The 71827-nt window shown below is 42.9% G+C and overlaps 4 protein-coding genes and 2 pseudogenes across 5 annotated transcripts in view; 1 reads left to right on the top strand and 5 right to left on the bottom strand.

Moving 5' to 3' along the window:
- The window catches only part of LOC147432099 (putative pentatricopeptide repeat-containing protein At5g52630), a 15983-nt gene extending 9252 nt beyond the window's left edge, over positions 1 to 6731 (top strand). The window contains exons 2-3 of one of the 2 annotated variants that reach the window (XM_086492109.1): positions 5585 to 5654; positions 5770 to 6731. In XM_086492109.1, the coding sequence (XP_086348235.1) occupies positions 5585 to 5654; positions 5770 to 6486 (787 nt within the window). In that variant the 3' untranslated portion in view covers positions 6487 to 6731. The remainder of the gene's footprint in view (positions 1 to 5584; positions 5655 to 5769) is intronic. The other variant, XM_086492110.1, reaches the window with a different exon arrangement.
- Positions 6732 to 31984: 25253 nt separating this feature from the next.
- Positions 31985 to 34225, bottom strand: LOC147432098 (uncharacterized). Its single transcript, XM_086491880.1, has one exon. The coding sequence runs from the start codon at positions 34223 to 34225 to the stop codon at positions 31985 to 31987; it is 2241 nt and encodes a 746-aa protein (XP_086348006.1).
- Positions 34226 to 43176: 8951 nt separating this feature from the next.
- On the bottom strand, positions 43177 to 44687 carry LOC147432097 (uncharacterized; annotated as a pseudogene).
- A 145-nt stretch (positions 44688 to 44832) lies between these two features.
- LOC147432096 (uncharacterized) lies at positions 44833 to 46257 on the bottom strand (annotated as a pseudogene).
- Positions 46258 to 49923: 3666 nt separating this feature from the next.
- LOC147432095 (uncharacterized) lies at positions 49924 to 50850 on the bottom strand. Its single transcript, XM_086492108.1, has one exon. It carries the CDS (start codon positions 50725 to 50727, stop codon positions 50065 to 50067), a length of 663 nt encoding a protein of 220 aa, XP_086348234.1. The 5' UTR covers positions 50728 to 50850; the 3' UTR covers positions 49924 to 50064.
- Positions 50851 to 52167: 1317 nt separating this feature from the next.
- LOC147432094 (divinyl ether synthase CYP74M3-like) lies at positions 52168 to 54359 on the bottom strand. Its single transcript, XM_086492107.1, has 2 exons — positions 53918 to 54359; positions 52168 to 53494 (listed from the first exon to the last, which is right to left on the bottom strand). Exons 1-2 carry the CDS (start codon positions 54218 to 54220, stop codon positions 52313 to 52315), a joined length of 1485 nt encoding a protein of 494 aa, XP_086348233.1. The 5' UTR covers positions 54221 to 54359; the 3' UTR covers positions 52168 to 52312.
- Positions 54360 to 71827: the final 17468 nt, after the last annotated feature.

Genomic DNA, 71827 nt, shown 5'->3' with positions numbered 1-71827 from the left:
GCAAAAGATTGTTGCATTGTCTACGACAGAGGCTGAATATATTTCAGCCACTGAGGCTTCCAAAGAAGCTATTTGGTTAGCACGCCTATGCAGTGAGTTTGGTTTGCCTGCCAAGGCACCTATGCTTGGTTGTGATAGCCAGAGTGCTATATGTCTAGCAAAGAACGCCATGTTTCATGCACGCACAAAGCATATTGATGTGCGGTATCACTTCATACGAGAAGTGCTTGAGGATGGCCTTATTACATTGGTTAAGGTCCATACATCACAAAATCCAGCCGATGCTCTCACTAAGTGCTTACCCAAAGCACATCATCATCTATGCATAGAGATGGTGGGAGTCATGTAGCTTAAAGGCGCCATTTATGCCTTTAAGTGGGAGATTGTTGGGTTAAAGGCCCAAATGGCCCCCTTTTAATGTATATTTTAAAGGTACTAACCTTTGGTTAAGTTCACATTGAACTTGGCCACTAACTTATTAAATTGGTCCTTATACAATAATAAAGGGATAGTGAGTTTTTACAACTCACTCACTTATTCTCTTGCAGCAATAGCGTGCCCTCTCTCTCTCTCCCTATCGTTCTGCTAGCGCTTCCTCTCCTGTTGGCCTTCGCCACCCCGCTCTGCACACACACTGCACTTCCTCGTGTGCTCTATCACTTGAACACACCACCGCGCGCTCATCAGGCCGATGCCTGGGGAGCGTTCCGTTGTATGCTAGAAAACTTCCAAACGACGCAGGCCGATTCCTGGGGAGCGTTTGGTTGTATGCTTGTAAAATAATTGTTGTTGTGACTCCTGGCCCGGACCTGGATGGTTATGCGGGAGGAGTATTAAGAAGTCTGAGCAGTGGTCACTCTCAACACCTCCAAACAACGCAGGCTGCGGTCTGGGGGGCGTTTGGTTGTAAAAGGCCTCTATATCTCGCGGCCCGGACCTTTTTAGGTTATGCGGGAGGAGTGATGAGGGAGTCGTTGAATATCTCCCGGCCCGGACCTTGTTAGGTTATGCGGGAGGAGTGTTCATCGGCGGCTTTATGTTTCTAGGTCTTGTAACATGCATATGTGAGCATTTGTGTTGCATTGTGAAGTGCCAACTACTGAATATTCCTAATTGGATGAGATTGCCTGGGTATGTAATTTTAGTGCATCAAGGCACTCGTGGAAGATCATTACGGTCTGGGTGTGATGGCTAATTTTACTACGCCCGATTATCAAGAGTTCCGATCTGGACGAAAGGAGAAGCTAACTCCTTGATCAAAACAGTCGAAAGGAGAAGCTAACTCCTTGATCAAAAGAGCAGAAAGGAGAAGCTAACTCCTTAATAAAAAGAGAGCAAACTGATTGTCCCTCGGAAATTTTTGAGCTAACTTACAGATATGATGTAATCGCGGATGATTACTCTCTTTCAAGAAGGGGAGATGTAACAAACTGCTGACGTGTCAAAGCCTAAAGAATGGAGTCAACTTACAGACGACGTGGTTGTCTGAGAGCAGAAACCTTAACCCTAATTTCGGCCAGAAACCCTAACTGCTAAACATCCTAATTTTGGAAACCTCAACCCTAAAATTTGCAAACCCTAACCCTAAAATTGCAGAAACCCTAACCCTAACCCTAAGGGATGTAGGAAAGTTTTTGAAAATTGCGTTGGCATGATGACGTGGCAGGTTGTACGTATTTCCGCGTTTGGCGTTGACTGATGACGTGGTAGGCTGTACGGATTTTCGTAGATTACGTTGGTAGTTTTTGGCTTTGCTTTTGGACTAGAAGCTTTTGAGTTTTAAAGGCTTTTTACTGTAACTGCTTTTCAGGCCAAGGGCTTTTAAATATGAGGCTAGGGCTCATTCTCTGGCATGCTTCCTGGCGAAGGTGCAGAGTGTGGAGTACCGGCTTGTACTGTGTTGATGCAATATAATGAAACACCGAAAGGGGCGCCAAGGTTTGGGGCCAATACTCTTTGGGGTGGAATTCCGCCACTCCGTGTCGCGTGTTGTCTCTCTCTTTTAGTTCAGTTGTTATTGAAGTGGTAAAAGTCTGTTCTTTTCTATTGGCACGTGGTGCCCGTCTTGTGATAGTCACAGGTTAAGAGCTATTGATTGCAAGCTTTCCCTCTCATGTACAATGTGGTGTAAGAAGTCATGTCCTGCAGGCTGCACACCTCACACTGCTCTCTCTCTTCCCTACGTGCAGTAATGTGATGCTCCACAAGAGGGCTCTTCATTTGACTCATGTACAACTGTGTGGTTATATGTGTTTTTGCTGAGGCAAGAGCCTCTCTGAGCAGGAACGGGAGTAGCTAACTGTTGCTTCAAAAGCATGCACCGGTGAGGGTGATAACCTCACGGTACAGGTGCGTTTTCAGCGTTGGTTATGCTCTGTATTTTGATTGTTTTTCAACCATAAGGACGTCAGAACCATTGGGAACAGCGTCCCTCTGTTAGAGGATAGTTTGGGGATTGTTTAGGGTTGAAAACAGGGCAAAAACCAGTAAATACAGCGTGCTGAATAGTGTTTTTGGGCAGAAATCAGAGGGTTTATGTCGGTGGAAGTGAGTTCCAGCAGGGGAATTGGTTTCGGGCAAGTTTTGGGGTTGTTATGCTATTGAAATTTTGCCAGAACAGATGGTATTTAGTTGGATACAGGTAAAGAATTCCCATGACTCTTCTTGTAACTTACCCTCTTAAAGTTAAAAAGAAATATCGAAAGGGGCGCCAATTTTGGGGCCTACAGGTTGTTGGCGTCCGCTCGGAATATTCTAGCTTCCGAGCCGTGTGTGTGCTTAAGTGTTAATTCCCCTCACCTCTCAAAAGTGCTCTGTGTGTGTGTCTAAAGTAAAGAATTTTGGGTGAAACCCAAGGCCTACTGCCCTATGGGCCTGTTTCATTTTGTCTTTCAATCTTGCACTCAAAGTTCAAACACAATCACACGAGTGAGTACTCAAGATCAGATTTTTGGGAATTTCAGTTCATCAATCACACACTTAGTTCATATTGAACTTAGTGTTTCAATCATTCAGTGTAGTCATCTTATCCCTGTGTAGCCATCTTATTCCTCGGGAACTCTTGATACGCTCACCACAGTATCCAGTCATCTCATTCATCATTGATCATCATTCAAAATTCATGTTTCTTATCTTCAATCTTGAGTGGGTTCATTCTTGAGCTGTCACTGCTCCTAATTGCATTCATATGGAAATTCCTTACCATCTCATTCTCGATTTCACATGTTATTAGTACACAGACCTTCTAGACACATTAATTCTATACATAAATTAGAGTCATCTTCGAGAATTCCTATTTCAATTTTTTTCATAAAGTCATAAAACAAATTCCATTGTCTGTTCTAGAGCGAGTATCTTCTCGCCGAGTTCTATTTCAGTCTGTCATTCGTTCTCATTCTTGTGCCTTTTTGAGGCACCGTGCATATATATGTCCTTGTTCCCCACAATCAAAGCACTTCCCCGTCTTGAGGTATTCGTCTTTCTGTTCCTCAATCAATCGTGGACGTGTATCTTTTTTTCCTCTTCTTCCGTCATCAAAAAGTTGATCTGTTGAATAAGTTAAGTTATCTGAATGCATAGCAAACCCTTGCTTAGCATGTCCCATCAGTTGCTGTATGGATTTAGATTTTTGTAACAAGTAATAATCTTGTATCTCTTTGGGAAGTCCACAACAAAATTACCCGATTTGTTGCTTAAAACTCATCTTTTTAAAAGATGAGGCAAGAAGAAAAACATCCCAAAATCTCTTGCAATAAGTATCCAGAGTATCTGCCTTGGCCATCTGAAGATGATTCCCGGCGGTAATCACGTCATGTTCGTACTCTTGAGTGAGCCACGAGGAAATAAAAAGTCTCTTGAATTTTTATCACTTTGTCGGTGCTTCTTTTTGTAACAAAAGAGTGGACCACCATGTCCGTGTATTTCCTTTCAAATAGGAAGCTGCCCTTCTAATCATGGAGTGCTCTAAATAGCGCCCTCCAATAAAAGCTCTGTCAAATTGTTGAATAAAAGCGAGGGTCTTGTGCGCATCGCAAAAACCTGAAAAGGTATTAAGTTTTAATGCTTGTCCACCCTCCTTGAATTCTTTGGTCTTCTTGCTCTCATCTTCGAGAAAGTCGTATTGATTGGCTCTATAAAAATGTTTCCTCTTTGAATAAAACATACGGTCATGAGAGTCCGAACTCTCAAAAGAGGATGAATCCTTCTCAAAACTGCTAGAAAATCTTTGATGGAATTAACTTTTCTTGGTCTTCTTGTTCTTTCCATATCTTTGGGTCTTTCGCTGTTTCTTGCCCTTTCGGTCCGCATCATTGGAATCAGAAGAGGAAGAGCTGTTGGAACTATCAGAAGAAGATGAGGACGAATTGGAAACACCATCGAAGCGTACACGCTTCTTGGATTTTCGTGCATTTGCAAAAGAAGACCGTCGACCTAAATAACCGGGGTAATCTGTTCCCTTGCTGCGTCTTTTTGAATGCTTCATGGTCTTCAATATTTGGCTGACTTGTCGTTTAATCACATCATCAAGTTCATCTCCAGTGTACATCCGCGGGACAGGTGGTTTCTTCAATGCGGACTTTAATGGTAAATCGATGGCCATACGCCATTGGGAATGCATTCCATCAATCGGGTGCTGGGTCAAAAATTTCGTGTATTGGGGATCCTCTAAATATTGTAGCATCTGCTTAGCACACACATCAACTTGCTGTTGACGTAGCATCTCCACTTGTTCATACTCCGTAGGCCGCGGAGGCCTGTACTCTTGTTTTGATTGCCCATTAGAATTTCCCGTACTTTGACCTGATCCGGAATTGTCGGGTGGTTCGTCTAATTCTTGCGGGATTCATCATTTGAAACCATGTGTATCGTGGTAAAAGGATCGGATTTTCCGGTGGAAGGAAAATCGCATGAGCTCTGAGATTGTTGTAACAAACTTGGACACCCCACGTCGGAAATATGGCACGCCACACGAGAAAAAGACTTCACAAATTTTACTACTACTTAAAATAGAGTCAACATGGCCCACCGTAGTTCCGTGCCCAGGGTATTGGCCCCAAATCTGGCGCCCCTTTTGGTATTTATTTTTATATCAATGCTTGAGCAAAGTACAAAGACCAAGGGTCCTCTAGATTGGAGAGTAAGTGCCCCTGGGTTCATATTTTTAGGCCCTTGGCCTTCAAACTCAAAAGCTATTACATGGAAAGCTGTAAACTCAAAAGTCAGCATCTGCCAATGCTTTCAATGGAAATCTGTACAGCAGTCCTCGTCAGCATGTCAGCACAGTGTACGGATCTGTCCGTACTGCCACGTCATCAGCTGTCTGTACTGCTACGTCATCAGTTTGTGACACGTTCTATCTCCGACATTTTTGTTCTGAGCTGCTCCTTCTTCTGAAGCATTTCACGGGCTCTCTCTAAATTTGAGTTAAGGAGCAAATACCAAGGAAACAAAAGTTTTGAGCCTATAAGAAGTAGATACAAGAGACATGGAATGGAGTTTACAACTGCTCAGTTTCTTTTTTAAATAAACCTAAGTGCTCCTTGTGACATCCATCTAATGTTTAAAGTTTCTTTGTATGATGCAGTACCAAGCCTTGGGGAGATGATTTTTTCAAAATGGCAGATTCAATGTTCACACCATGTCTCGACGAAGAGGTATTCGGTATATTGTGCAGCTTTGATGGAAGGTTGACTTGTGGTGTGGATGTTTGCGTTTGTTTAGGTGCTGTGACATTGCAGAGCGAGTCTTTTAATACCTGCTCTTTTTCAGCAGCATTCGCACATGTATTCAAGGGATATGGATGATGTGGCTCCAGCTTCTGCATTACCTGTCCATGAGGGGTGTGGTTCTATGACGGGCAGTACACCATTGCAGCCTAGTACAAAATTGTGGGCGCCCCTATCTTGTGGATGCTCAACTCATAACCACACACGGTCAACTGTCAGCCCTGCTCCGCGGATGGGGCCTCTGAGCTCTACTGGTTCTATAATGCTATCAAACAGCTATGCCTCAAGCAGCAGGTTTGAGGATAAAGCAAAGATTCGAGCGCTAATGGAAGCTAGGGGCTTGAAAAAAGAGCCTGGATGGAGTCGAATTGAGATTCAAGGTCAGCTGAACACTTTTCTTGTGGATGACAAGTCACATCCACGGAATAAAGAAATTCGTGTAGAGCTACAGAGAATGCTCGGATTGATGAAGGATGCAGGTTATGTGGCAGATTTGCGCTGTGTTTTGCGTGATATACCAGAGTCAGAGAAGGAACACGCTCTTCAGCATCACAGTGAAAGGCTTGCCATGGCTTTAGGTCACATAAGCCTTCCGCCTAGGGCTCCCATGAGGGTCATCAAAAATCTTCGTGTATGTAATGACTGCCATGTTGCCACTAAATATTTCGCCTATATCTATAAGCGCGAGATCATTGTGCGAGATGCAACCCGGTTCCACCATTTCAAAGAAGGGTTCTGTTCATGTGGAGACTATTGGTGATTTGGAGGCTGCTGGCATTGACAGTCAACTAAACATTGTAGGCTGCAGGTGGCAGGTTTTGGAATCATGCATTGAAAACATGTGGACCTCAGACAACCTATCCTATCTTACGTTACATTGGTTAGCTTTGATTGCAGTACGAGCATGTAAGGAATCTCCCGACTTGGTTTTGCTTGGTTTGCCATGTTCTAGCTAGCTATGTAGATTCTAGTCTTAATCCATATGACAGTGTTTAGTTTGTGGTTTGGATGCCTCTTTTTACTTTTGATGAAAGACTGTTTAAGATCTTGAAAGCTTTTTGATGTCCTTTTTGTCGGTTGGCAAGAGAAACAGGAGGGTACGAGGTTGGTTTGATTCCTTGGCGTATCACTATATGTGCTTATGTCAAATGGTGTGGCAACCATTGATTTGTGGAGTCTTACTTACTTCACGGTTGGTTTGCACACTGTTAAATTTTGTAGAAAGTATCACGTGTGAATGTGCAACATGCAGGAGAGCTATCTAGAGGGTCATTAGTGGGCTGATTCAATGGGATAGGTGTTTGATGGGTACTGCTGTGCTTGCTTCACGCAAGCTGGTTAAATGGTGTGCTTTTGAAAGTGGTGAAGCAAGCTGGATCAATAACAGGAGAGGTTTGTGTGCCGGGTGATGTTTTGACCTGCTACAATGTTGATGGCATGAGCAACACTTTGTCTCTGATAATAGTGCTCCTCGAGAAGAGGGTGGAAGAATGGTAGTGTTGCATGTTGGAAGAGTACGCAGATGCAAGACAGAGTTAACACGTCTTGAGTTCAAGACTAGTCGAATAGATCTTTGACCTAATGGATTGTTCGCGCGCGCGCGTGTGTGTGTGACTGGGTCATTTCAGTTCCCTCGACAAAGAGTTCGAGTCTCTCTCTCTCCTCAAAACAAGAACCATTAGATATTTCTTTGATGCTCTTGGGATTGTTCCTAAGGTGTGAAAGATCTGTTCTCCCCTAGACCAAGCGTCAGTAAAAATGGAATATCTTTACTTGTTAAAATATATTAAGGGATAAACACAAAAAAGGACCTGGCATCTCTGACTTGAACAAGAAACTTTTGTCTATTCATATGGCATCAATTTCTCAATATTGTTTTAAGAAAGATATTAGTAAACAAGCAATAAGTATGAGAGACTTTTACACATCTAAAACCATAGTAGCGCTACTTGCTTTACCTAATGATTTGTGTTGCTAGCTTTTCCTATTCCTCAATGCCTGGTCTTCTCTTCACTAGATCACTCTTTTCTTGATGGATGTGGCTTGAGTTCTAAAGTGATTCATATTTGTACCTAGGTCTTCATATTTTGGAAAGAGGGTGGACCTATGTCCAGGAAATCTCAAATTTTAGGCCATATTTTAGATGTAATTTAAAGTTTTGAACCTTTAAGAGTGAATCAAATAGTTATGACATTACGATTCATTGATTACTACAAGGTGACATTAGCATTCATTGATTACTACACCTACCTTCCAACAACATAAAGTATGTTCTAATGAATTTTGTCGTGTTGCCACTGGCAAGTAAACTTTATCCTTCTTGCTTCATGGTGCTAAATGTGCTACTCTCTGGTCCCTTTGGTTTCGAGCTCCTCACCAATTATATTGTTTCTATTTGTATTTTGAGTTCTATAATGGCGGTTGAGTGTCTTATGGCTTTAGAATTCTTGATATTAGCAAACCTTTTTTTGGTTCCTATGGTCCAATAATGGGTTTTAAACTTTAACACACATGAATTGTTGAAATATGTAGGACATCATCACTTCGATACCATAAGAGAGCATCTCTGTGAACTATCCAAGGAAAAAGAGATAAGTTGAACTTTGAATCTTCAACACCTTCCCTCAAGTTTTGATTCATCTCCAAATAAGCATGGATTATGACGGGAGATGGTGGCTGCTTGCATCTCCAACACCTTCCCTCAACTCTTGCAGTATCTTTGAAGCATTTTCCACTTTAATATATCCTTCCTTTGAGGATCCATGTGGACTTGATGGATCTCTTCAAGATTTTTTGAGGCATCTATTTTCCATCCCCCAAGAGCTTGAATCTTGCTTCACTCCTGCAAACTCTTCCTTGATTTTCATCTTGTACCTACAACAACATATCCTTCTGGTTGTTTCACCTCCTTCAACCCCCCTTCAACGTTCATTCTAAGTTCTTTGTACATGCAACAACACCTTGTGATTGCTTATCTTCTTCTTCAAGTTGCCTATTGAGGAAGAAACAAATAACACGCTTTGGCCATACTTATTTGGGAAAGAGAGGATGATCTTTCCTCAAATGTACCTACCAAAAATCAACAATGAAAATAATAGAATCCACTTGCCCCCCAATGAAGGAGTCTGGGATGATTCACACACACTTGCATAAACCAAAAATAATTGCCCCATTGGGCCTAGTTTCCTTGCTTGAGAAATTGCTACCTCATTGCTTCCCAAGCTTCTTCCAAAACTAGGCTTCAATTTCAATCTTGAAGTCTTTTTCTAACATTGATTTAGCTTGTAGAATTCCCATGAATGGAGAGTGGTAAATTGTCAACCTCGAACCTTTGTGAGCCTCCAACTCCAAAACTAGATGTTTCCTAGCAAATCACCTTGCCTCTTCTTGCAATGCTTGTTCACATGTCCATTACTTGAATATTAACAAGAATAGATATTAGCGAGCTTCTACCTCTTCTTCTTTCTCTATCTTACGAAAGAAATAGCCTTCTCTTACATAGAAGATGTTACTTCATGAGTGTGTTGATGTTCGTTATGGTTACGCCGATGTATTCCTTGTCTTCCTTGAGTGTTGATGATGATTGTAGAGAGATCCTTGTCTTCCATGCTATCTCCAAAAGCATGGGTTCTCCAATTGAGCTTTTCACCTCCTTCCAAGTGTAGGTTTTGTAGATTTAATCAATGGGGATTTATTCTCTCGCTCAAGTTCTCTCTAGCTAGGTTCTCAAATCGTTATGATACTATGTGCAAAATATGTAGGATAGGATCACTTTGATACAATGTGGAAAAACTGAGGATCAATGTGAGACACTAAGAGAATAAAAATTAGATTATGTGATACCTATACAAGATATAAGAAAGACACAAAAAAATATGCAAAAAAAGGTTTGATTCTTTAGAAACGGGTTTACAAATTGCTGTAAAGTGGTTTTGCATACTACTTTATAGTGCTTTAGTAGACTGCCTAAATTATTTTCAAGTGCCTCTAGAAACCACTTGAAATTGCTTTAGAATACATGGATAAGGTGAGCCAACTAAAAGTGTTTGAACTACCTATGAAAGTGTGGTAACTATTAAAAGTCACTTTTAATTACTTCTCCCAAACCACTTGAAAAATGATACACTTCTTCATACTTCATTGAGAGATAATTGAGGAATCTCCTAATCAACCTTGAATGTAGGTGGTTGATTACAGACTAGAATTTTTAGCATTGCGAGCAGTCAACTTGGCACCTTCACCAGACTTAGTAGGAGAGGAATTTTTGTGATTCTTCTTACCAATGTGTAGTCCACAAAATACCCCTACTTAACTTTGTATCATTCCATCAGGTATTGGATATTGTGCAAGCTGTTGGTTTTCACTTGAAATTATTCCTTGACTTTGGGAGCACTTTCCACCAACCAAGTATAATGTTGTAGAAGAATTTTACCATGCTTTGTTGTTGCATATAGTATCATGCATGTGACACACATTCTTTAAATTGTCAATCATCCCAAGAGCGAAGAGCATGTGACCCGACTAGAGCATGGGAATATCTCACAAATGTGAGAGATCCTTGATTGGAAGAGAAACATTGACCAATTGGAGAGGAGAAGCTATTGGAGAGGTGCCATTGCAAGGCAATCTCCTACTTCCTCTCAACCACTACCCTCAACCTCTCTCACACACAATTTACTTGCAATATTGCTATGTACCTACAAGAACTCTCTTTACATACACACATATGGAATGGAATAGGGTGCGATGCATAGCCTATAGGGCTAGGAAGTATTAGAGAGTGTAGCATTCATGGTGTGTGTGTGTGTGTGTGTGTGTGTGAGTGTTGTCAAAGGGTGTAGAGCTAAACCCTAGAAGTACTCTTGATTAGAAATGAGCGATTACAAGCCTCTTATATAGGCATCATAGAGGAGTAATTGCATGGATATTGTATGATCGCATGTGTAGCTTTCCACTTAGGATGATGATGTATATGGTGAGGTTTCATTGTCATCCTGTATGATGCCTGCATAAGAGGCTTGTAATCTCTCATTTCTAATGCATAATGAAGAGTTCTTCTAGAGTTTACATTGAGTTCTCTACTCTCTTTAATTGCACACACGCGTGCGTGCGTGCGTGCGTGCACACACACACACACACACACACACACACACACACACACACACACACACACACACACACACACACACACACACACACACACACACACACACACACGTGTGTGTACTTATCTAACAGTTGAATTATAATTTTTTTTCCCTTCTCAAGGGTTACTATTTACTTTGGTTTATTTTCCTAAGTTGTACCCTAAAAATATTGTATGGGTTTTTTTGGGGGGGCAACCCTCTCCCTTCTATCTTCACATGGGTACCCACCCCTAAAGTTATTATGTAAGGACCGTGTCTTTCATTGCTACCCTAACACTTCACGCCCTCACTCTCTCTGTCCCCCTTAACTGTACTGCTACACACCGCAGCCTACTGCTAACTCCTACACACACACACACACACACACACACACACACACTCTCTCTCTCTCTCTCTCTCTCTCTCTCTCTCTCTCTCTCTCTCTCTCTCTCCCTCTCAACCCCCAATACGCGAGCAGGGGTGGCCATGAGGCGGCTTGGGAACCTGTAGCCACTAATTACTCTGATTGTGGGGCATCTTCTCACCTCGAGCATATCGGATGAGCTATAAAAGGTGAAGGAGCTTTGACCCCTCACTTAGTATGTGGGTATTTTTCTCTCTGCGTGTGTATTTCAAAGTGAGGTGTGAGGGCTTTGACACTGTGCAACTATGGAGGTTGTTGAACTACCGTCTGAGGATGGTATTCTCCTTGTTAATAATACCTTGATGACATACAATAATGTTTTTTTACTGTCTTGTTACTATGACGAGTTTAGTTTGTTTTATGCTATTCGTGAAGTTACTGCCTTGCTTGACCTGGTTTTTTTGGATATTATGCCGCGATTGCATACTGTGCATGAATTGATTGTTGTAAGGATGGATGGTGAAAAAACTATTTCTTGCAATACCCGTTTTTTCTGATAAAATTGATGATGATCATTGAGGGGATCAATGGTCTTTTAATCCATATTGATCACGCTAATTACTTATGTTTTTCTGCCTTTTTTATGGTAGGAAGTTGGTTTTTCATAACAGTGGGTTATGACCCAAAAGCAATTGGTAAACTTGTATATTGCCTTAATGCATTGTGGTTAAAGCTTCTAGAAACCCTTGCATAATCATAGTCCTGGTGCTAGATAATGCCGTGTTCGGATAACTAAATAAAGGGATGTTGTGGTACTTGATACTGCTGTAACTCTGGTCTGTCTTGCTACTACGCAACTTAAAATTTTGGTTGACATGGTAATGACAATGTTGGCCCCAAAGGATGAATATAATGTGAAACAAGCTGTGGGGAATATGCTTTACATAAATTGGGATAAAACGTTGACACCAGGTTCATATCAAGCTATTCTGCCGCTTAAAAAATGCCATTTTGTAAGGTTGTTTACTAGTGTGTAATTAGTTTTAAGCTAGAATAGATTTGATAGATTTCTCTCTTATCTATCACAACACATACAGATTGAGGTAAGTCGGATTCGGTATACCCATGTGGGCCTACAAGTTTTGGTTTTTGCTTAGCCAAATTGATGCTTTAACCCAACAATGTGTTTTTTTGGATACATATCTCAAGTTGTTAATTAGGTTACTTTATGCTTTTTGGTACTTGTAAAAGAGGAATTAGGGCTTGACAATATGACAAAGCAATATTTGAAAAACTAACCTATGGGCTAAAATAGGACACTTGGATCAAAAGGGGGATGGCCTTTTGATCAAAATGATATATATGTTAAATATCTATTTAAGGTTTTATAAAAATTGGGCTATAAAAGAACCATACATATAATTACTTCCAACAATAAATGAGATAATGAACTTTTTTTACAGTAAAAACTAAAGAACTGAAAGAAATGAACACTTTGGACAGTGGTTTAAAGTTAAAAAGAGTTGTAAGTTGGACATGGATAACAACTGATATAGTTCGTTGACACCTGTAATACACATCCAAGGCTAACGAATCTGTTGTCTTTTTTGGATGAATGCAGGTGAGGACTCTATCGTTTCTTGGAATTTTTTTTGGCTTAAAGCTATTGTCTGTGTGACAGTACACTACCTCCTACCACTTGGGAAGTAATTCTGTATTGGATAACTATCATTGTATACTAGAATGTGGCTTTATTCTCATATACCATGTACAAAGATAATTCTAAGTGCGAGTTGTTTTTGTACTAATTTTTGCCTTTTCTCTAGAGCCAGCTGTCTTTTAAATGTAAAAGTTCATTTATGTCTTATTATATAAGTTAAAACAGCTACACACACACACACACACACACACACACACACACACACACACACACACACACACACACACACACACACACACACAAACTAGTATACTGGTCATAAATGGTTTTTTAAAGAAAAACTTCCCAAACAAAACAACCCCCCCCCCCCCCCCCCCCCCCCCCCCCCCCCCCCCCATGGTTGCATAATAAAGATAACTGGGGACTTGGCCCTCGCTTAAACCAAAGCGTGAAGTGAAATCATTTCATGGGGTAGGCGGCCCCCGTCCACTCTCTATCACCTTCCCCAGGCTATGGTGCCTACAGGTTCGAGCAATTGAGGGTGGCCGATTGCATTCAAACTGATGACTCTAGGAGTGTGCATTACATTCTATATATACTGAGGTGAGGGCATACTCTGGCCCTCACTTAGCCCTAGAGTAGGTCTTTCTTTCTGCTCATTTTTTTGCTGCTGTCTGATCTTGCTAAAATGGAGCTTGCAGCTCAAGTAACACACGTACCTTAATAGAAAGCTTCGGTTTTTGTTTAAGTGTTGTTGCAGTACCTTGCATGGTAAGAGAAGAAAGATGTCGTCTGAGTTATACACTGTGTATTTGTCAGACTTAGAGAGACAAACTTTTTTGCCTAGCATTTGAGCAAAATAGTGGGCTTTTTGAAGTACTTGCATGTAATTTAGGTGTCGGCTCCGAAAGAAGCCGTTGCATAATCATAAATACTATACATGGGCATTATTGTGGGCCTTGGGACTGCTTGTGCATAAAAAGCAACTGTTTTTTTGGCCTACCTTATTGACTGTACCAATGGGGATAAACACCTAAGGGAATGGTGTTAGCTTTACAAATGGCCATATTGGTTTTTTTCTACCGCTTTAGGACCTAACGTGCATTTTGTGGTAAGGTACCTGGGTATGGGTTTTTTGTTATGGGTTTTGTAGTAAGGTACCTAGTTATGGATTGTGGCATGGTTGGCTTCAGTTGGGAGCCTGTTGGTATAAACACTGTTAACTGGTTTTTTGAATTAAACTACTGGGCCGGGGCATGTTTAGCATGTGCCTTAAGACCTCGTATTCATAGAATGGGGTTGAGTTGCTGTCAAACACATGCGTGGACTGATTCTTGCTACTGGTTGTTGTACTGGCTCTATTTCGAGCAATTGCAGGTTTTTAGCTACTGGTTGTTTATGGCTCTGCAAGTTGTGCACTACTGGTTGTAATACTGGTACTTGTGCGCATACTGGTTGATTGGGCTCTGTTCTTAGCCATTGCAGGACGTTAATTTACTCTCTTTAGTAAAGCAATATGACATATTGTATGATTTTCAGGGTTGGAAGTTTTGTTAAAAACAATCTATGTTAGCCTGGCTTGATAAGTTGTTGGGCTTAAGTCCAGTTTGGCACTTGAAATTTCATATAAAATTGGTTGGGGTGTTATTTACTTCATCTAGTACCTCTGGTTGATGGACAAGTAAGGTATCTTACTCAGTCAAGGGCCGGACACTACCGTTCTTTAAGGGTTGCTAATGACTTGTGGATATCTTGGCATTATGAAGGTAAGTATATGGCTGGTATTTTCGGCTTTGGCATAGCTTCCAAGCTATGGCTCAAAAAATGGGATTCCATATTAATAAGAGGGAGTCTTGCTACCCTGCTAACTGGCTATAGTAATGTTTTCAGTTGATACCGTTTCTTGTGAAAAAATAGAAATTAAATGATTAGGCATCTTATACAGAAAAGGTCGGGCATGACCTATCTTTGTCTAAAGGGATACCAATGATACCATGGGATTGCTAAGTCGGAAGGTAAGTATATGGTTGCTATTTTTTGGGCTTAAGCATAGCTACCGAGCTATGGATCTTGAAATGTTTTGGATTCCTTGTGGACTTCACCACTCGTTAGAAAGTAAAATGTACCACTCATTTTTTTGATATAATAAGAAAAGACTGCTAACATACAAGTTCTAATAAAGAATCTAGCTTGTCTAAGTAATTAAATCCTATAAGATGGACATGGATAACAACTGACATGGTCCATTGATACCTGTAAAACACATCCAAGGCTAACTGAATTGTTGTCTTGTCTGGATGGATGCAGGTAAGGACTCTATCTTATCTTGGGGGTTTTCTTTTCTTTGGCAAGCAACCTTTCTGTAATGAAATACTCATTGAGGAACGAGGAAGTTCTTTTACTACTAATCTTACTGAAAGAGGATCACTTTCCTACAATCATTGTACCTAAATAATTCTAATACTGAGTTATTTTTGTACATATCAGTTCATTATTCCTTCGCCAGCTATCTTTTGAATGTAAAAATTCAATTATGTCTTATTAGTTAAGATTTAAACAGCTACACATCCTATACATAAGGTTTCTTCTTTTTAGGGAAAACTGGGATGTTGGCCTAGGAAATTATCTTAGGAATGGAGCTCTAAATTGGACCCACAGTCTATAAATCCTTCATTGGTAGAATGGTGTTAGGTGGCCCCTTTTAGACTCTTTTTCTGGTTCCCTGCTCATGGCTACCATAGTCTCTGACTTTGCCGGTTGAAGGTTTGCAGGACCAAGTATACTTTACAATATAGACACTTTGCTAATTTTTATGTCACCTCTGTTTTAGGACTGCTCACGTTATAGAATGACAGCTCGCATGAGTACTAATCACAACCCTGAGAATCATGCAAAGATTCTTGATCAGATTAGGCTTTACCTTAAAGACCATACACCAAAGAATGCCTTGGCTACTAGAACTAGACCTTTCCTTGCTAGGAAAGCCAAATTATGTATTACATACTATGGCAAGAAAAAGTAAACCTGACCTCACTGTTTTTGTAGACTCTTGCTTTATCTCAAGGATTGGAACTTACCTCGGAGCCCCTCTCTGTGGCCTCCTCTCTTGTCCTTAGATGTATTAGCAGTTTGGATGCTTCACAGATTATTTATGATTCAGCTCTTGTCTCGGATAAAAAACTATCTGTCTTGCATATGTTGTCATTTAATGACTGGGTAAAAATTTTGGCTACATTGGACAAAGACCCCCTAGAAGGTGTTAATTTGTTGTCCCAATATATTGCCCAACTTCCTGTCCTTGCTTCACAATATCAGCAAGAGCTTGCCCTATTCTCCTCATCTGGAGTTGAGCTGTCAAACTTCCTTAGAAAACTCTGTGGGCTTAACCCCTCGTTTGTCTACACCCCAAATACCCCATCCATCCCTCCAGCTGGTGGCATTTTCTGTCAAGATAGTGCAGCACTAGAAGTAGTAAAAGAATTACAAAATAATCTTTGCTCCCTCAATGATGTTAACCTCCTTGAGATGGTACCAAAAATCTCTAAAGTGTTTCCTGTATTATCAATAAGACAAATAGAAATTGAATCTCTTGGAGTTGACCATCAACTGTGGGTTTTGCATAACAAAGCCTTCCTGGCTCCTATTCTTAGTGAAACCTGGGTGTACTTGGCCAACCTTCCTGCCTCAACCGTGGAACACTGTAAACTCAAGATTCTTAAAGGTGGGCAGTTCTTGGACACGGGAGAACTAATTAAAGCACCCTTTAACCTTCATCTCATCGACCACTCTAAATGCCCCTCAAATGCTGGATTGTACATACGTACTAAGGGTAGCATGGAATTTGCAAAAAGTAACCCAGATTTCTACACAGAGTCCATCTAGAATATCTTTCGTCCCTATGTGAAATGTGCTTGTAGATTTCTTGACCCCAAAGCTACCTGTGAATCAAGCATCATGTGGTTTGATCATGCAATATGGTTTATCCTCAACCATTTGGATCTGTTATTCCCAGAGAAACCAGTCGACTTTCATTTATCCCTTATCTGCTCATGGCTAGGTGGACAGGCTAAGCAGATTGTGATTGCACAGATTACCTTTAATATCTTCCGTGGTCTTATGCATGATATTCTGAAAGAGCTTAAAGCAGATGAGCCCAGTCTATACCTCACCACTTATGCTAACTTTAAAGGGGTCAAGTTCATCACTAATCTGCTTAAACCTTGTATTGAAGATGATGATTCTCCTGCTCTGAAAAGAGCTAACTCTTTGGCTACTCCCAACTCTTTCACCTCGTTTTTTACACCTAGCTCCTCGTCTAATCGAGGAAAAACTCGTAGCTTTACAAGAGGGAGAGGCAGGTTCCCTGGAAAATCAGAAACTTCCCTGAAATCTAACCCATGAATATATTGCAGGTCTCTACAAACCCGTGTGGAAGAAGAGTTCTCAACAAAGAAGATTCGAATTGTGGTGCTATCTACATACACTGTCTGTTTCACAATATACTTCTGGATTTGATCTTACCAAAAAATCTTTTTTGTGAGTGCTTTGACTTATTTTTTGGGAATCATAAACTGCTTGACAATATTCTCATAGGATGGAAATACCATCATCCTATAAAAGGATTAGTTTTAAATAATGACTTTCTTAGACAAGAAACAATCCCTTGCTATACATGCATTCAATTTGCCTCATTCTGCAGGAATTTTGAAGGATTTGGTAACCATGTCTGTACTCAGGACCTTAGCATTATCGATAATGTCACAATACGTAAGTTACTGGCCAAAGGGCTCAATCACATACCTAACTATCAAAAAAACCCTTACCTTGCCCTATCAGCTTTACTTAGCTGCCTCACTGACCTTGTCAGTGCTCTCCGAATGGAGATGACAGTCCTACCGGACTTAAAGGATTAGTGAAGGAAGGCTTCCTTCATAAAATTTCTCTACTTCCTAGGAAGTGGCTTTCTTATGATATCTCTTGGCTTACACCTCAACTAGCTCTTGATTTTCAACTAATCTCAGATAAATGGCTTGTGGTCGGGCTTGACAAAAGCTCCAACTGTCCTACTATTATGTGCAAATACCTTGCTTGGAAGGCAGCTCGGGATCGAGTATCAGGTAAAGAATTCTGTCATACTAACAATACGCCGCAAGATATCTCTAACAAGATCTCTAAACATTTAGGACAGCTTGGTTACTCAATTAGTAACACCAGGTTACCAGTACTATTTCCTACATATAAATTCCAAAAACATAAATTCAGATGGATATCTGATGCCTCTAACTGTATCTTCACAGATATCACCAAAGATATTACTCTTTGCGTTGATATTATTCTCACAGAATTTGAGCTCATTTGTGCAAAGAAGCAGAGAATCTGCAAGGATTTCCCTAAATATCCAATATAATCCCTTCTGGTTAACAAAAAACGCTACAGAAGTCACAATTAACCTTCCTCAACATATCTTCCACATCTTTACAGCTAATATTACACAATGCTACGAAAACATTCCACTTAGTGGAGATCTCGGCCTTAAGACTGTTTTAGCTAAGGTTATTAATTTAGCCTTTACCAATGCTAAAAAGAGAAAGTATCGTTTTATCTCCCTATCTAAAGAAACCCATATGGATTCAAGCATCTCACTCCATACACCCTCTACACTTCAATGAAACAAAATCCTGCTCCTATATTTTTTGGCTGTTGAATATCTGCACTATTATTGCGGGCAGCTGCTGCTTTAACCAATGCCTTGGCATCCCTATGGGCTTCTCTTGCTCACCACTTATGTGTAATATTTACCTGGTTTTTTTCGAATACAAATGGTGTCTTAAGAACATGGAAACTAACCATAAAATACTTCCATTATTCAATCATACTTTTAGATATATGGATGACCTGCTTAGTGTTAACAAGAGAATGTTCCATAAAGAGATTGATCTAATCTACCCCCACTGCCTAAAAATTGAGCCTACTTCCCTCCCAGATAATTCGACTGTTTTTGGGGACTTTTGCAAATCAACCCAATTTCTTAACCTTTCAATACCCCTTCACTCCCCATCTACAGGTGGATATGACCTTAGATTTATTTGGAGAAAGGATCTTCTGAAGCTTTCGCACATAGAATTCATTAAAAGAAATAGCAATAGGCCATACAAAGCCTCTATTTGCTCTTGTATTGGCCTTCTTTACTTAATTTGCTACTCTTCATCAACCCCCTCTTTGGCCTGGGAAGAGATATCTGTACTAGTTAAAAAATACTACCAGAACGGATTTAACCATATTCAGATCCGGAAAACCATCTTACAAGCTCTCATTCAACATAACTGACCTGGACTATTGTTTCAGAAAGAGAGTCTCATCTCTCTCATAAGGTAGTAGGCCCATACACAATGGGCCTACTACTGACCCATTGTGTGTGGTGCCTGGGTTAGGGCGGGTACACACACACACACACACACACACACACACACACACACACACACACACACACACACACACACACACACACACACACACACACACACACACACACACACACACACACACACACACACACATATACTATTATACTGGTCATAAGTGGTTTTTTTAAAGAAAAACTTCCCAAAAAAAACAACCCCCCCCCCCCCCCCCCCCCCCCCCCCCCCCCCCCCCATGGTTGCATAATAAAGATAACCGAGGACTTGGCCCCCGCTTAAACCAAAGCGTGAAGTAAAATCATTTGATGGGGTAGGTGGCCCCTGTCCACTCTCTATCACCTTCCCCAGGCTATGGCGCCTATAGGCTCGAGCAGTTGAGGGCGGCCGATTGCATTCAAACTGATGACTCTGGGAGCGTGCATGACATCCTACATATACTGAGGTGAGGGCATACTCTGGCCCTCACTTAGCCCTGGAGTAGGTCTTTCTTTCTGCTCATTTTTTCGCTGCTGTCTGATCTTGCTAAAATGGAGCTTGCAGCTCAAGTAACACAGGTACCTTACTAGAAAGCTTTGGTTTTTGTTTAAGTGTTGTTGCAGTACCTTGCATGGTAAGAGAAGAAAGATGTCGTCTGAGTTATACACTGTGTATTTGTCTTAGACTTAGAGAGACAAACTTTTTTGCCTAGCATTTGAGCAAAATAATGGTCTTTTTGAAGTACCTGCATGTAATTTAGGTGTCGGCTCAGAAAGAAGTCGCTGCATAATCATAACTACTATACATGGGCATTATTGTGTGCCTTGGGATCGCTTGTGCATAAACAACAACTGTTTTTTTGGCCTATCTTATTGACTGTACCAATGGGGATAAACACCTGAGGGAATGATGTTAGCTTTACAGATGGCCATATTGGTTTTTTTCTGCAGCTTTAGGACCTTACCTGCGTTTTGTGGTAAGGTACCTGGGTATGGGTTTTTTGTTATGGGTTTTGTAGTAAGGTACCTGGTTATGGATTGTGGCATGGTTGGCTTCAATTGGGAGCCTATTGGTATAAACACTGTTAACTGGTTTTTTGAATTAAACTACTGGGCCGGGGCATGTTTAGCATGTGCCTTAAGACCTCGTATTCATAGAATGGGGCTGAGTTGCTGTCAAACACATGCGTAGACTGATTCTTGCTACTGGTTGTTGTACTGGCTCTATTTCGAGCACTTGCAGGTTTGTAGCTATTGGTTGTTTATGGCTCTGCAAGTTGTGCACTACTGGTTGTAATACTAGCACTTGTGCGCATACTGGTTGATTGGGCTCTGTTCTTAGCCATTGCATGACGTTAATTTACTCTCTTTAGTAAAGCAATATGACATATTGCATGATTTTCAGGGGTGGAAGTTATTTGTTAAAAACAATCTATGTTAGCCTGGATTGATAAGTTGTTGGGCTTAAGTCTAGTTTGGCACTTGAAATTTCATATAAAACTACTGGTTGGGGTGTTATTTACTTCATCTAGTACCTCTGGTTGATGGACAAGTAAGGTATCTTACCCAGTCAAGGGCAGGACACTACCGTTCTTTAAGGGTTGCTAATGACTTGTGGATATCTTGGCATTATGAAGGTAAGTATATGGCTGGTATTTTCGGCTTTGGCATAGCTTCCAAGCTATGGCTCAAAAAATGGGATTCCATATTAATAAGAGGAAGTCTTGCTACCCTGCTAACTGGCTATAGTAATGTTTTCAGTTGATACCGTTTCTTGTCAAAAAATAGAAATTAAATGATTAGGCACCTTATATAGAAAAGGTCGGACATGACCTATCTTTGTCTAAAGGGATACCAATGATACCATGGGATTGCTAAGTCGGAAGGTAAGTATATGGTTGCTATTTTTTGGGCTTAAGTATAGCTACCGGGCTATGGATCTTGAAATGTTTTGGATTCTTGGCGGACTTCACCACTCGGATTAGAAAGTAAAATATACCACTCATTTTTTTGATATAATAAGAAAAGACTGCTAACATACAAGTTCTAATAAAAAACCTAGCTTGTCTAAAGTAATTAAATCCTATAAGATGGACATGGATAAAAAATGATATGGTCCATTGATACCTGTAAAACGCATCCAAGGCTAACGAAATTTTTGTCTTGTTTGGATGGATGCAGGTAAGGACTCTATCTTATCTTGGAGGGTTTTCTTCTCTTTGGCAAGCAACCTTTCTGTAATGAAATACTCATTGAGGAACGGGGAAGTCTTTTACTACTAATCTTACTGAAAGAGGATCTCTTTCCTACAATCATTGTACCTAAATAATTCTAATACTGAGTTATTTTTGTACATATCAATTCATTATTCCTTGGCCAACTGTCTTTTGAATGTAAAAATTCAATTATGTCTTATTAGTTAAGATTTAAACAGCTACACACACACACATGCTACTATCTTTCTATGGAACTCTCTTGGTCTATCCTATTTTTAATTATTTTACACCTGCCATGGTCTCACCTAAATATTCTCATATATTTAAAATGATACACACTTGTTGCTTCAAACCTTCCCAAAAGGAATCCCCATTCCTTGGCTCTGATCTTGTCCTGCAGAGTATTACTCCTTCCTCCCTCTTGTCCAAACAAACAATCCCACCTAAAATGCCGACTGGCTGTCAACTCATGGCTTAGGGATGTGCCTTACTCAATCTATTGTATGACCTTTGGTGGATGTCCATCACCTTGTGAGTAAGCTGTATTGTTTGCTGCACACTCATGGATTGTTGCTACAGGTTAGGGTTGCATGATTATGCCCCACATACTAACCGTGATGGCTACACTATTTGGGTTTTATTGTATTGTATGTTCCTTGTTACATATTGGGCTTGTTCAGTTGGATAGCTGCTATACAACTATTTATATAAAAAAATGGAGCTATCGCCTACCTTCTTCACATAAATAACAAGATGAGGGATTCTTCATCCGTCACTTTAGACTAAATACAAAATTTGGTTTCTATTTGAGAGAGAGAGAGAGAGAGAGAGAGAGAGAGAGAGAGAGAGAGAGAGAGAGAGAGAGAGAGAGAGAGAGAGAGAGAGAGAGAGAGAGAGAGGTGATTCATCTTGAGTAACATCACTGTTGCGACTCTGAAGTTGATGATATCAATCCCCTTTGCTGATACGGAACTAATTGAGATTGCTTCCTCAACCCAAGTTTCTTTTTGATTCCATGCTTTAACTGGATATGCTTCATGATAATTGATCCAAAAAAATCTTATTAACATATTATTTTACTTGATTTGAAAAGTGCTTTGCCATGTTGCCAATACATACAAGTTCTCCTGATATGTGCTTCTCACGTGGGTGTTATATTGATCTTGTCCTCCTGTAGAGCTTTACTCCCTCCTCCCTCTTGTCGAAACAAATGATCCCACCTAAAATTCCGACTGGATCTCGACTCGTGGCTTAAGGATGTGCCTTACTCAATCTATGGTATGACCTTTGATGGATGTCCCATTACCTTGTGAGTAAGCTATATTGTTTGTTGCACACTCATGGCTTGTTGCTATGGGTTAGGGTTGCATGATTATGACCCACATACTAACCATGATGGCTACACTATTTGGATTTTTTTGTATTGTAGGTTCCTTGTTACATATTGGTTTTGTTCAGCTAGATAGCTACTATACAACTATTTCCATAAACAAATGGAGCTATCCCCTACCTTCTTCATATAAATAACAAGGTGAGAGATTCTTCATCCCTCACTTAGACTGATACAATTTTTGGTTTCTATTTGAGAGAGAGAGAGAGAGAGAGAGAGAGAGAGAGAGAGAGAGAGAGAGAGAGAGAGAGAGAGAGAGAGAGAGAGAGAGAGAGAGAGAGAGAGAGAGAGTGGTGATTCATCTTGAGTAACATCACTGTTGAGACTCTGAAGTTGATGATATCAATCCCCTTTGCTGATACGGAACAAGCTGAGATTGCTTCCTCGACCCAAGTTTCTTTTTGATTCCATGCTTTAACTGGATATGCTTTATAATAATTGATCCAAAGAATCTTATTAACATATTACTTTACCTGATTTGTAAAGTGCTTTGCCATGTTGCCAAAACATACAAGTTCTCCTCATATGTGCTTCTCACGTGGGTGTTGTATTGATCATTCATTTATACATCAAAATTGGGAATCGATTGATATATTGTTGTTAATTTTGATGGACTGTGAGTATTCTACTCATTGAGGGAGTAATCTTATTCTTGCTGCATGAACTCATAAAATTAGGTTTTGGCATGGTAAATAAAAATCTAACTTAGGGCTAATTTTGCTTACATCTAGAGCAGAAAGGAATGGATTCTAGTCCTAATATTCTTTTTTGCTGGCCTTAGTCAACTCCCACTTCGTTTTGGTCACTCTGCCTGGTGAGTTGATGAGTCGTCATTGGAACTTGTATGACATTATTTTGTTAGTTTTTTTTACTTGAATACCATCATCAAAAACTCTGATGTTATTCTCTTTTGGATAGTTATCTTTGGGAGCTTTCTAATGGCTGGCTTCATTATTGACTCTCGATATCCTCTAGGGCTATTATTGATTCTTTTTAGATGGGTTTTCTTTATGCTTCCTCATGTTAACATACTACTCTGACTCTGGCATTTGCTACTCTTGTTCTTGCTACCCACTATTTTTGGTCCCCTACTATTTATATTACTGTAGAGAAATGGTAGTTGTCTGTTGTGATTTGGATTCTCTTCTCATTAAAAGATTTATTACCATCATCCTAAGCAATTTGATTTATATAAAAAATTGTGTTGTTGCTTTAACTAATGTTTGGCCTCTCTTTCCTAACTGCTTACTGATTTGTTTGACCTTTATGGATGGGATTGTGTTGTATGTGTGCCACTTGTTGTATTTTGACCTTCCTACCGTGCTAACTCTAATATGCTCTAGTGATCTTAAAAGTGTTTTATACTAAGCTCTGATATGGTCTACCTAAGGGTGAGCTCATTTGAAATTAGGTTGTTGCGTGAATATTTGCTCTGATATGGTCCACCTAAGGTTATTCTCACGTGGAGTGATTTGACTGTGATATGTAGTACTCATCATGAATGATGTGTTTTTTGCTAGCTTTGAAAAGAGTATTGATTCGTAGACTACAATATTATGGAGAAGCCTTGCTGGATTGTTTTCTAGCCATTATAGCGGAGAGTTTAGGCTACTAACTTGATTTTAGGTTTTATGGATTCTTGACGTGGTTATTCTTCAATCTTTGTCTGTGTCTAATCATTGTCTCCATTTTGAACTAAGGAAACCACAACTTTCAAAGGCTTTGCTACTTTGTTTGGCTGAATATGCTCTAATTTGCTGTTGATACTAAATCCCTTTGGAAAATTCAACCAAACTTGGGCTTTGTTATGGTTTGGTTCTCGGCTTGAAACACGAGTGCTAAACTAAGGTTCTAATTATTGCTTCACTTAGAAGGATAAATGCACATTTTCTTAGTGTTGGGAGTGTTCCTGACTATTATAGTAAGTTATAAACACCTTCTCTGGTATCCTTGAGTAGTTTACACATGGTTAGGACTATACTTGTTTCACTAAGACATTTTGGATGAATTTTTCTGGATTAATTACGTACCTGTGTATCAAGTAATTCTTGAAGAAGAAACTATTACAGTAAGTTAGAAACACCTTGTCTGGTATCCTTGAGTAGTTTACACATGGTTAGGACTATACTTGTTTCACTAAAACATTATGGATGATCTTTGATTAATTACCTAGCTATGTATCAAGTAATTCTTGAGGAATAAACTACTTTATGACACATTATTAGATTAAATACAACTATTGTCACTTGCAACAAAAGGGGTTATGGCCTTTTGATGCATTACATTTACACACTCTAAACAAAATACGTATAAAACAAACTTTTTAGAATAGTAGTTAGGATAAATTTTTTAAAGTAGGACAAGGATAACAATTGATAGGTTCTTTGTCACCTGTAATACGTATTTAAGGTTAACAAATTTATCGTCTTATTTATATGGATGCAGGTGAGAATGCTATTTTTACTTAAAATGGTTTAGCTTAGTCGATGTTCGACTTTGAAGATGATGGCTGATTTCACCCTTGATGACATCTACAATTCTAATACTTATGAATATGATTATTGGGATGACACCTCATTCTAACCATATTTTAAAATGAATCTAATATTGAGTCATCTTGTACAAACCATTGTCCAGTTTTCCATACACACACTCTCTCTCTCTCTCTCTCTCTCTCTCTCTCTCTCTCTGTCACTGTACTCACTTGTGATTGATTCATCTGGCTACAATCTGCTTCTTGCCCTTGCGTGTTATTTTCTAAAGGAATTCTCACTTTTTTGGCATTTGACTTGCGCTAAGAAGCTGATTTAACTAGCTAACTTTCAACTGCATATAGTAGTTGGCTTATACTGTGCATGATGGAGCATGATGAAATTGATGGGTGTACTGTCTTGTGGGTGATTACCATACTCTTTACCTTGCACTTCTCTCAATGGTGAATCTAGATTATGCTACACATAATGGAGCTGAGGGTTATATTATCTTGTGGGAGATTACCATGAGTCTTTACCTTGCACTTCCCTCAATGGGTGAATTTGGATTATGCTATGCATAATGGAGCTGAGGGTTATATTATCTTGTGGGAGATTACCATGAGTCTTTACCTTGCATTTTACTCAATGGTGAATTTGAGATTTCTTGGAACTCTCTTGCTATACCCTATTTCATATGTTGTGCACTTGCCTCGATCTTACATAAATTATCTCATATTTGTTATATTTTACTCACTAGTTGCTTCAAACAATGGAACCTGATAACCAATGGTTGCACATATACACACAAACTTATGAAACTAGTGGCTAGGTTTCAATTTTTTTTTTCCAGGGGAATTCTTGGCTCTAGAACCATCTCTGGCTTTTTTTCAACGTCTAGCTCTAAAACTATGATGCTGGGTACCTCCCACCTCCCTCCCATTGGTGTGTTGAGAAAATCTCTTGATAACAGTGGTCCTTCCTAATTTATTTGCACCAAGACTTTAGGGTCCTTCCACTTGGTTACTTTGGTAGGAGATATGGTGTGGGAATCACCTCATAAGGCTTACCTACCTAAATTAACTGCTTTTGACACTCAAGGAGACATGCTAGGAGACTCTCCTCGAGTCCTCTCTTGCAAGAAGGGTTGTCTTACTAAAACTTTTTAAATAGTAGTTTTAATTTAAAAAATTTAAGTAGGACAAGGATAACGATTCATAGGTCCTTTGACACCTATAATACGTATTCAAGGCTAACAAAGCTGTTGTCTTGTTTATATGGATGCTATAGGTGAAAATGCTATCTTTACTTAAAATGGTTTAGCTTATCCACTGTTCGACTTTGAAGATCCTTGTTGATTTCAACTTGAATGACCTCCATAGCTCTGTTACTTTTGTATACGATCATTGGAATGATGCCTCATTCTTATTATATTGTAGAAAAATGAATCTAATACTGAGTCATTTTTGTAAAGATCATTGTCTAGTTATCTAAAGCAGTTGTCTTTTGACGTTATGTTCTTTTGTGTATACGTATTAAGTTTAATACATCAACACACACGGCCTAAACACAAAGCCCTCCCGGATAACTGGCCTTGCATGTGTAGGTCAACCACATGCATGCTATACACACTATGAATGCAAGCACAACAAGAATTCTCAAGCACACATGCATGCTAAACACACTACGAATGCAAGCACAACAAGAATGATCAAGCACACATGCATGCAAAGAAAGTGTGCTTAAACACACAAAGATGTAAGGAACAATCATAGAATGTTAGGGGGAGAGATTGAGGAGGAAGAAGAAGGAAACTCCATAGCCAAGCTCTCAAAGCCCTTATTTTGTCTCACTCTCATGAAGTGTGAGTTCACATTCTACAAATTGACTTTCATACTTAGGGGTACAATATGCATTGTCCAGTTGCCCAAAACATGTGAGCACACTAGTCACATGATTAATCAATTAGGATCACCTATTCCCATTTCTCTTGAGCCGATTCTTCATTATACAACACCACCTTTGCAAAAATTACATGGGAAATATTATCGACTATGGAAATTTGTACACCTTTATCCAATTTAGCCTTCACTTTTATGCTTGTAGCTTAAATTTGTGGTACGTGAAAATCACTACATCTCTCCTCTTCTTAGTAGAGGGTGCACATACTTGGGCCTATTGCAAAAGTGTTGCATGGGTCTCTTGGGGTAGTCACTTATTGAAAGCTTTTTATATCACGTGCGTCCAAGAGGTAATTAATTATATCTCAATATATATACTATACGTACACTATGGAACTATTTAAAAAAATCCCACTCTACCCTCTAATGTATACATAAAAGTATACATTTTTAACTTTAATAATTCTTTCTGATTAACTCACGTGATATCATACACATTCTAAAAAGTGATCACCCATGGACGGCCTGAAAGATTGTTGATGTTTGAGTGGTTGATTGTGATTAGGAGTATTGTGTTGAATGAACTTCTTTGTTTATTTCCTTTATGAAGGGATTCAAAGGTGTTTTATAGAGTTGCATCAAATTTATTGGTGGAGCATTTGAGAAATACGTAGTGTAGCTTGTGCTCCAATATCACATGGCTTGGATCTATTAAGTTGAAAATGACCTTTTTCATTGGAGAATCTACATTAGGTTCTGAAATATCTAAATGATCAAGGGGGAAAAACCCAAGAGAAAAAAAGTACCCTTGGAATATGCACCAACTAAATGTCGCCCCTTGTATACCTTGTACATTCAAAATTTGGAGTTACTGCTGAAAATCACTTATGGTGAATACTTACCCCTTTAATGCTAACGAAGAATATTCCTCCCTCCATCTTTCTCGTCCATCCCCTTCGAAAAAGTCCAAGTGGACTTTGCGGTGCACCCTATCCCCGAGATCCATCTCCTCCATTGCCATCTGCACACCTCTGCACCAATGCCATGCCCATAGGGAGAAAACCCTAAGCAGGTCAAATAGCAAAAAATAGTGTCGGTACCCTCAACACCAAGAAGGGCCCATATCCTTGCCTCACATAGTGATCATCTTGCTCTATGTCCGTGTTGACACATGCAACGAGTCTTCTGCAGCTGGATCATCCCCCCTCCCTCTTGCTCTGTCCTTCTTCCCTAGATTTTCCAGAGCTTGTTGTTGCTCTGCCATCAACACAGCATCTGCGAGAGACAAAAAAAGACAGAGAGATAGGTTCCTTTGCTGACGCATTCGCCTTTGCTATCATCCACCTCCAAGTCGGCCATTTGCACCATTCGTTTACTTCTCGGACGATTGTATGTGCCATGCTCTCGATGCAATCTGCCACCTCCCATCGAACCAGAGGAAAAAATATCTCTCCCCTCCCTTGCATCTTCACTGACACACACGACATTTCTCTCTCTCTCTCTCTCTCTCTCTCTCTCTCTCTATCTCTCTCTCCACCTACGACCCAACTTGGCGAGCATAAGCATTGAACTCCATGCCTTCTCCATGCAGCCCCCAAGATGGCGCTCTTCCTCATCACACTTGCATCGCACCCTTGCTCCTGCACTGTGACCAACACCCTCCCTCCATTGCATCCTTCTGGCCTCAAAATCCCAACCCTTCCCCTTGTTGTCCCTTGATGCACTCGTTGCAGAAAAATGAGAGACAGAGAGATTATATGTCTTGTTGTCCCTTATGCAAGTGTTGCAGAAAAATGAGAGAGAGAGAGATTATATGTCTTGTTGTCCCTTATGCAAGTGTTGCAGACAAATGAGAGAGAGAGAGAGAGAGAGAGAGAGAGAGAGAGAGAGATATTTTATGCCTTCCCCTCATCTGCAGATTTAGCACTCGGACACTCTCGCCTCAAACGTACCATTGCGACACAGGACCTTGCATCCGTCATGCAACCAAGCACAGTGCACGAACAAAATCTCTCTCTCTCTCTCTCTCTCTCCCACCTTTACAGCTGTCAACAAATTCTCATTTTATCTCTCTCTCTCTCTCTCTCTCTCTCTCTCTCTTCCTTTCACGTGCCCACTTTTTCTTGAAGACAAAAAGGGATCTTTCAAGATACCCCTTTAAAACACCCCAAAACCAAAAATTGGCCACCCACTTGAATTAACACATGCCCCCACTCGCCTGCACACCATCGCCATGCTTCCCCTCCACAAACCACCTATTGCAAAGCCCCCCCCCCCCCCCCCCCAAAACCCAAAAAAGGCTGCTTGCCATCAGCTCTCTGTAGAGCTCACCATCACAAATGGCCCATCTCTCACCTCTGCCCGAGTGCTTAGCATTGAGTAACGAACATGAGAGAGAGAGAGAGAGAGAGCCTTTATGCATCCTCCTCTCTTGCCTGTCTCCTTCGACCCTTGTAGCTCCTCCTCCTGGTTCAACCCTGACCCCCATGTTCTCAAAGCCCTTCACATGACATCCTTCACTAGCCGTCACCACCCCTCAGAAATGCAATGCTAACCATTGCCTTGCACCTGCACTATCTCGATCTGCTCCTGCACCCGCTGCCTCCGCAAACACTTCGCAGAGCTAGAGTGTAAGCAATGGCATGAACTTTAATTTTTTGCAGTGGTACTTGACTTGCCATCGCTGAGGGGATGCAAAGGGAGAAAATCGGTCTCTGTCAGCACACCTTCACGAGAGGACCGTGGCTTTGAGGAAAGCAGGGGGCAATTTGGTGGGGGGGCGCGCGCGCGCACGCACAGAGAGAGAGAGAGAGAGAGAGAGAGAGAGAGAGAGAGAGAGAGAGGGTCCTCAATGTTGAATCCAATGCGTATCCCATACTTTCTCTTCACCTATTCCATCTCCTTTCGTTGTGCATACCTCGCAACTACTCTCACCATCCGTGACCTCTCTGGCCTCTGGCAATGCTGACAAGACTCCCACGTCCACCATCTCTGGCCTATATTCCAAGGATGCCTGGCGTTGGTATGTGGCAATGCCGACAACACGCAGTCGATAGATCGCACCATCCCGACCACGTGCATCGGCACATACCTCAAAACAAAAGTAAACAAGGTGAGAACTCACAGTGGCCTGCAGAAAGGAAGGGAAGGTTAGCTTTTGGTGATGAGGAGGTATGTAGTGGAGTGGTCGGATCAGTAGTTGTAGTTAGTGCCGGACATGGTTTGTGATAGGTCATTGCTAACCCATACGTGGTCCAACATAGAGTTGTGTACTGTGGTTGGATGGTGTATCAATTGGTGGAGACCGTGCTGGAGAATGAGGTTGGAAAGGGTTCTATATGTGGTGGTTTCCTCAAGTGCGTCAATGTTGAAATCTCCCATTATGATTAGTGGTCGCATGGTGCGGGTTGAATCAAGAAGATTGGAGACGCTATGCAGGAACTGCGGGACCGATGATGTCGGTGCCTTGTAGAGTGAAATGACTGTCGCTAGGCACTTGTTGGCGCAGTGGAAAGTTGCATGGATCGTTTCAAGTGTTTGATTGATGCAGATGTGTATTTGTGTAGGTATTAGGTTGTCTTTATGCAGAATGGAGATGCCGTGTAGTTGTGTTGAGGATATGCTGCGGAAGCCTGGAATGGTTGTCGCATGTTGTCGCGTCTCTTGTAGGCAGAGGATATCGGAGGCCATTAGGCTTTTGTCGTGGGTGATATCGTTTGCATGCTTTGCAAGGGAGACGACATTCAGTGATTGGACAATGTAATGTGTATCTTGGTGGAGATCTAGTTGCTTTTGGACAGGGAGATAAGTTGCTTCTGTTCTCAACCTGTGGAGCTCTTTGAGAACTGATGCGTCGGTGTGAATGTTGCAGGGCAGCAAGCTCTCCACCAAATATAGATTTGCAGTGTCACGAATTCGTGTAAGTGGGCCATGAGACCTAATCCCTTTGGGGTTGAAAGCTAATGTGTTGAGTGTAAGCCCTTGCGAGTGGTGAATCGTGCGGGCTGTAGCAGGCTGAACTGGGAATTGCTTGCGTGTGAGGGTGTTGAAGTAGTTCTTGCCAATTTGGAATTCGCGTGTGATGCGGAGAATTGGCGTCCAACTAGGCAATGTGAGTGGGTTGTGAAGATGACGGTGGTCGTACCTTTGTTTTTGCCCTATGCTAGGGTTGGTGAAATGAATCCAGAGGCATGCCGTGTCGGAGAATGTAGTGTAGAGCTTGTAGACGCCTTCTGCACCGTTGACGAGGCCGTCGGGAATGTCCAGATTTCCAGCGCATAGCTCGACCACTAGGCCCGGCTTCAGGCACAATGTTGCTTGGTTTGTCTGGCGTCCAATGGAGTTGCTATTTTTTTGCTGCAAGAGGCGCCACGCTTGTCAATTGCTTTGAATATGTGTGGCTCACCGGGCAATTCTGCGAAGACCTTTTCGTTGTGTTCATCCTTTGCCTTGTTAGAGTAGAATAGGTGTGATATGGTTATGTCAGCAGGCAGCTCTCTGTGGAAGGAGTTGTTAATGTAAGCAAGGTCGCTGTTGGTGTGTGAGCCAGTTCTCATTCGGTTGAGCACCTCTATAAACTGTCCATCGGTTTGTCTCATTGTCATCGTTAATTCGTAGCACTTAAGGAATTCATGCCAGTACGAAGGTGCAACCGCCTCGAGAAGAGGTTGCTTGGTTGTGAATATCCAAAGTCTTTGACTGGACTAGCTTGGCAGAGGTCACCACAAAGTATGACATCATGCACCAAAAGGTTGGTCGTGTTTTCTCTTGATGGCACGATGACGCGAGTCGGCCAATGAGAAGACACTTGATCCTATCAAGGAGACTTCATCAAACACTACAAGCTCCAAATCTTGATAAAGTAAGGACAATGCATCTAGCTTTTCTGCTTTGAGGCTTGTGTGTGTCGTAGTGATCAAAGGCAAATGTAAAGCTGAGTGTATAGTTGTACCACCAATGTTGAATGCTGCCTTACCTGTATATGCCATCATGAGTGCCTTAGGAAAGTCAGAAGTGTGGCCCGACTTATGCGTGTAGAAACGAATGAGGGCTTCGACAAGCAAGAGTAGCGTGAATTTTTTCCCAGTGCCTGCTCCACCCGTGAGGAAGAGATGTATCTTTTCATATGGCGCTATGCGTTTTTTAAGCATGACATCATCGAGGATGAGTCGCTGTTGTGGGTTTAGTTTCTTTATTGATGTGTGGAAATCCTCATTGGTCATGCCAATATGTTTGGAAAAATGCAAAGCAAATGGTTTCTTTGTCGGTTGGTTTGATGGGGTGTTGATCATCACGCTGGGACTGTTGGAATCGTTCAAGGAACTTACACTCCTCGTGCTGCGTGAGGTTGTGATAGCTGTTGCGAGTCTATCAAGTGGAGCTGGTTCGACAACGAACTGTGATTCATTGTTTTTTACTGTCTCAATGTTTGAAGTGTAGACATCGATCCAAGATGAACCTTCGGGTAGGTGCTCATTCACATGTCTTGACCACGGCAAGAAGAGAAGGTATTGTTCTCTGTAGTGGTTGTCAGGGTCTTTGGCTTTATTGTATCTGACGTACCGCACGATGCGTGCCTTCTGCAGCAACTTGTCAGGCCTGGAGGGGTCTTTGGTTGTGGAAGCGAACTGGGCCAAGCACATGGCAAAGAACGAGTGTGGTCTAGAGGTATATTTGTCAAAGATGGAGGCAGAGAAGATTTCTGTTGTGTCGGAGTGCATTTTTTGTAGGGCGTTCTTCTTTTTGAGAACGAGGGCACGCTCTTCAGGTGGGTTAGTATTTATGTATATGAATTCTCTAGAGGAGCTATGCAATGGGAGCGAGAGACATATGTAAGCACCTTGCTGTGAACTAATTTGCTGTGTCTTAAGGATTGTGCTACCAACTTTTCGTAGTCTCTCCAACGTTGTTGCATTGTTTGCGACACAGTGATCAACTTGTGACTTGATTGCTCCTATTAATGTATTGTACATTTTTGTCATGTATGAGGTGCAATAGCTCGCAGCTCCATGTGCATTTAGCACAAACTGTATATCTGTATTTGCGTTCCAAAGTGAAGCTATTGGTTTGTTGAAGTTGTTTGTGAATATATCGCTTGGTTTGCGCTTGAGAAAAATGGTGGGTGTTGAGATAGTTGCTTGCAATGCAAGCAAGTGTTGTTCCATGGAGAGTTGTACTTGTTCTAGCCATTCTTCAAAAGTAGGGGCATTTTGTAAATCAATTTGGCTGAGTTGTTTTTCGATTTGTTGCAAATAAAGCTTGCCTTGTCTAGCTATGTTTGCCTCAAGTATTCCTTGTCGGATAATAGTTGTGAATGGCATGGGAAAACGTGAAAATCCAAAACGACAACTTTTGCTCTTCTTTTGGCAAGTCTTATGCTGCTTGTGCTTGTAAGCTTCAGAAAGGTCATTGGGCAAGATGGATCTATCTGTGCTAATGTGGGTATCTAGAAATAATACAATATCTTGATCTGAGTGTGTTGTGAGTGATGGAGCATTTTCTAGCCATAGTAAACCATGATCATGTTGGCTACCGCGACTTTGGAACTCCGTGATGAAAAAGAAGTCCCGTATTTTGCCGCATATGGAGGAATCAGTGCGCAACAACCGTTTCATTGCGTTGAACCTGTTTACGTAGAAACGAGCAGTTGTAATGGGATCGGCACGAATGAGGCGACGTTGATATGAGTTCAGACTCTCGTCAGGATCTTGGCTCAGTGGGACCAACTTCTCAAGTGCAGCAAGAAGCTCTTTCCATCTTCGTTCTGCGGAGGAGAACGTGACAAAAAATGTAGGCGGTCCAAGTTGCCAGATCATTGCGAAGACATTTTTTTTCATCTTTTCCTTGTAGTCGGGGGACGTGCGCAGCGCCTCGAAGTCTCTAAAGCCTAATCTTGAGTTGAGAAGCCTCTCTATGTTTGTGTCTTCTACAACCTGCCTTGCGGTTAGCACTGCACCCCCTAGCTTTCCCTTGCGCATTCGCACCCAAACAGAGGAAGAAACTTGTTGTGACATGATTTTGATAGACTTGAAAAATAAATTCTCAATGTCCAGGGCGAATCTTCTATCAACGTTTAGGAGCTCCCACTTTGCGATCGTTTGATAATCTTTGTTCGCGGCCTCCCTATATCTTCTAGGGGACCTGAAGAAAAGAGTCGGGAAGCTCAACTTGTAATGGAATTTGCCTATTCAATTTGAGAGTAGCGGAATTTAATGAGAGTACTTTCAAGAAATGATTTTGTGAGCATAGCGGGTAGACATAATTGAAGATAGCAACATAATTATAGCAATTAGTTAACTTGGCATGGACAATACTTTTGCAAGAGAGAGAATTTAGAGAACATGACAACAGTTGAGAACCGGATTTATGTGGAGCCGGTCCCCCCTCCAATAGGCATTTGTATTATGATTTCTCCCATAAAGAGAGACTTGTTACAATACATTCTTTGTGTTCCTTGTGACCTAGGTGAAGCAATGAAGATGGAAAGCTTCATGCATCACCATCATAGCATAACCTAAACTTGAAGAAAGCTTTAACTATACCAAGCCTCAGTCCCAAGACCTCAAACACCTTCAAAGGTGGAGAGAGCTAGCAGGGAATGAGGGTAGGGAAGAGGAAGAAGAAACATTTCATACGAGAAAGAGCTAGTTCCTCACTTATCATAACTCTTGTGCTAGCATACATAATAGCATAGTAATGAAGAAGAAATAGATGGCAAGCTCAAGCATTGAAGCATGGCTCTTGGATGGATTTGCACTCCATAGCCAAGAGTGTTGGTGTAGGCTCTCAACCTCTACTTGCTTGGAGAAGGAGAGGGAGCTCTTGCACTTTGCATAGTACACAATGAGAGTGTTTGTGAGTGTGTGTGGGTGAGTATACCCCCTAAGCACCCCCCTAGCTTGCTTGGGTCGACCCCCCCTTGTAGCTCATGCTTGAAGCTCATTGGACCCCTCCAGGCCTAGCCAATCAAAAGCAAGAGCCATTACAAGCAACATGGGTAGCCTTGGGACAAGTGTCCCCCTTTCCCCTTTGAGAGAGAGGACTTGATAAATGAAAAATCAATTAATTAAATATCCTAAATTATCATTGGACCCCTTGGGTGGCCAACCAATAGGCTTCAGGCACACCATGAGGGCAACATGGGGAGGAACTTGACAAGTGTCCTTGCTGCCTCTTCAAGCTGGGGCTTCCCTTGTGTGTGTGTGTGTGTGTGTGTGTTCTCTCTCATCCCCCCCCCCTTGTAGGCTCACCCCCCTCCTTGTAGGGATATTTTTGACTTTGGATGAGCAAGCCCCTTAGTCATCAAGCATGACTAAGCACTTGAAGTAGGGGGTGTATCTCAGGCAAGCTTCTCAAGGCACCTCAAGCACCTTAATCATGCACCAAGTCAAGCACCTCAAGCATGGAGCCAGTCAAGCACCTCAAGCATCTTAATCAAGCACCTCAAGTACGACAAGCACCTCGAGCTTGGGCCGAGTTCCCACCTCAAGCTCAGCCCTAGCTTACCTAAGGTCAAAGCACTTTTACACACATTATTGGAGGTCTTCAATGAAGCTAACCCTAAGGTCTTATGCTCCATTGGTTAGCCTTGCTCTTGATAGACCATCTCCCATTTGGGCCCCTTTACTATTGACCCCGTGTTGAGATAGATCTATAAGCACATATCTATATCTTAACACTTGTTCCCATTTATTCTCCCACATTAAGTGATCAATTTAATATGAGAAAATCATTTGGGTTGGTTAGATATTAGATTTTACGACATTACCTCTCTCTTGAAATCATAGTCGTCCTCGACTATGAGGTAGAAGAGAAAAAGCCTTAGTCATTAGTCAATCGTACTTAGCGGGTAGAGGATCCCTTTTTTACCCTACGACATCTTTCCAAGATGGATGACTAATCCATTTGGTGCTTGGGAGACATAGCTGCCGCAAGCATGTCTGCTCTTTAGTCCATTTCATTCTCCCAAAGTAGAGTGACAAATTCTACTTGGTGTTTGAGAGACGTCGTCATCACAAACATGATTCTGAGCATGCATACTAGTTAAATTTATGCACAATTAAAAAGAGGATTAGTCTTATAAGACAAAAACATGAGTCATTTAAGAGAGAGTTGTACATTTGCTTACTCTAATGTAGCATTGTAAGCATTGACAAGGTTCATACTATCCTTAAGTTGTACTCCTTGCATCCATTTAGCATCTTCAAAAGGATAATTTTTGAACTTAATAAGATACCGTCGGATTATCTTACCATGTCGTAGTACCTTGTCTTCATGCCAAAGGACAGCTTCGGGTTGTAGCACCTCTTCTTGGTCTTCAACTTCAGGAGGGTCTTCAATAATTGGTTCAGTTGGTGGCTCTCCTTTGTAGGGCTTAAGTAGGCTTACATGAAAGGCATTGTGTATAAGCCAATGGTTGGGCAACCTGAGTTGATAAGCCGTCTCATTGATGGGCTTCAAGATTTGGAAAGGACCATAGTATCTTTTTGCTAGTTTAGCATAATACTTCTGATGGCCCGTAGGATTTTTGCCCGTCGTTTGCCTTAATCGAGCCTTAGGAAACTTGAGTAAGACCCAATCATTTTCTTTGAACATTAAGGCTCTTCTGTGCTTATCAGCAGCATCTTTTTGCCTTTGTTGAGAGATGGCTATAGCCTCCCTAATCTTTTGAAAAGATTCTTGTAGGTCACGGCTATACTCATCGGCGGCGAAGATCTTCCCATGTACTTTGAGTAGCAAGGGACTTTTAGGTCTTCCCTCTATGATCTCGAAAGGTGCTTTCCCCGTAGAAGTATGTACAATATTATTGTAGGCATACTCTACTAGAGGTAAATACTTTTCCCATTGTGAGCGTTGATCTACTTCGGTAACATAAGTCTTGAGTAGATCGAGTATCGTAAGATTGGCTATCTCACTTTGGCCATCCGTTTGTGGGTGATAGGCCGAAGAGAAATTCAATCTTGTTCCTAGATTTTCAAAGAGACCTTTCCAAAAATTACTGGTCATTCTAGGATCTCTATCTGACACAATGGATGTGGGTAATCCATGGTGCTTGAAAATCTGAGATATGAAGAGAGTTGCCATTTGATGTGCCTTAATAGTCTTTTTGAGAGGAATAAAATGTGCTTGCTTGCTAAACCTGTCGACTATTGTCCATATTCCTGTATTCCCATGGATAGACTTGGGTAATCCAAAGATGAAATCCATGGATATACTCTCCCATGGTGAATTTGGAATAGGCAATGGCTTGAGTAATCCAGGTTGCTTCCCTCTATCATACTTGGTCTTTTGGCATACTACACATTTTGAAACATACTCTTGTATGTCCACTTTCATGGTAGGCCAATAGAAATACGTCTCTACTCCTAGGAGAGTAGGTTGAATACCTTTATGCCCTGCATATGGAGGAGCATGGGATTCATACATAACCTTCTCACGAAGGGAATGGATAACACATAGCCTATTGCCGTGGAGAAGATAACCATCCTGCAAGGTGAATGGTTCCTCTTTCTTCCCCAAAGAAAGGGCTGACATTATGTCTCTAAAGTCAGGGTCAATAGCATACTCATCTATCATAGAGGATAGATCATTGTGAGTAGCTATAGACACCGCATTAAGTTTTGGTCGTCGTGAAAGTGCATCGGCAACTTGATTGTGCTTACCAGCTATGTGAGCAATATGGAAATTAAATTGCGAAAGAAAATTTGCCCACCTCATTTGTTTGTCGGAAAGTTTGGTTTGCGTCATGAAATACTTGAGACTTTGGTGGTCGGTTCGTAGGATAAATGGAGTCCCCAATAGGTAGTGCTTCCATGTATCTAGGGCATGTAGAACAACTAAAAGCTCTTTCTCATAAATGCCCAAGACTCGTTCATCACTATTGAGCCTTCGGCTCTCATATGCTATGGCATGCCCTTCTTGAAGCAAAACCGCTCCAAGGCAATCACCACAAGCATCACATTGGACCTCAAATGGTTTTGTGAGATCCGGAAGCACGAGGACTGGTTGGGAAGTAAGCTTCTCTTTGAGTTTTTCAAAAGCATTTTGCTCCTTAGCAGTCCATACAAACTTAACGTTCTTCTTGGTTAAGTCGTGTAGTGGTCCTGCTACTTGAGAGAATTTTGCTATGAAGCGTCTATAGTATGCACACATACCAATAAAGCTTCTTAGCTCATGTAGATTCCTTGGGTTAGGCCATGATTTTATTACCTCTAACTTTGATGGATCCAGATGAATACCATCGTGAGAGATAATATGTCCTAGATATTGAATCTCTTGAAGGAAGAATTCACTTTTCTTTTGGTTGAGAAAAAGTTTGTTTTCCCTCAAGGCTTGAAAAATCACTTGGAGATGTTGCTTATGTTCCTCCAAAGATTTGGAGTAGATGATGATATCATCATCATCTAAGAACACTCCAGTGAATTTATGATATGGTCTAAAATTTTTCTCCATGAGACGATTGAAAGTAGCTGGTGCATTAGTCAAGCCAAAAGGCATGACTAGATATTCATAAAGACCAAATGTTGTGCGAAACGCGGTCTTTAGGATATCTTCATCCACTATGATAGCCACTCTTAAGGTCAATCCTACTGAAGTAGGTAGAGCCTTGTAGCTTATCAAACAGATCTTCTACCCGAGGCACGGGAAATCTGTTTTTGATAGTGATATGGTTTAGTGCTCGATAGTCCACACACATACGGTATGTACCATCTTTCTTTTGCACTAAAAGGACTGGAGAACAAAAGGGAGAGGAACTAGGCCTCACCATCCCTTTGTCTACCAATTCCTGTACTTGCCTCATAATCTCCTCTTGTTGAGCTTGTGAGACTCGATAAGGAGGTTTGTTAGGCGGTGAGCTTCCTGGAAGGAGCTCAATACGATGGTCATCATCCCCTCGTTTTGGGGGTAGGTCCATAGGGATATCATCGATGAACACATCTTGGAATCCTTTTAGAAAAGTAGACAAGTCTAACTCTTCTTGATTCCTATCATTTTCATTTGATGAAACATTATTATCTTTTAGAGACTCTTTGACATAAATCATGTACGCAGAAACTGAGCTCTTCATTGATTTATCAAAAGAAAGAGGATTTACAAGTGGAATAGTGCGACCACGCTCACTAGCATCTATATACATGTTCTTTCCCCTGTAGGTGAAGTAAATTCTCCTTTCAGGGAACTTCATGTTGGCAGCCATGCGATCAAACCATGGTGCCCCTAGGATAACATCCTGATGTTAGAGATGAGAGATGAAGAAGTCTTCTTTGTCGACATAGCTTTGGACATGAAGCCTCAACTTCCCAATCAAGGGAGTAACGGAGGCTTGTTGTCCCTTGAAAGCTGCATCAGCTGTTACTATATCTCCCATCTCAAAAGCTTGAATGCCCAACTTGGTGGCCAACTCTATTGATATGAAGTTGAGAGTAGAGCCAGGGTCAAACAAGATGAAGGCATCATGCTCTCTTACCTTTCCCCAAGCATAGGAGAGTGATGATCCTTTGTAATGAGCATCCTCTTTTGGAGCTTCGATGGTGGAAGCCCTAGGAGTCTCATTGCGAGTATTCTTCTTGGGGCAAGAACGATAGCCATGTCCTTGCTCCCCACACTTGAAACATTTATGGTCCTTCCGAAAAGCTTCAAGCTCTTCAGGAGAGAGTTTGTTTTTACCTTTGTAAACTCCCTTCTCCTTGGACCGATTGTTGTTGTTGTTATTGTTGTTGTTGGAAGTGCGTTGGGAATTATTTTGTGCATTGGATTTCCCCTTTGCATCATTTTTATCTTTGTTTTCCATGGGCTTGACATTACGTCTAGCCCCTTGATGGAAATTGATGCGTGAAGCAACCATGGTGTGATGGATTACTTCGGTAATAGTACCAGGCCGTTGAGAGTTAATGTATTCGGCCATCTCTTCAGGTAATCCCGCACAGAATTGCTGTCTTTGCTCGGCAAAGTCTATCTTTTGAAAGACAGTAGCTTTGAGATGTAAATCCCAAAACTTGTCTACATACTTGTTGATAGACTCATGAGAGAGAAGCTTCAAGCCGCGCCATTCGGTAAGAACTTTATCTTTAGTATCGCTTGGAAGAAATTGCTTCATGATGGAAACTCGTAGAGTTTTCCATGTCTTTGGGGCTTCTCCATTGCCACGAAGGCTAGCCCACCATTGACGAGCTGATTTTTGGAAGTGCATAGCTACATGGCGTAGCTTGGAGGACTCTGTGAAGCCCTCGTTCCCAAAAGCCGCATCAAATTGCTGGATGAAGGCCAACACTTTGTCGGTAGCACCAAAGGTGCCATCGTAGGTGAGAAAAGAGATACTCTTTCCTCCCTCCTTGAACTTCTTTAGCTTTTGTGACCTTCGCCATGCAGGAAATGATTTGCGATGTCCTCCCCTCTTGTATTCTCTAGGAGAATAGCCATAACTTTCATCCGAAGAGGAGGAAGGTGAAGAAGAAGGAGAAGAGGGTGACCTCTTCCTAGCCCTTTTCTTCCTTTGTTTCCTCTCTTGCCTTTCAGAGTGATGAGGAGAAGGACTATGGGTTGCTCTTTTCCTCTTGGGAGGAGTAGGCGATCGTCTAGACCGCCGTCTTCGTGGAGCCACCTCTTCAGAAGAACTTAGACTTTCATTGCTTTCTTTCTCTTTGGATTCCTCCTCTCGAATGGGAGAGAGTCTTCTTTTGGGGGTCTCTTCAAGAGGCCTCCTAAGCTCTCTCTCCTCTGGGAGAGGAAGGGAAATTCCATAAGCACGAAGTTGTTGAGTAACTTCGGCTTGCAAAGCAGGGTTGCCCATAGCTTGTTGCAACCTAGCGACGAGATAATTCACAAACATGGGAGCATCATCATTAGCACCTTCATGTGCAAAATCAAAGCTATCAATGTTCATTCTACTCTCTTGATTATTGTCAGCCATGTTAACAAAATTTATGTTTATACTTAGTGTATGCTTTGGCAGTTCAAAACCTTAGTTGCCACTCGTCTTAGCCTTTGAAAATTGGCTCTTAAGTATCTACACCCACGGCTCGAAGTGGTTAATTATAGAGAGTAGAGGAGTAGGTCTAACATAGCAGAGTTGCCAAGGGCTAGCTCCTTTCGGACTTCTTATGGCTCAATAATGGTAAAGCCGTAGGCAAGTCTAAAAAGACTCCATTATTAAGTCCAAAGCTCCCGAGGTGTGCACCATCCCCCACATAGTGGGCTTAACAAAACCGATATTAGATCCCAGTTCCACTTACTCTATTATAATTAACAACATCAACCATTTATAGGCTACTTAAGGACCTCTCTTCTTAAGCAAGAAAAGAGAAACCAAATGCTCTGATACCAATGTAATGAAATTTGCCTATTCAATTTGAGAGTAGCGGAATTTAATGAGAGTACTTTCAAGAAATGATTTTGTGAGCATAGCGGGTAGACATAATTGAAGATAGCAACATAATTATAGCAATTAGTTAACTTGGCATGGACAATACTTTTGCAAGAGAGAGAATTTAGAGAACATGACAACAGTTGAGAACCGGATTTATGTGGAGCCGGTCCCCCCTCCAATAGGCATTTGTATTATGATTTCTCCCATAAAGAGAGACTTGTTACAATACATTCTTTGTGTTCCTTGTGACCTAGGTGAAGCAATGAAGATGGAAAGCTTCATGCATCACCATCATAGCATAACCTAAACTTGAAGAAAGCTTTAACTATACCAAGCCTCAGTCCCAAGACCTCAAACACCTTCAAAGGTGGAGAGAGCTAGCAAGGAATGAGGGTAGGGAAGAGGAAGAAGAAACATTTCATACGAGAAAGAGCTAGTTCCTCACTTATCATAACTCTTGTGCTAGCATACATAATAGCATAGTAATGAAGAAGAAATAGATGGCAAGCTCAAGCATTGAAGCATGGCTCTTGGATGGATTTGCACTCCATAGCCAAGAGTGTTGGTGTAGGCTCTCAACCTCTACTTGCTTGGAGAAGGAGAGGGAGCTCTTGCACTTTGCATAGTACACAATGAGAGTGTTTGTGAGTGTGTGTGGGTGAGTATACCCCCTAAGCACCCCCCTAGCTTGCTTGGGTCGACCCCCCCTTGTAGCTCATGCTTGAAGCTCATTGGACCCCTCCAGGCCTAGCCAATCAAAAGCAGGAGCCATTACAAGCAACATGGGTAGCCTTGGGACAAGTGTCCCCCTTTCCCCTTTGAGAGAGAGGACTTGATAAATGAGAAATCAATTAATTAAATATCCTAAATTATCATTGGACCCCTTGGGTGGCCAACCAATAGGCTTCAGGCACACCATGAGGGCAACATGGGGAGGAACTTGACAAGTGTCCTTGCTGCCTCTTCAAGCTGGGGCTTCCCTTGTGTGTGTGTGTGTTCTCTCTCATCCCCCCGCCCCCTTGTAGGCTCGCCCCCCTCCTTGTAGGGATATTTTTGACTTTGGATGAGCAAGCCCCTTAGTCATCAAGCATGACTGAGCACTTGAAGTAGGGGGTGTATCTCAGGCAAGCTTCTCAAGGCACCTCAAGCACCTTAATGCACCAAGTCAAGCACCTCAAGCATGGAGCCAGTCAAGCACCTCAAGCATCTTAATCAAGCACCTTTAGGATGACAAGTACCTCAAGCAGGACAAGCACCTCAAGCACGACAAGCACCTCGAGCTTGGGCCGAGTTTCCACCTCAAGCTCAGCCCTAGCTTACCTAAGGTCAAAGGACTTTTACACACATTATTGGAGGTCTTCAATGAAGCTAACCCTAAGGTCTCATGCTCCATTGGTTAGCCTTGCTCTTGATAGACCATCTCCCATTTGGGCCCCTTTACTATTGGCCCCGTGTTGAGATAGATCTATAAGCACATATCTATATCTTAACACTTGTTCCCATTTATTCTCCCACATTAAGTGATCAATTTAATATGAGAAAATCATTTGGGTTGGTTAGATATTAGATTTTATGACACAACTCCTCGCAATACTCGTCCGTGAAGATGCTCAACGGTGAATTGCCCTCACAAGGCGCAACATGAAGAATCTTGCCACTGTAGTCGACAACCTCTGCCGCACTTGTGACCCCATGAAGCATGACATCAGTCTGATCAACCTCAAGCTCAACATCGTGCGTATTGTTGTTAAGGGTATTTGTAGGAGGCATACTTAGACTGGAAGGATGTGCAAGCCACCTGTCAATGATGGTGACACCTTCTCATGTGTAGAGTGGTGTGGATAGCAATGTAGTAGTTGCACGCATTGTGAGCAAGGGTCGCACAACACCGCTTAGGTAACATCTATCGTACTCGAGCTTCCGTTTGATGCCCACAAGGACAGAAGCCTCATCCTCAATGAAGCGAAGAAGCACAGCCTGGCTCTTCTCCAAGTTGGCAAGCACATTGAGAACACTACCTCTAAGCCCATACTGAACATCGTACGTCAGTTCACGTATCTTGGCGAAGGGAATACGAATGGAGACCAAGCGTGCCTCTATGGGGTTTAGATCTGACACGAAGGGAAGCGCTGGATTGAACCCTGTCTCTTGCAAGCTCCATAGGCGGTTGCTATCGCTTGCCAAGTGTTTCTTGCACTGGTTGTAGCTGTACACATCCGCATAGCGTCTTCGCTTCATTGAAGTGGATTCCGCAACTGAAGGCAGAAGCTGGCGTGTTATCTGGCGGCGGAATAGCAAACGTCCACATTTTTCGCAGGGTGTAATGGGCTTGTCTTTGATGCTTATGTTGTATCTCTTAATCGCCTTGCTCAACCTGGCATGGGTGCGTCATATCTGAGCACCGGTGACCAGGCCCTTCTCGTTCTTCAGGCGTGAAAGTTTGCATTTCATGGCCTGGGTTGTGTGCAATGTGTGTGGGTGTTTGGCTTGGAACATGCGGACGACCTCAATATCTGGCAAAGCCTCATGCAACAAGGATAGTTGATGCAAAGTGGCCACCTCATCTTCTTCCCATCGAACACGTGCACAGTTTGAGGACGTTGTGAAGGTGGGAAGGTATGTCATGCCGTTGGTTGTTTCGGAGAGCAAAATGCCCTTTGCAAGAAATGGTTTCGATGGCATCCCCAAGATGATTGTTCTCACGCTGTCATCTATTTTCAAATACACTTTTAACCTACAAGTCACAGAGTGAGCGTAGGCCGTTAATATGTCGAGGCTAAGGGCAAGTGAGCTGGTGGATGTTGAATACAAAGACGAGAATTTTGTGGCTGTCATTGTGCTAGTGGGCTCATCATCATGGAAGAAGAGGCATGCACCCGAGACAGCATGTCTATCACGCAAGAAGCTCTCGAACAAGTTGTCGAGCAAATTTGATCTAAGGTCATGCGGTGCACCTGTTGAGTTTTGGAGATCGTGTAGCACGAGGAAGATGTCTGAATTGTTCGGAAAACGCGCCGCGAAAATGGTATCGATGTCTTGTTCGGCCAAGAGAGTCATTGGAAAGACACGCAAAGATTGTAAACATTAAGTCAGCTTGTGTGTTTGTTTGTATACGTGTGCTAGAGAGAGAGAGAGAGAGAGAGAGAGAGAGAGAGAGTCTGTGCTTTGGAAGGTTGAAAAGATAGAGAGAAAGGAAGAGTAGAAAGCGAGCTATGGAGAGACACCATGGAATTTCTTTTGAAACGGGATATACAATGGACAAGCCAAAATTTAGTTCATCGATTGTAGAGGGATCTAGGTAAGGAAGAATAGTTATTCGTGGTGAAAGGCCAAAAGCTATTCAAATACATGCTCTCAAAGCATCTAGGTTTCCAACAGAGGAGTGAAAGATATCATAGAGCCATTTGTGCCAATTTTGAACACACCCTCGACAACAGATGTCGATAAAATATCCGTCGCCTTTGAAATGCTCTCCGTGTACAGCTCCTTGAAGCTCCTTGGCAAGCTCAGAAGACGATCCACCATAGATCTGACACTTGAACCGCCACAACACGTCTGTCAATGCTGCTTCGAATCTGTGCCTCCAGTCTGAGCGTCGTGTTGATGACGTGATCTTTATCGCAAAGAGAACAACACAGTCGGCCTTCGACCTTCTTCACCTTCGACGAGTCACAGATTGAGCACTGGGAATGCAAGAGAGCCCTATTGAAGTTCACAAAGCGCAAAGTCCCCACAACCTACAAAAAAAACAAACGTGTAAAGATCACTAAAGATGTATTCATCCGGTTGAGTGCAAACCATGGAAAGTCACCTCTCTATTGTAGCCAAGAGTCTCACACTGTCTATGAAATGCTATGGTCAATTCTTCCTTCAAACGTGATCCTCGCACGGGGGCCAAAGTTGTGACATCCAGAATAGACAATGTGCGCACCTTGCCCACGAAGAGGCCAATATTCCTAGCCACAAACATAACAATGTGCTCCCTAGCCATCTGGGCCCTGACCCGATCGTAGTCTTGCTTTCGAGAGTTGACAAAGCTGACCTACATATGGCAAAAGGTTTGTCAATTTCAAAAGATAGAAAGGATGAGCCAATGCTTCTGATACGTACAACTGCTTTGTCGTCTGGGGTCGGGCCATCAACAACAACCAAATCCCCAAATGTAGCACCAATTCTTTGACGGAAATTACGACTTTGCAAGACAAAAAACGCCAGTGTCTCTAAGGGCGGACGTGGGCTAGTAGCCTGGGAAATTGCAGCGTCAGCAAGAAATGTTCTTATCTTGGTCTCAGGATAGAAAGCTAAAGTAACAGGGAATGCGTCGCAAGGTCTAATGGTTGTCGACGCATCGACATGCAAGGAGAACAAACCTGACCCAGCATCGTTATGGTTTTTAGCCCTCATAGGAGGACAGTCAAGCCTGACGAAGAAGCCGATCTTGAGCTCCTTGGTGTAGGTCTCAATGAAGGGATCCACAACGACGACTGTAATCGTGTCAATGCACTCGGCATCGACGATGTCAAACTTGAAGTAACGTGCATTTTTCTTTTGCCTAGACGAGATGGAACGGTATGTGCCATACCAATTCAAGATTTTCCCCTCTATGGAGAAAGGTTTACTATCCTCATCTATATCGCTGATCATGAGTAGCGGCAAGGTTTCCTTGACTAACAAGCTTTTCCCTTTGTCCAGTAGCTTGCCACTGTCCAAGACATTCCGAGCAGGCGAAGATTGGCCAACTTCAGAAAATGAGGCTGCAGCTTTCCCTAATTCGTGAGATGGGCAAGGAAGTTGTTGTTGAGAAGAAGATGGTGCTTGTGCGCACTCCTCTCCCAATGGAGAGTATCCTTTGTCTGCAAAAAAAAAGCAGAGCACCATCTTAACGCAACTCGCCAGTCAAGAATGCACTGTAGCAAAGAAAGTTGTAGACACGTTAAGGCTATTCCGCAAGGAATGATTGTGCGTATCAGCGATACCTGCATTGCCAACGAGATCGGCAGAAGGGCTTCCTTGAAGCAACGCACGCCTACAACTCTTCCCAATTGCGATTTCCTCGAAGGCCGGATCTGGCGGTGACCCGACAGAGCTTGACACCACCCGCTGCGATGAACGTTTGCCTGTAGGGCATGGAGGAGACTAAACGAACCTGCGCAGTTCTTGGAAAATGTCACCTTTCAAATCCCTTGCAAGGTTGCATACACAAGAAGATTTAGAAATTTTATGATCCAGGGAAACAGAGTCTCTCAATGTTTTTCTTACAATATATAAGATCATGAGCCTCTGCTCGAGAGACAACGTATATGGAGGCCATCGAGCTAGGAAGAGACATTGCAAGTTACTAAAGCGAGCATGAACATAAAGAGCGTCAGCTGGAGCCTCTTGATTCACTCTCCTCAAGCGAGTTGGAGGTGCGAGCATGTGTAGAGATGCATAAGTCAAAAGCTAATGGAGGACTATTGCCTGAGCCTAGCCCTGCTGAGGCTTGCGAGCTGTTGCATGTAGAGACAGCTCAGCAAAAGGTATAAGCAGAGCATAAGAAGAGTCGAGCTATGGGATACGAGATAGCCGCTGCGTGCGCATGTTGCTATTGCTAAGCCGCTTGCCCCGAATCGTGCCTAGCCAGGCATACGGTGCCCCCCTCACAGAAGCTCATAATGTTGAGGCAAGTCACGTTGTGAGAATTCTCGTGCTTCTTTTCATACACTACACATGACATGTATGGTATGGCAACAAGGAGTTAGGTGTGTGAATGACTACAGCCTTGCAATGGTCTCCATGCTGACAAGGAGTCCACATTGCCTGCACCGATCTTATCCCAACAGAAATGCCGAAAGCAAGAAGCCCATTCTTTATCGACCGAGCCCCATTACTCAAGTGAATTAATGCTCACATATCCCAGTTTGAAGCGTAGATTTCCCGGTTTCAATTTAATTGAATCTTTGATTTCCAAGGTCAAAATTTGGGCAATATAGTTCTAAACACCTTATTTTGGACATTGATTATGATTATCTATTTGAATGGATCCTAAAAATCAAGATCTAGCAATGTTTTAGATGCAAGACACACACACACTCTCTCTCTCTCACTCTCTTACTCACTGTGGCATGCAATGACAATGTCGAAGCGTGCTATCCTGGAACAGGATGCATCAGTGGCATTTGCTGAGCCATGCAACACTTACAGAACAGACGATATGTTCTCAATTTGCAGCAGATTCGGATCAAGCAGGGAGGAAAAAGCAAAGCAATCCCTAGCAAGAAGGAAGATTCTAGTTTTGGAACTACGACATCCGTGGGCGCGTCATGCAAAAGGTCTACACATGGAAACGATGACTGATCCTTTAGTCGAGGAGTTGACGCAACTGAGTAGTGTGGAGGAAAGTCGATGCAGATCTGACAAGTTCACTGCTCATGCTACTCACAACTTTACTTGCCGATGCCCCCTATAGTGTAATTGCACCGGCCTTGCGCGGAATGATGGTCATAATCGCCACCGGGCTCGAGTTCATCGTCAAAGTCAAGCTTCAGGCTCCCGAAACCGAGGTTGATTCCGACATTGAATGTGTAATTGCAATGGTGGATGAGCTGGGCATCACTATTGAAATGGCGGGGACAATAAAGCAACGTGTCCTGCTAGCTGTCATTGCCAGCCGACACTCGGCCATCGCCGAAGCGCTGGAAATTTTGCTGTCCCCTGCTGCCGTCGCAAAGGACTAAAGCAACTTCACATAATCTCGAAACAGTTTCAATGGCCATGACAAAGAGCAACATCTGTTGCTGTGCCAGATGATTATTAGTCTAGCTCTCTCTCTCTCTCTCTCTCTCTCTCTCTCTCTCTCTCTCTCTCATTGAAAGATTCCATATAACCAAGAGCCGGCCAAGATTGAGACCGACAGTGTACAGCAGGGCTTAGCGAACAAGGGTAGCATAACTACTTTTATTAATAACAAGTACAACCAAACAATATATTTAGTCTGTTCACCACTTGAAACTCGCAGTGCAGCCAAGGCCGAGAACTAGCCTCGTCCTGCCATGCTCAGTTGCCACATCAGGTGCACCAAGCCAAAAGAAAGCATGACCAGCAAGAACATTGTCGCAAGAAACACTTCGAGTGCATCGCTTGCACGTGAAAAGAAACCAGCATTGACAGTCAAAATCAAGACCAGCATAGCGCAAGCAAATCAACAACAATTATCGGCATACATGAGTATACACGAAATCGTCGAGCAAGCACGGAAACAAACCTTCGGAGAAGTCCATGCTCTCACCACCGCTAGGCGAGGCATTGCTTGCACTCCCTTCACCGCCACTAGAAATACCAGCATCCGATGCCATGATAATAAAGGATCCAGATAATTTAAGCAAAACACACAACCCTCAAACCTATTCGCAACAGATGGTTGACAAATTTCAACTGCTCACGGCCAACAGCAACCTCTTCAACAGAATTCAGCAAAAGAAAACGTTCGTTCACATATGGTGACTCAAGCGAACTTAAATTTCGAATTCCAGCATATCAGTACATAGAAATTGAATACCGTAGAAAGAACCTTCCGCCAAATAGTGATAGCTCAAGGCTTAAACATCGAAGCAAAGATCACCACTTGCTGGCATATTCACAAAAGCAGGACACGTAGAATCTTCCAGTAGATAGATACATCAAAATCTGAAGCAGTAAAAAAGACTCGACACTTGTTGCTACATCCACAAAAGGCTTACTGGCATATTTAGAAAAGACTTCGTAGCATATTTACACTGGCAGGACAGAGAGAATCTTCCATAGATAGCTCAAAAGCTGGAACAGTAAAAGACACTTGAGAATTTCTGCTACATGTGCAAAACGACGACACAGCATAAATGATGATCAGCTGAGACAGGGAGTTCTTACAAGAATGCGTTTTTCTCATCTTTTATAGTAGCTACAATGAGCATCTGGACTGGATTAATATATTCTAAGCATCACATCCCAAGACCTGCTCTCAAGCACAGGGAATGAAGACGAACGCCATTCAGCACCTGAGGCCACACTTGCTGACGGCATTGAATGGAGTCGCCCCTAAAATCACACGGATCCACAACCTCGAAAAGCATCCAGACAACGCCTGCCTTCAGCATTCAACACACCGCACTGCCATGTGGAAGACCCGCACCACTGCACACGTCTTCTGGCAGCAGCACGAGAATACATGCAACTATGGGGTTAAGATCTGACACGAAGGGAAGCGCTGGATTGCACCCTGTCTCTTGCAAGCTCCATAGGCGGTTGCTATCGCTTGCCAAGTGTTTCTTGCACTGGTTGCAGATGTACAGATCCGCATAGCGTCTTCGCTTCCTTGAAGTGGATTCCGCAACTGAAGGCAGAAGATGGCGTGTTATCTGGCGGCGGAATAGCAAGCGTCCACATTTTTCGCAGGGTGTAATGGGCTTGTCTTTGATGCTTATGTTGTATCTCTTATATCGCCTTGCTCAACCTGGCATGGGTGCGTCGTATATGAGCACCGATGACCAGGCCCTTCTCGTTCTTCAGGCGTGAAAGCTTGCATTTCACGGCCTGGGTTGTGTGCAATGTGTGTGGGTGTTTGGCTTGGAACATGCGGACGACCTCAATATCTGGTAAAGCCTCATGCAACAAGGATAGTTGATGCAAAGTGGCCACCTCATCTTCTTCCCATCGAACACGTGCACGGTTGGTTGTTTCGGAGAGCAGAATGCCCTTTGCAAGAAATGGTTTCGATGGCATCCCCAAGATGATTGTTCTCACACTGTCATCTATTTTCAAATACACTTTTAACCTACAAGTCACAGAGTGAGTGAAGGCCGTTAATATGTCGAGGCTAAGGGCAAGTGAGCTGGTGGATGTTGAATACAAAGACGAGAATTTTGTGGCTGTCATTGTGCTAGTGGGCTCATCATCATGGAAGAAGAGGCATGCACCCGGGACAGCATGTCTATCACGCAAGAAGCTCTCGAACAAGTTGTCGAGAAAATTTGATCTAAGGTCATGCGGTGCACCTGTTGAGTTTTGGAGATGGTGTAGCACGAGGAAGATGTCTGAATTGTTTGGAAACCGCGCCGCAAAAACGGTATCGATGTCTTGTTCGGCCAAGAGAGTCATTGGAAAGACACGCAAAGATTGTAAACATTAAGTCAGCTTGTGTGTTTGTTTGTATACGTGTGCTAGAGAGAGAGAGAGAGAGAGAGAGAGAGAGAGAGAGAGTCTGTGCTTTGGAAGGTTGAAAAGATAGAGAGAAAGGAAGAGTAGAAAGCGAGCTATGGAGAGACACCATGGAATTTCTTTTGAAACGGGATATACAATGGACAAGCCAAAATTTAGTTCATCGATTGTAGAGGGATCTAGGTAAGGAAGAATAGTTATTCGTGGTGAAAGGCCAAAAGCTATTCAAATACATGCTCTCAAAGCATCTAGGTTTCCAACAGAGGAGTGAAAGATATCATAGAGCCATTTGTGCCAATTTTGAACACACCCTCGACAATAGATGTCGATAAAATATCCGTCGCCTTTGAAATGCTCTCCGTGTACAGCTCCTTGAAGCTCCTTGGCAAGCTCAGAAGACGATCCACCATAGATTCTGACACTTGAACCGCCACAACACGTCTGTCAATGCTGCTTCGAATCTGTGCCTCCAGTCTGAGCGTCGTGTTGATGACGTGATCTTTATCGCAAAGAGAACAACACAGTCGGCCTTCGACCTTCTTCACCTTCGACGAGTCACAGATTGAGCACTGGGAATGCAAGAGAGCCCTATTGAAGTTCACAAAGCGCAAAGTCCCCACAACCTACAAAAAAAACAAACGTGTAAAGACCACTAAAGATGTCTTCATCCGACGACCCGGGCCATTGCGGTTGGAGTCGTCGTGAGTATCGTGCGCGTCGGGCACGTTAGTCTTCGGCTCGTTTCCAGGAGCTCGTTCTGGAGCTCTGATACCAAGTGTGACGCCCCAGTTTCTGGGCGCGTCGGGGAGGGGGCCCGGCGGGGATTCTTACCCGCACGCAGCCGAGGGAACTTCTATCTTCAAGGGGCCCGTCGGGGATTCATACCCGCACGCGGCCGAGGGACTTCTACCTTCAAGGGCCCGATGGGGATTCATACCCGCGCGCAGCCAAGGGACCAAGGTGTTGCTTCAAGGGGTCCTGGCACGGACGGCACCGGCTCAGGAGGGCCCGGCTCGGACGGGACCGGCTCGGGTCAAGTTGCCTTCTCGGGGCCCGGCTCGGGCGTGGTTGCGTTCCATGGGTCGACGGCCGTTTGTGTTTCGCGGGTCTTCGCGGGTCTCGCGTCTCGGGTCCCTAGCCCCACGTAGCCTCAGGCTCTGCCGCACCGCCGACGGGTCATAGCGTGCCCCGGGGAACCTTGCGTGGAGTCCCCACGGTGCGCGAGTGCGTGGAGTGAGGCTAACGTGCCTAGGTGGGGGGTCCCCTCCCGTGGCCGGTCTTCGGGAGGCTCATACCCCTTATAGGCCCAAATCTATGTAGGCAAGAACCACCTTCCTGAATCCTCAAACACAAGAAGATTTAGAAAATTTTATGGAGCACTGAACCAAAGCAAAGTCCGCACTTATAACAGTAGTGTGGAATCGTGTGCGTTGATACATGAATTGACAACCATTGATATTGAAGCTGAAAGAGGTGCGCGTGTGTTGTGCGTGCCTGAGAGAGAGTTGGGTGCGGGTGCAGGTACTTAGCAAGCCTTCCTCAGAGAGGAAAAATGGATAGTGACACTGTTGCCTTTGATGGTGGGCTTGAAGATAGTGAAGGAATCGTAGTGCAGGAACAGGCAAGCCAAGAAGGCTTGGGAAAGCAGGGGAACGAGGTCATTGGCTGCACACTGCTTGTTGGAGACCGAGGGTTTCCCGTCTGCAGGTCCATTCCCCCACAGCACATACTTGATCAGTTTTTTCCCCTCCTCACCCATAAACCTCTCTGCAACAAACTTCTCCGCGTCCTTGAAAACCCGCGGGTCCCTTGTCGCCACCGGCTGGCATCCCCCTATGAGCTCCCCTTTCTTGATCTCGTACCTTGCATCATGCGACTCCACTGTGATGTCCTCCTTCGCTCTTGCATACTGATATGCCACTGGCGGCGACATCCGAAGCGACTCGTACACTATCGATCTTGAAAGCTCCATTCTACGCAACGCTGCAACAGTCAATGCACTGCCACCCTCCTCTTTCACTGCATCCCTTACCTCTTTCACCAATGCATCGTGCAGCTTCTGCCCTGCTCCTGCCACATACTCCACCATGGCAGGGAGGAAGAGCTGCAAGCCCCCAAATGCATTGAATCCCATGAAGAAGATAATATTATGCAAAGCTTCATGCCGGTCTATGCCATGCTCCCGTTCCGCCATGTCCAGGAGCTCTGTGCCGTATATTTCAAAGAAATTGGTGAGCTTCTTGTATGTGCCTGAGGCAACGAAGCTGGGGATTGGGAAGGAATGAAATGTGAGCTCTTCAAGAATGTGAGGAAGGCCAATGCTCGCAATAGGGGCAAGGAAAGGGGCAAGCCATGTCCGAAACAAGGATGGCCCGTCCGTCTTGAGGGTTGCTTCACCGGGGGCAGCTGGGTCTCGGCCTAAGACTGTCCTCACCAAGACATTGCATGCTACTTGGCTTGTATGTGTATTGACCTCCGCCTTTGCCTTTTCATTCATTTCTAAATCCCACTTCGGAAAGACCTCCAATGCTGCTTTCTGCATCTCAGGAATCCATTTGCTTGCATTGAGCTTGATAATGTTCATCACAAAGGACTTAACCTTTGCATGCAATTCCTCTGATGGGTCCAAGAACACGCACGGCCTTGTACCCCCGAAGAGTGATAGGCTGGGCATGTAGTTGGCTAGGAGGACATCTTTTTTCTCTACCTGCATGGATAATGATGAGGTAAATGAACAGCCATTAGAAGCCTGAAGTGCATAGCTTGTAGCCATATTAAAGTCATTCATAAATACTGATGTAAATGTATCTACAAGCATAATGTGTGCATTCATATGTATATGGATGCACCATACACATCTGCTTACAAGCAGACATCACAGGCATGGAGAGAGATCCTCATACATTCAGACATATCACAATTAGGGGCGGATTTAGTCGATGTTGCCATATGCACTTACATTCTCTCTTCTAAATCAACATGCTAGAGAAACTAGCATTATGCTTGACAAATGGGTACTTAAATTGCCGATTCCTACGTCGATGCATCGTGTAATTTCAGAAAAACAACAGACAAACAAAACAAAAACCAGCAAACGCAAGTTCATATTCCAGAGATTTGGGGATTTTACCTTGGAGACATCGAAAAGGATAGGAAAGCTCTTCTGATCGAGGAGCATAACGACATGGCTGGTGCGGAAGCCAGGTGGGCCAGGGGCGACATTGACGTGGAAAACGGTGCTCTGGTATTTCTCCATCCTGGAGGTCCAGAACTTGGTCTGTCCTTGAAACCAGAAGAAGTCAAGTCTGTCCTTTATGGGCCCAAAGAAAGGCATGCCATAGCTTCCTGGGATGGTCTTCAATGGGAGCTCATCACTTGAGTCTTGATGAAAAATCATGGGGGTTTTGATGTCACTGCTTGCTTTGCTGCCCATATTGCTAAAAATAGCAAAGATCTGGTCTGATTGCTGTCTTGCTAGTGCTCTAGGCTTTGCTTCAAGCCATCCACTGTAACGTTATTGTGGATCATAAGCCGACTTCCACTAAAAACCAGAGGCCGTGAAGACCACAATGTAGCTCGTCTGCAGCAAGGAAAAGCATGCAGAAAGCCAACACCAAAAAATGGAGCGAAGAAGAAGAAGAAGAAGCGCTTGAAAGGAGAAGATGAGTTGCAACTTGCTAAAAAAGGGACTCGGAGCTTCGGACAGAGTGATGGTGGTGACGAAATCATCTTGATATTATTGCATCTGCGCCCAGGAGAGGACGCGCTCTTTCCTCAGGCCCGTGTCACACTGGGGACGCCCGCCCCACCCTTTTTTTGAAGTTGGTCCTTGACGTTGCTGTCACATTGAGCCCCTTAAAAAATGCTGCGCTAAGTTGGCAACGAATTAGAGCAGCACAAGTGGTTTGACGCCCGTCTTCCACGCTGGCAGGCAGGGTTCAAAGCCTGTCATATTGCTTCTCGCTTGCACTTTTCGCAGATGGCCGCTGCTAAGTGAACTTGGCTGAGGGTGCGAGGCCGTCCCTCTTACAAGCTCTGCAGGCCAACTTTTTCTTCTTCATCTACGAATGGTTGGTCGCCACCTCGAATTGGCCAACCTTTGCCTGCCCCAGTGTGACACGCGCCTCAGCTATATCTAACACGGGCATGAGAGATGGGATCAAAAGCTCCCATCACTTTTGGGCCCCGACATTAGGCGTGCGTCGTAGATCTTATCGCAAAAGTAAACTCGGGTATTTTTGTAAACTCGGGTACTCGAGTTTACAAAAATACCCAAGTTTACTTTTGTTCGCCCCGATATTTTTGCACGTCAAAACTCCATGGAAACGTGTACATTCCACAGAGACGTGCGCGGGCGTGGTCGATAGGCCACATGGCCCTCAAACCTTAGGTTGTGGGTTCAATCCCAGGGGGCGAGGGGGGGAGGGGTGAAGTTTACGTTGTACCCGAGTTTACATTGTCCACGAATGTAATGGAATTTGCCTATTCAATTTGAGAATAGCGGAATTTAATGAGAGTACTTTCAAGAAATGATTTTGTGAGCATAGCGGGTAGACATAATTGAAGATAGCAACATAATCATAGCAATTAGTTAACTTGGCATAGACAATACTTTTTGCAAGAGAGAGAGTTTAGAGAACATGACAACAATTGAGGACCGGATTTATGTGGAGCCGGTCCCCCCTCCAATAGGCATTTGTATTATGATTTCTCCCATAAAGAGAGACTTGTTACAATACAGTCTTTGTGTTCCTTGTGACCTAGGTGATGCCATGAAGATGGAAGGCTTCATGCACCACAAACATAACATAAACTTGAAGAAAGCTTTAACTATCCCAAGCCTCAGTCCCAAGACCTCAAACACCTTCGAAGGTGGAGAGAGCTAGCAGGGAATGAGGGTAGGGAAGAGGAAGAAGAAACATTTCGTAGGAGAAAGAATTAGTTCCTCACTTATCATACTCTTGTTGCTAGCATACACAATAGCATAGTAATGAAGAAGAAGGAGATGGCAAGCTTAAGCATTGAAGCATGGCTCTTGGTTGGATTTGCACTCCATAGCCAAGAGTGTTGGTGTAGGCTCTCAACCTCTACTTGCTTGGAGAGGGAGCTCTTGCACTTTGCATATCACACAATGAGAGTGCTTGTGAGTGTGTGTGGGTGAGTATACCCCCTAGGCACCCCCCTAGCTTGCTTGGGTCGACCCCCCCTTGTAGCTCATGCCTGAAGCTCATTGGACCCTTCCAGGCCTAGCCAATCACAAGCAAGAGCCATTACAAGCAACATGGGTAGCCTTGGGACAAGTGTCCCCCTTTCCCCTTTGAGAGAGAGGACTTGATAAATGCTAAAACAATTAGATAATTCATGTAATTTATCATTGGACCCCTTTGAAGCCTAGCCAATAGGCTTCAAGCAACACATGAATATAACATGGGTAGGGGCCTGACATGTGTCCTTGCTGCCTCTTCAAGTTGGGCTTCCCTTGTGTGTGTGAGTGGGTGTTCTCTCTCTAGGCCCTAGGAAAAGGGCTCGCCCCCCCTCTTGTAGGAATGCTTTTGACTTTTAGGTGATCAAGCACCTTACTCACCAAGCATGACAAAGCACTTGAACTAGGGGGTGTTCCCACAAGCATCTCAGGCAAGCTTCTCAAGGCACCTCAAGTACTTTAATCATGCAGCAAGTCAAGCACCTCAAGCATGGAGCCAGTCAAGCACCTCAAGCATCTTAATCAAGCACCTCAAGCATGAAAAACACCTCAAGCATGACAAGCACCTCAAGCATGACAAGCACCTCGAGCTTGGGCCGGGTTCCCACCTCAAGCTTAGCCCTAGCTTACTTAAGGTCAAAGGACTTTTACACACATTTATTGGAGGTCTTCAATGAAGCTAACCCTAAGGTCTTATGCTCCATTGGTTAGCCTTGCTCTTTGATAGACCATCTCCCTTTTGGGCCCCTTTACCATTGGCCCCGTGTTGAGATAGATCTATAAGCACATACCTATATCTTAACACTTGTTCCCGTTTATTCTCCCACATTAAGTGATCAATTAAATATGAGAAAATCATTTGGGTTAGTTAGATATTAGATTTTATGACATTACCTCTCTCTTGAAATCATAGTCGTCCTCGACTATGAGGTAGAAAAGATAAAGTCTTAGTCATTAGTTAATCGTACTTAACGGGTAAAGGATCCCTTTTTACCCTACGACATCTTTCCAAGATGGATGACTAATCCATTTGGTGCTTGGGAGACATAGCTGCCGCAAGCATGTCTGCTCTTTAGTCCATTTTATTCTCCCAAAGTAGAGTGACAAATTCTACTTGGTGTTTGAGAGACGTCGTCATCACAAACATGATTCTAAGCATGCATACTAGTTAAATTTTGTGCACAATTAAAAAGAGGACTAGTCATATAAGACAAAAACATGAGTTATTTAAAAGAAATTTGTACATTTGCTTACTCTAATGTAGCATTGTAAGCATTGACAAGGTTCATACTATCCTTAAGTTGTACTCCTTGCATCCATTTAGCATCTTCAAAAGGATAATTTTTGAACTTAATAAGATACCGTTGGATAATCTTACCATGTCGTAGTACCTTGTCTTCATGCCGAAGGATAGCTTCGGGTTGTAGCACCTCTTCTTGGTCTTCAACTTCGGGAGGGTCTTCAATAATTGGTTCAATTGGTGGCTCTCCTTTGTAGAGCTTAAGTGAGCTTACATGAAAGGCATTGTGTATAAGCCAATGGTTGGGCAACTTGAGTTGATAAGCCGTCTCATTGATAGGCTTCAAGATTTGGAAAGGACCATAGTATCTTTTTGCTAGTTTAGCATAATACTTTTGATGGCCCGTAGGATTTTTGCCCGTCGTTTGCCTTAATCGAGCCTTAGGAAACTTGAGTAAGACCCAATCATTTTCTTTGAACATTAAGGCTCTTCTGTGCTTATCAGCAGCAGCTTTTTGCCTTTGTTGAGAGATGGCTATAGCCTCCCTAATCTTTTGAAAAGATTCTTGTAGGTCACGGCTATACTCATCGGCGGCGAAGATCTTCCCATGTACTTTCAGTAGCAAGGGACTTTTAGGTCTTCCTTCTATGATCTGAAAGGTGCTTTGCCCGTAGAAGTATGTACAGTATTATTGTAGGCATACTCTACTAGCGGTAAATACTTTTCCCATCGTGAGCGTTGATCTACTTCGGTAACATAAGTCTTGAGTAGATCGAGTATCGTAAGATTGGCTATCTCACTTTGGCCATCCGTTTGTGGGTGATAGGCCGAAGAGAAATTCAATCTTGTTCCTAGATTTTCAAAGAGACCTTTCCAGAAATTACTGGTCATTCTAGGATCTCTATCTGACACGATGGATGTGGGTAATCCATGGTGTTTGAAAATCTGAGATATGAAGAGAGTTGCCATTTGATGTGCCTTAATAGTCTTTTTGAGAGGAATAAAATGTGCTTGCTTGCTAAACCTGTCGACTATTGTCCATATTCCTGTATTCCCATGGATAGACTTGGGTAATCCAAAGATGAAATCCATGGATATACTCTCCCATGGTAATTTGGAATAGGCAATGGCTGGAGTAATCCAGGTTGCTTCCCTCTATCATACTTGGTCTTTTGGCATACTACACATTTTGAAATATACTCTTGTATGTCCACTTTCATGGTAGGCCAATAGAAATACGTCTCTACTCCTCGGAGAGTAGGTTGAATGCCTCTATGCCCTACATATGGAGGAGCATGGGATTCATACATAACCTTCTCACGAAGGGAATGGGTAACACATAGCCTATTGCCGTGGAGAAGATAACCATCCTGCAAGGTGAATGGTTCCTCTTTCTTCCCCAAAGCAAGGGCTGACATTATGTCTCTAAAGTCAGGGTCAGTACCATACTCATCTATCATAGAGGATAGATCATTGTGAGTAGCTATAGACACCGCATTAACTTTTCGTCGTCGTGAAAGTGCATCGGCAACTTGATTGTACTTACCAGCTATGTGAGCAATATGGAAATTAAATTGCGAAAGAAAATTTGCCCACCTCATTTGTTTGTCGGAAAGCTTGGTTTGCGTCATGAAATACTTGAGACTTTGGTGGTCGGTTTGTAGGATAAATGGAGTCCCCAATAGGTAGTGCTTCCATGTGTCTAGGGCATGTAGAATAGCTAAAAGCTCTTTCTCATAAATGCCCAAGACTCGTTCATCACCATTGAGCCTTCGGCTCTCATATGCTATGGCATGCCCTTCTTGAAGCAAAACCGCTCCAAGGCAATCACCACAAGCATCACATTGGACCTCAAATGGCTTTGAGAGATCCGGAAGCACGAGGACTGGTTGGGAAGTAAGCTTCTCTTTGAGTTTTTCAAAAGCATTTTGCTCCTTAGCAGTCCATACAAACTTAACGTTCTTCTTGGTTAAGTCGTGTAGTGGTCCTGCTACTTGAGAGAATTTTGCTATGAAGCGTCTATAGTATGCACACATACCAATAAAGCTTCTTAGCTCATGTAGATTCCTTGGGTTAGGCCATGATTTTATTACCTCTAACTTTGATGGATCCATACGAATACCATCGTGAGAGATAATATGGCCTAGATATTGAATCTCTTGAAGGAAGAATTCACTTTTCTTTTGGTTGAGAAAAAGTTTGTTTTCCCTCAAGGCTTGAAAAATCACTTGGAGATGTTGCTTATGTTCCTCCAAAGACTTGGAGTAGATGATGATATCATCTAAGAACACTCCAGTGAATTTTCAATATGGTCTAAAAATTTTCTCCATCAAACGATTGAACGTAGCTGGTGCATTAGTCAAGCCAAAAGGCATGACTAGATATTCATAAAGACCAAATGTTGTGCGAAACGCGGTCTTTAAGATATCCTCATCCACTATCCTTATTTGATGATAGCCACTCTTAAGGTCAATCCTACTGAACTAGGTAGAGCCTTGTAGCTTATCAAACAGATCTTCTACCCGAGGTACGGGAAATCTGTTTTTGATAGTGATATGGTTTAGTGCTCGATAGTCCACACACATACGGTATGTACCATCTTTCTTTTGCACTAAAAGGACTGGAGAACAAAAGGGAGAGGAACTAGGCCTCACCATCCCTTTGTCTACCAGCTCTTGTACTTGCCTCATGATCTCCTCTTGTTGAGCTTGTGAGACTCGATAAGGAGGTTTGTTAGGCGGTGAGCTTCCTGGAAGGAGCTCAATACGATGGTCATCATCCCCTCGTTTTGGAGGTAGGTCCATAGGGATATCATCGATGAACACATCTTGGAATCCTTTTAGAAAAGTAGACAAGTCTAACTCTTCTTGATTCCTATCATTTTCATTTGATGAAACATTATTAGCTTTTAGAGACTCTTTGACATAAATCATGTACGCAGAAACTGAGCTCTTCATTGATTTATCAAAAGAAAGAGGATTTACAAGTGGAATAGTGCGACCACGCTCACTAGCATCTATATACATGTTCTTTCCCCTGTAGGTGAAGTAAATTCTCCTTTCAGGGAACTTCATGTTGGCAGCCATGCGATCAAACCATGGTGCCCCTAGGATAACATCCTGATGTTGGAGGGGAGAGATGAAGAAGTCTTCTTTATCGACATAGCTTTGGACATGAAGCCTCAACTTCCCAATCAAGGGAGTAACGGAGGCTTGTTGTCCCTTGAAAGCTGCATCAGCTGTTACTATATCTCCCATCTCAAAAGCTTGAATGCCCAACTTGGTGGCCAACTCTATTGATATGAAGTTGAGAGTAGAGCCAGGGTCAAACAAGATGAAGGCATCATGCTCTCTTACCTTTCCCCAAGCATAGGAGAGTGATGATCCTTTGCAATGAGCATCCTCTTTTGGAGCTTCGATGGTGGAAGCCCTAGGAGTCTCATTGCGAGTATTCTTCTTGGGGCAAGAACGATAGCCATGTCCTTGCTCCCCACACTTGAAACACTTATGGTCCTTGCGAAAAGCTTCAAGCTCTTCAGGAGAGAGTTTGTTTTTACCTTTGTAAACTCCCTTCTCCTTGGACCGATTGTTGTTGTTGTTGTTGGAAGTGCCTTGGGAATTATTTTGAGCATTGGATTTTCCCTTTGCATCATTTTTATCTTTGTTTTCCATGGGCTTGACATTACGTCTAGCCCCTTGATGGAAATTGATGCGTGAAGCAACCATGGTGTGGTGGATTACTTCGGTAATAGTATCGGGCCGTTGAGAGTTGATATATTTGGCCATCTCTTCAGGTAATCTCGCACAGAATTGTTGTCTTTGCTCGACAAAGTCTATCTTTTGAAAGACAGTAGCTTTGAGATGTAAATCCCAAAACTTATCTACATACTTGTTGATAGACTCATGAGAGAGGAGCTTCAAGCCGCGCCATTCGGTAAGAACTTTATCTTTAGTATCGCTTGGAAGAAATTGCTTCATGATGGAAACTCGTAGAGTTTTCCATGTCTTTGGGGCTTCGCCATTGCCACGAAGGCTAGCCCACCATTGACGAGCTGATTTTTGGAAGTGCATAGCTACATGGCGTAGCTTGGAGGACTCTGTGAAGCCCTCGTCCCCAAAGGCCGCATCAAATTGCTGGATGAAGGCCAACACTTTGTCGGTAGCACCAAAGGTGCCATCGTAGGTGAGAAAAGAGATACTCTTTCCTCCCTCCATGAACTTCTTTAGCTTTTGTGACCTTCGCCATGCAGGAAATGATTTGCGATGTCCTCCCCTCTTGTATTCTCTAGGAGAATAGCCATAACTTTCATCGGAAGAGAAGGAAGGTGAAGAAGAAGGAGAAGAGGGTGACCTCTTCCTAGCCCTTTTCTTCCTTTGTTTCCTCTCTTGCCTTTCAGAGTGATGAGGAGAAGGACTATGGGTTGCTCTTTTCCTCTTGGGAGGAGTAGGCGATCGTCTAGACCGCCTTCTTCGTGGAGCCACATCTTCAGAAGAACTTAGACTTTCATTGCTTTCTTTCTCTTTGGATTCCTCCTCTCGAATGGGAGAGAGTCTTCTTTTGGGGGTCTCTTCAAGAGGCCTCCTAAGCTCTCTCTCCTCTTGGAGAGGAAGGGAAATTCCATAGGCACGAAGTTGTTGAGTAACTTCGGCTTGCAAGGTAGGGTTGCCCATAGCTTGTTGCAACCTAGTCACAAGATAATTCACAAACATGGGAGCATCATCATTAGCACCTTCATGTGCAAAATCAAAGCTATCAATGTTCATTCTACTCTCTTGATTATTGTCAGCCATGTTAACAAAATTTTATGTATGTACTTAGTGTATGCTTTGGCAATTCAAAACCTTAGTTGCCACTCCTCTTAGCCTTTGAAAATCGGCTCTTAAGTATCTACACCCACGGCTCAAAGTGGTTAATTATAGAGAGTAGAGGAGTAGGTCTAACATAGCAGAGTTGCCAAGGGCTAGCTCCTTTCGGACTTCTTATGGCTCAATAATGGTAAAGCCGTAGGCAAGTCTAAAAAGACTCCATTATTAAGTCCAAAGCTCCCGAGGTGTGCACCATCCCCCACATAGTGGGCTTAACAAAACCGGTATTAGATCCCAGTTCCACTTACTCTATTATAATTAACAACATCAACCATTTATAGGCTACTTAAGGACCTCTCTTCTTAAGCAAGAAAAGAGAAACCAAATGCTCTGATACCAATGTAATGGAATTTGCCTATTCAATTTGAGAATAGCAGAATTTAATGAGAGTACTTTCAAGAAATGATTTTGTGAGCATAGCGGGTAGACATAATTGAAGATAGCAACATAATCATAGCAATTAGTTAACTTGGCATAGACAATACTTTTTGCAAGAGAGAGAGTTTAGAGAACATGACAACAATTGAGGACCGGATTTATGTGGAGCCGGTCCCCCCTCCAATAGGCATTTGTATTATGATTTCTCCCATAAAGAGAGACTTGTTACAATACAGTCTTTGTGTTCCTTGTGACCTAGGTGATTCCATGAAGATGGAAGGCTTCATGCACCACAAACATAACATAAACTTGAAGAAAGCTTTAACTATCCCAAGCCTCAGTCCCAAGACCTCAAACACCTTCGAAGGTGGAGAGAGCTAGCAGGGAATGAGGGTAGGGAAGAGGAAGAAGAAACATTTCGTAGGAGAAAGAATTAGTTCCTCACTTATCATACTCTTGTTGCTAGCATACACAATAGCATAGTAATGAAGAAGAAGGAGATGGCAAGCTTAAGCATTGAAGCATGGCTCTTGGTTGGATTTGCACTCCATAGCCAAGAGTGTTGGTGTAGGCTCTCAACCTCTACTTGCTTGGAGAGGGAGCTCTTGCACTTTGCATATCACACAATGAGAGTGCTTGTGAGTGTGTGTGGGTGAGTATACCCCCTAGGCACCCCCCTAGCTTGCTTGGGTCGACCCCCCCTTGTAGCTCATGCCTGAAGCTCATTGGACCCTTCCTGGCCTAGCCAATCACAAGCAAGAGCCATTACAAGCAACATGGGTAGCCTTGGGACAAGTGTCCCCCTTTCCCCTTTGAGAGAGAGGACTTGATAAATGCTAAAACAATTAGATAATTCATGTAATTTATCATTGGACCCCTTTGAAGCCTAGCCAATAGGCTTCAAGCAACACATGAAGGTAACATGGGTAGGGGCCTGACATGTGTCCTTGCTGCCTCTTCAAGTTGGGCTTCCCTTGTGTGTGTGAGTGGGTGTTCTCTCTCTAGGCCCTAGGAAAAGGGCTCGCCCCCCCTCTTGTAGGAATGCTTTTGACTTTTAGGTGATCAAGCACCTTACTCACCAAGCATGACAAAGCACTTGAACTAGGGGGTGTTCCCACAAGCATCTCAGGCAAGCTTCTCAAGGCACCTCCAGTACTTTAATCATGCAGCAAGTCAAGCACCTCAAGCATGGAGCCAGTCAAGCACCTCAAGCATCTTAATCAAGCACCTCAAGCATGAAAAACACCTCAAGCATGACAAGCACCTCAAGCATGACAAGCACCTCGAGCTTGGGCCGGGTTCCCACCTCAAGCTTAGCCCTAGCTTACTTAAGGTCAAAGGACTTTTACACACATTTATTGGAGGTCTTCAATGAAGCTAACCCTAAGGTCTTATGCTCCATTGGTTAGCCTTGCTCTTTGATAGACCATCTCCCTTTTGGGCCCCTTTACCATTGGCCCCGTGTTGAGATAGATCTATAAGCACATACCTATATCTTAACACTTGTTCCCGTTTATTCTCCCACATTAAGTGATCAATTTAATATGAGAAAATCATTTGGGTTAGTTAGATATTAGATTTTATGACAACGAAAGCCCGAGATCTACGGTCCTCAATCATCCCACCGTAGATCCCATCTCCTCCCATGCCCGTGTGAGATATAGGCCAGGGAGGCCCTCGGCTTCTTGTCCATGAGAGGACCCGTCGGCGCTACCCCGACAGCAGCTGGGCCCGGCTTTTGCAACATGTGACAAACGCTTAGTTCACACCAATAGTGGACAAGGTAAAAAAATAATTATTTACCTTGATTATCTAAAGAAAGGAGAAGCATGCCACTTGGCATTGGTTGATTGGAGACGAAATGGTAGAAGCTAAATTTAGCGCGAGCTTCATGCAAAAAAAAAAAACAACCTTGTCTGCTTTCTCGCACCAAAGAAGGCAGAGGACGAGCAATATGGGAAAGTGGGCGAGCTTGCAAGGGGTGGTAAATCAGCCCTCGCTTGCTGTCCGGAATGGCGTCTCTTGGAATGCATTGATTGCGGGATATGCACAATAGGAGGAAGGACAAAAGGCTCTACGCTATTTTCAACGCTTGCTGTCCGGAATGACGTCTCTTGGAATGCACTGATTGTGGGATACTCACAACAGGAAGGGACAGAAGGCTCTACGCTGTTTTCAGCGCTTGCTGTTCGGAATGACATCTCTTGGAATGCACTGATTGCGGGATACGCACAACAGGAGCATGGACAAAAGGCTCTACACTGTTTTCAGCGGATGCAAAGTGATGGCCTGTTAGTCATGGGCTGTTGCAATGCTTAAAGTTCATTGTTAGTCATGGGTTGTTGCAAAATAATGTCGTGCTTGGCAATGCCTTATTTGATATGTATACCAAATGTGGTGCACTTCAGAAAGCACAGAAAGTGCGTGAGGAGCTTCCTGACTAGAATGTCATCTCTTGGAGTGCATTGATTGCGGGATAAACGCAACAAAAGTAGGGCCATATTACTCTAAGCTATTATCAACGGATGCAAAGCGAGGGCCTTCCTCCTGATGCAATCATATCCGCATGCATCTTGAAGGCATGTGGCTCTACGCAATATGCTGATGTGGGCATAAACATTCACGTTGATATTGCTAGTCAGGGGTTGTTGAAACAATATGTCATGCTTGGAGAGCTAAGGGGGTATGAGAGCAGATTGAGAGGAAGAAGGAGTATTCTTACAAGAAAGATATACATCTCCTCACATAATCACTCTTATTAGCATAGCTTAGCTTAGTAATTAGCATGGTAGAGGAGATGAGCATGCATTGAAGCTTGGCTCTTGGTTGGATTTGCATCACAAAGCCAAGAGTTGTTGGTGTAGGCCTCCCTTCTCACAAGCTTGGAGTAGGTGGTAAGCTTTCCATTAAAGCTTGGAAAGGAGAGAGAGAGTTTTCTTGCTTCACACATAGATTGTGTCAGTGTGTAAGTCAATAATGCTTTTGAAAAATTAGCCCCCTCTCTCTCTTGGTTGACTCTCTTGCTATTTGCTCGTGCTGACATCCTATTGGACCTCCCCAGCCTCCGCCAATGGAAATTAAGCAGCATAAGTGATAGCCTTCTAACATGTGTCCCCCTTTTCCCTTTTGTGAGAGCTTTAGGTAATTAATAAATGCAACTAAAATCTCATTGGACCCCTTTGCCTCGTGGCCAATAGGAATCAAGCTAGCCATTGGGCTGCAGAATGCTCATTGGACCCCTTGGGAGACTGTCCAGTAGTCTTCTAGAGAGCTTAATTCCTATTGGTTCTTTTATTGAGTGTTTTTAAATTAATTAGACCAGATTTACTCTAGCCTAATTCTCATTGGTCCACCTCCATGGCCATCCAATAGGATTTGAGTACACCTTGTGGACATCTGGCCTAGGGAGCTGACATATGTCTCTCTTTCCCCTTGTGTACAAATGAAGCTTGTGAGTGTGTGTGGGTGTTTCTCTCTCATCCCCTACTTCTTGGGCTCGCCCCCTCCTATGTAGGGATGCTTGAAGACTTTTGAGACACACACAAAGCATCCAATTTTCCTAGGCTTTTGACCTTTGGACACAACCTTTGAATTTTGGAACCTTAGCATTTTGGAAGTCTTAATGGGCTGAACCTTAGGGCCTTTTAAGGCCATTGTTGCACATTGCTCTTTTGCAGATGGCCCCCCCTTTGGATCCTTATTTTCCCTCCTTTGGATTCCTACTGTGGCCGGTTTGCTAGCTTAACCAATATTCTAGGTTTTTCTCCCTTGGCACTTCCCCATATTAAAGGATCAGTTTAACATGAGAAAATCATTTAAGAGAATTAAATATTGATTATTATGACATTACCTCTCTCTTGAAATCATAGTCGTCCTCGACTATAGGGTAGAGAAGATAAAGCATATTCATTAGTCCTTTTTCTAGCGGGTAGAGGATCCCTATGTTACCCTACGACATCGTTCTAGAATGGATGACTAGTCCATTTGGCACTTGAGAGCCTAAGCTGCCACAAGCATGTCTGCACATTAGTCCTATCAATCTTCCATAGTAGAGTGACAAGCTCTACTTGGTGTTTGGGAGACGTCGTCTCCGCAAACTTGATCTAAGCATGCATACTACTTCATTTTTATGCACAGTAAAGAAAAAGATAGTCTTATAAGACAAAAACTTTGTTCATTTTTAACATGTGTACATTTGCTTACTCTAGGGAAGCATTGTAAGCATTGACAAGGTTTAGGTTATCCTTTACTTGTATGCTTTGCATCCATCTAGCATCTTTAAAAGGATAATTCTTAAACTTAATAAGATATCGTCGGATAGTCTTACCGCCTCTTTGTACCTTGTCTTCATGTCGGAGAATGGACTCGGGTTGCAGCACCTCTTCTTGGTCCTCGATCTTCGGTGGGTCTTCAATAGCTAGTTCTTGAGGTGGCTCTCCTTTGTAAGGCTTTAGTAGGCTCACATGGAAAGCATTGTGTGAGCCAATGGCTGGCAACTTGAGTTGATAGGCCATTTCATTGATTGGCCTAAGAATCTGGAAGGGACCATAGTACCTTTTTGCTAACTTAGCATAGTACTTCTGGTGTCCCGTAGGATTCTTGCCCGTTGTGTGCCTTAATCGAGCCTTGGGAAATTTGAGTAAGACCTAATCATTTTCTTTAAAGGCTTGGGCTCTTTTGTGCTTATCAGCAGCAGCCTTTTGCCTTTGCTGTGAGATAGAGATAGCATCCTTAATCTTTTGGAAAGATTCTTGTAGGTCTCGGCTATACTCATTTGCGGCGAAGATCTTCCCATGTACCTTAAGTAGCAAGGGACTTTTTGATCTTCCCTCAATTACCTCGAAAGGTGCTTTTTCCGTGGAAGTATGTACATTGTTATTGTAAGCATACTCCACTAAGGGTAAGTACTTCTCCCATTGAGATCTTTGATCTACTTTCGTTACATAGGCTTTTCGTAGATCGAGAATTGTTAGGTTAGCTATTTCACTTTGGCCATCTGTTTGTGGGTGATAGACCGAAGAGAAATTTAGCCTTGTTCGTAAATTCTCAAAGAGACCCTTCCAGAAATTATTGGTCATTCTAAGATCTCTATCCGACACTATGGACATTGAAAAGCCATGGTACTTGAAGATTTGTGAAATGAAGAGGTTTGCCATTTGATGGGCTTTGATAGTCTTTTTGACAGGTATAAAATGAGCTTGTTTACTGAACCTATCTACTATCGTCCATATTCCCGTATTCCCATGGATAGACTTAGGCAATCCAAAGATAAAATCCATGGATATGCTCTCCCATGGTGAATTAGGGATTGGCAAAGGTTGAAGCAATCGAGGTTGCTTCCCTCTATCAAACTTCGTCTTTTAGCTTACCACACATTTGAAAACATACTCCTGTATGTTTTCTTTCATGATAGGCCAGTAGAAATATGTTTCAATCCCCTTTAGGGTAGACTGAATCCCTCTATGTCCCGCATAAGGAGGAGCATGAGATTCATACATTACTTTCTCACAGAGTGAGTTAGTAACGTATAGTCTATTGCTATAGAGAAGATAACCATCTTGTAAAGTAAATGGTTCTTCTTTCTTCCCTAGTGCAAGGGCTGAAATCACGTCTCTAAAATTGGGATCAGTAGCATACTCATTTATCATAGAAGATAGACCATTGTGAGTTGCTATGGAAACCACATTCACTCTCGGCCGTCTTGAGAGTGCGTTGGCTACTTGATTATGCTTGCCAGCAATGTCAGCAATATGAAAATGAAATTGAGAAAGAAAGTTTGCCCACCTTATTTGCTTGTTGGAGAGCTTGGTCTGCGTCATGAAGTACTTAAGACTTTGGTGATCCGTTTGCAGAATGAAAGGAGTCCCCAATAAATAGTGCTTCCATGAGTCTAAGGCATGTAGAACTTGGAGGATTTCCTTTTCATATATGCCTAGAGCTTGCTCAACAGGGTCGAGCCTTCGACTTTCATAGCCTATGGCGTGCCCATCTTGGAGCAAAAGAGCTCCAAGGCAATCACCACAAGCATCACATTGGACCTCAAATGGCTTTGAGAGATCCGGTAGTGTAAGCACAGGTTGAGAGTAAGCTTTTCTTTAAGATTTTTGAAAGCATTATTCTCCTTGGCACACCATGTATACCTAACGTTTTTCTTTGTTAGGTCATGTAATGGTCTTGCTATTAGTGAGAACTTTTCTATGAAGCGTCTAGTATGCACACATACCTATAAAGCTTCTTAGTTCATGAAGATTCCTTGGTATAGGCCATCCTTTTATTACCTCTAATTTTGATGGATCCATTTGGATGCAATCTTGAGAGATAATGTAACCTAAAATACTGAACCTCTTGTAAGAAAAATTCACTTTTCTTTTGATTAACATAAAGTTTATTCTCTCTTAGAAATTGAAATCTTACCTGGAGGTGTTGCTTGTGTTCGTCTAATGAATTAGAGTAGATGATGATATCATCAAAGAACACTCCAGTAAAGGTTCGGTGAGGCCTGAATAGCTTCTCCATCAAGCGGTTGAATGTGGCTGGTGCATTGGTCAAGCCAAAAGGCATGACAATGTATTCGTAAAGACCAAACGTATTGCGAAATGCGGTCTTTACAATGTCTTGATCAACTATCCTTATTTGATGATGGCCACTTTTTAGGTCAATCCTACTGAAGTAGGTGGACCCTTGTAGCTTATCGAATAGGTCTTCTACCCATGGAATGGGAAACCTTTTCTTGATAACGATCCTATTTAGTGCTCTATAGTCGACACACATACGATATGTGCCATCTTTCTTTTGCACTGGTAGCACATCAGAACAAAATGGAGATGAGCTAGGCCTAACCATGCCCTTCTCAACTAACTCATGCACTTGCCGCATAATCTCCTCTTGTTGAGCTTGAGAAACTCTATAAGGAGGTTTGTTAGGTGGTGAACTTCCTGGAAGCTTGAGAAGGAGAGAGAGAGTCTTCTTGCTTCACACATAGATTGTGCGAGTGTGTAAGTCAATAATGCCTTTGAAAAATCAGCCCCCTCTCTCTCTTGGTCAGCCCTCTTGCTATTTGCTCATGCTCACATCCTATTGGAACTCCCCAGCCTTAGCCAATGGAAATTAAGCAGCATAAGTGATAGCCTTCTGACATGTTTTCCCCCTTTCCCTTTTGTGAGAGATTTAGGTAATTAATAAATGCAACTAAACTCTCATTGGACCCCTTTGCCTCCTGGCCAATAGGAATCAGGCTAGCCATTGGGCTGCTGAATGCTCATTGTCCGGACCCCTTGGGAGACTGTCCAGTAGTCTTCTAGAGAGCTTAATTCCTATTGGTTCTTTTATTAAGTGTTTTTAAATTAATTAGACTAGATTTACTCTAGCTTAATTCTCATTGATCCACCTCCATGGCCATCCAATAGGATTTGAGTACACCTTGTGGGCATCTGGCCTAGGGAGCTGACATGTGTCCCTCTTTCCCCTTGTGTACAAATGAAGCTTGTGAGTGTGTGTGGGTGTTTCTCTCTCATCCCCTACTTCTTGGGCTCGCCCCCTCCTATGTAGGGATGCATGAAGACTTTTGAGACACACACAAAGCATCCAATTTTCATAGGCTTTTGACCTTTGGACACAACCTTTGAATTTTGGAACCTTAGCATTTTGGAAGTCTTAATGGATTGAACCTTAGGTCTTTTAAGGCCATTGTTGCACATTGCTCTTTTGCAGATGGCCCCCCCTTTGGATTCCTATTTTCCCTCCTTTGGATCCCTACTGTGGCCGGTTTGCTAGCTTAACCAATATTCTAGCTTTTTCTCCCCTGGAACTTCCCCATATTAAAGGATCAGTTTAACATGAGAAAATCATTTAGGAGAATTGGATATTGATTATTATGACACATCTTGTGGAGATGAGGCTGCACGAAGCGATAGAGCTGGACAATCTGGAGCTAGACATCCTAGAGTATGCTTTCATGAAGCTTGCAAGTGGTATTCGATGTGACATTAGACCGCATGTTATAAAGGAGCAAAATAGGGATTTGCTTCACTATTTGTATTCAGGCCATCACTTCATGGTGATGGTGTGGGAGTATTTGAATGGGTGGGCGACATATGGAAGCATTTCATTTGTCTCCAAGGAGCACTATTTTTAGCAGATGCGAAGCGATGGACTCTCTCCTGATTTTAGGATTTGCTCCATAGGGCAGGACCAAAATGCTCTAGGCTGTTTTCAGTAGATGCGAAGTGAGGGCCTCTCCCCAAAACTTCTCAAGAAGCTTCCTATCGGGAGTGTGGACTCTTGGAATGCATTGATTGCATGATTCTTCCCACAAGGCAGGGCCAAAAACCTCTAGTCTGTTTTCAGCAGATGCAAAGCAAGAGCCTCTCTCCTGATTCCAAGATTTGCTCCACATGGACAGGAACAGAAAGCTCTAGTCTTTTGCGACAACTGCAAAGCGAGGGCCCCTCTCAAGATGCAATCACCTACGCATGTATCTTGAAGGCATGTGGCTCTACGTAGGATGCTTGAAAGTTCTAGATGAGCTCCATGCTCGGGATGTTGTCTCTTGGAGTGTGTTGATTGTAGGATATGCCCAACATGGATGTGGCAAGGAAGCTCTCGACTGTTTTCACCAGATGCGAAGCGAAGAGGGCCCCTCTGCAAATGGAATCACCTATGTATGCACCTTGTGGGCCTTTATCTATTTGTATCATATGCAAATCAAACACGACGTCTCTCCATGTCTAATTTCCTATGTAGTACAAGACATCAACTTGGGAAAGTTTATTCATGATGAGGTCGCTAATTAGGGGATTTTGGTGAACCATGTTGTACTCAGAGGTGCTTTGGTTGGTATGTATACCGAATCTAGCACTCTCACAAAAGCTCAAAATGTTTTGGATCAACTTCTTACATAGAAAGTGGTCTCTTACAATGTGTTGGTTGTGGTTGCTACAAAGGGAAGTAGGAATGTCAACAACCATTAGGAAATCGGCTGAGTAGTGAGGGTGAGGACAAGGCTCCATGCCGCATGAACATGGGTTAAACACGCAAAGTCGAAGGACAGGTTGCATCTTGAAGGCTTGTGACCTTACGCAAGATGTTGACATGGTTGAGAAAATTCATAATAGCATTGTTCGTGACAGGCTATTGGAGAAAGATGTGCTTGCTAGTGCTTTGGTTGATATGTACGCCAAAAGTGGTCTCTTACAATGTGTTGGTTGTGGTTGCTACAAAGGGAAGTAGGAATGTCAACAGCCATTAGGAAATCAGCTGAGCAGTGAGGGTGAGGACAAGGCTCCATGCCGCATGAACATGGCTTAAACACGCAAAGTCAAAGGACATGTTGCATCTTGAAGGCTTGTGACCTTA

This window comes from Adiantum capillus-veneris, chromosome 20, assembly GCF_014529385.1.
Source record: "Adiantum capillus-veneris isolate H3 chromosome 20, ASM1452938v2, whole genome shotgun sequence".
NCBI classification, from domain to species: domain Eukaryota; kingdom Viridiplantae; phylum Streptophyta; class Polypodiopsida; order Polypodiales; family Pteridaceae; genus Adiantum; species Adiantum capillus-veneris.
This window is presented reverse-complemented; position numbering and strand designations above follow the sequence as displayed.

Bases quoted from the DNA above. Each gene is read 5' to 3' on its own strand.
- LOC147432098 (XM_086491880.1), bottom strand. From the start codon at position 34,225: ATGCGCAAGGGAAAGCTAGGGGGTGCAGTGCTAACCGCAAGGCAGGTT.
- LOC147432094 (XM_086492107.1), bottom strand. From the start codon at position 54,220: ATGGGCAGCAAAGCAAGCAGTGACATCAAAACCCCCATGATTTTTCAT. The intron at 53,495-53,917 runs GTAAAATCCCCA...TTATCCATGCAG, and splicing joins TCCTTTTCGATGTCTCCAAG to GTAGAGAAAAAAGATGTCCT.
- LOC147432095 (XM_086492108.1), bottom strand. From the start codon at position 50,727: ATGACTCTCTTGGCCGAACAAGACATCGATACCGTTTTTGCGGCGCGG.